This window comes from Zootoca vivipara, chromosome 6 (genome assembly GCF_965207765.1).
Source record: "Zootoca vivipara chromosome 6, rZooViv2.hap1.1, whole genome shotgun sequence".
Taxonomy (NCBI): Eukaryota; Metazoa; Chordata; class Lepidosauria; order Squamata; family Lacertidae; genus Zootoca; species Zootoca vivipara.
The window spans coordinates 52,761,069-52,831,453 of record NC_142589.1 but is presented as its reverse complement, the minus strand read 5'-3'; the positions used below and the strand labels follow the sequence as shown (position 1 = coordinate 52,831,453).

The 70,385-nt window shown below is 47.3% G+C and overlaps 2 protein-coding genes across 5 annotated transcripts; both read right to left on the bottom strand.

Annotated features, from left to right (window-relative positions):
* Positions 1 to 1,676: 1,676 nt before the first annotated feature.
* AIRIM (AFG2 interacting ribosome maturation factor) lies at positions 1,677 to 7,847 on the bottom strand. 3 transcript variants are annotated; one of them, XM_035117181.3, is made up of 5 exons: positions 7,586 to 7,847; positions 5,723 to 6,004; positions 4,616 to 4,795; positions 3,962 to 4,080; positions 1,677 to 3,531 (listed from the first exon to the last, which is right to left on the bottom strand). In XM_035117181.3, exons 2-5 carry the CDS (start codon positions 6,001 to 6,003, stop codon positions 3,491 to 3,493), a joined length of 621 nt encoding a protein of 206 aa, XP_034973072.1. In that variant the 5' UTR covers position 6,004; positions 7,586 to 7,847; the 3' UTR covers positions 1,677 to 3,490. The 3 variants fall into 3 exon arrangements, with proteins under 3 accessions (XP_034973072.1, XP_088528291.1, XP_088528292.1); XM_088672165.1 differs by having other exon boundaries at positions 7,538 to 7,837; XM_088672166.1 differs by having other exon boundaries at positions 1,677 to 3,556; positions 7,538 to 7,697.
* A 2,975-nt stretch (positions 7,848 to 10,822) lies between these two features.
* On the bottom strand, positions 10,823 to 49,404 carry EPHA10 (EPH receptor A10). 2 transcript variants are annotated; one of them, XM_035119693.3, is made up of 17 exons: positions 49,284 to 49,404; positions 46,481 to 46,545; positions 42,442 to 43,111; positions 31,264 to 31,419; positions 30,539 to 30,874; positions 27,464 to 27,588; positions 26,059 to 26,227; positions 23,976 to 24,087; positions 23,072 to 23,127; positions 20,845 to 20,970; positions 19,156 to 19,341; positions 16,963 to 17,024; positions 16,641 to 16,844; positions 14,635 to 14,784; positions 14,216 to 14,409; positions 13,884 to 14,048; positions 10,823 to 13,272 (listed from the first exon to the last, which is right to left on the bottom strand). In XM_035119693.3, the coding sequence occupies exons 1-17, from the start codon at positions 49,342 to 49,344 to the stop codon at positions 13,158 to 13,160; spliced, it is 2,952 nt and encodes a 983-aa protein (XP_034975584.3). In that variant the 5' UTR covers positions 49,345 to 49,404; the 3' UTR covers positions 10,823 to 13,157. The 2 variants fall into 2 exon arrangements, with proteins under 2 accessions (XP_034975584.3, XP_088528290.1); XM_088672164.1 differs by lacking the exons at positions 46,481 to 46,545; positions 49,284 to 49,404 and adding an exon at positions 46,329 to 46,454.
* Between the last annotated feature and the right edge of the window lie 20,981 nt (positions 49,405 to 70,385).

Sequence of the window (70,385 nt, the reverse complement as noted above, 5' to 3'; positions counted from 1 at the left end):
GCCGCAAAAAGCAACAAAGTGTCTTCTTGCGGCATATAGAAGCTTACACCATAATTAATTAGTGAATCTCTAAGGTGCCACAAGACTCTGTTGTTTTTATAAGATTCCATTTGTCTTTAATAAATTGACCTTCAACAAATGTCCCCTGATGGGATAATTCTATTAAGTTTTCTGATGTGAAGGGGTCGTACAAGCGGAACCTGATGGTTCTATTTCAGCGCCACAAGTTGTGTGTTTTGCTCTGTAACGAATTCCAACCGCCTCTCGGCGTCCATCTCAGCCTAATGTGTGTGACGGTTTTGGGTTACTGCCTCGGAAAGGCACACCGCCCTGCCTAATTGGTTTCAGGTCCGCAGCTGGGCGCAGTCTGAGACGGGCTTGGCTTTTGCTCTGCTGGGGCGAGTGGCACCTCTCAGGCACCCTCCACTCCCCAAAAGGCCCTCCAGCAGAAATCTCAAATGATTCCTTGGGTGACATCACCCCAGAGTGTTTGTGTGGAATGGGGGGGTGGGGGGATCCTGAAATGTCAGCTGTGGGCTTGGCCCCAGAAATGTGACAAGGCTGCCATTTCCATGCGCTGCTGGCAAGATGTGATAAACCCTGCCAGATCCACCAAAGCAAATGAGAACGCAAGCTAAGCATGTTTGCTACTATGACACAGCCATGTTCACAACTGGCCTGAAGGACATATTTCTGCAGGATGCTTGAAGATGGACAGAAAGCATTTGGGGCAGATACATAGAAAGGGAAGCCCCTTTTTCCTTTCTCTAGCTTAGGGTTTCCCAAACTTGGGTCTCCATCTGTTTTTCGACTACAGTTCCCATCATCCCTGACCACTGGTCCTGCTAGCTAGGGATGATGGGGGTTGTAGTTCAAAAACAGCTGGAGACCCAAGTTTGGGAAACCCTGCTCTAGCTTCAGAGTCGGTAGACCCTCCAACTTCAACAGCCACTTCTTGCATTCTTCAGCTTCTTGTTGCCTTTGCTGCCACAGGCTGCTCTTATGACTGATTTATTTGGAGGCCACATGGAAGAGAGAAAGCGACAGCCAAGTGCAGACTCGGCTGGTGGGAGAGCTGATGCTCTGAGCACAAGAGGCAGAGGCACAGCTCATCGCTTCAACAGCAGCAACACCAAATGCGGGGAAGCTCCTCTACAACTCCTTGCAGCAGCTGTGCAGGATGCTCTTGGGCTGCCTTCATGCGTGTTGCCTCAAACCCATCCATCACCATTTCCAGCCAGAAACACTACATTAGTAGAGCCGTGCAATGTTAACAGTGACAGGTGTTTTGTGGGTAACAAGCACAAGCACCAGATGGCCATAGGAATGCACAGCTTTGATGCAGACTGCCCAGATGGGAGGGATCAAAGGCACCTGCTGGTCACGTGTCCTGCTGGAGCCCTGCACTGCTCACTCCTGGAGGCAGCAAGGGTGTGCTTGTGTGAGATGGTAAACCTTCTGCTGCCATCACCCACTCCAAGCTGCTTAGTGTATTTTAAGTATTATAATATGGGGTGATAAAAATGCATTTGGTAAAAAGAAGAGAGATGGAAAATGCAGTAAAGGAGGACCAGGAGCTAAAAGCACTGGGTTATTTAATTTTAAGAAGTTTTAAGGAGCCTCTTAAGAAATGCAAAAAGAGAAACAAGAACAAAGGAGGTAGAATAAAACCAGGGTGAGTTTAACATGTTATTGTAATGACTTCCATCTCAGCTTTAATAGACATCTTGCAATAAAGTGTTATAAATAATAAAATAAACCAATTATGTTAGAAGGCAGGCGATTTTCCCCGTTGCACAGACATGGGATCTTCCTCTAGAAGGTGAGCAGCAGGGCTGTTTAAAATACCAGAGTATGAAATGAGGAACGACCACTGACCTAATGTGCCAAGTAAGAGAGGCAAAGGGTTTCCGCTTCACCCCAGCCGCTCCCTCTGTAAGAAGGTCTGCAAGCGCCCTCAAGTGGACACACAGCATGCAGGTAAGCAGTAAGAACTCAATCATATTTTGTTATACAGTCACAAACACTGTCAAAACTGAATACTTTCCTTGCATAGATACAGTGATGCCACAGTATGGAAACAGGAAAATTATCAACCTTCTTCACAGGGCTGTTGGGACAGGACACTTTGCAATTTAACAGTACCACTGAAGTAATAAATACAAAACTGATTTACAGTAGCTGACTGCTCAAGCCTGCTTCTCAAGGGGAACAGCACCTCCACCAAAAGTGGTGGAAAGCTGTGGGAGGGATAAGGCACAACCCTTTTCATCTTCGCTCCTAACAACTGCAAGGCAATTCCTAAAACTCTAAGAGGCCAAAGGGAGTTCATTCAGTCCAGCATCCTGTTCTCACAGTGACCAACCAGTTGCCCACGGGAAGCGCCAAAGCAGGACCTGCATGCAACAACACCCTTCCCACTTGTGATTACAATAGTGTATCTGACAGTATAGGTAAAACATAACCATCATGGCTAGGAGACATGAATTGTCTAATTCTCTTTTAAAGCTATCCAATTTGGTGGCCATTACTACATCTTATGGCAATGAATGCCATAGTTTAACTATATGCTGTGTGAAGTACTTTATTTTTCCATCCTGAATCTTCCAACATTCAGCTTTGTTGGATGGTCCCAAGTTCCCCCAGACCCCTTACTTGCCTCTTTTCCAAACTAAAATGCCCCAAATATTGTAACTGTTCCTCATAGGGCAGCTGTTACATCCCCTTGATCATTATGGTAGCCTTTTTCTGAACCTTTTCCGTTTCTGCATTTCTGCATATGGTGCAGTTGCACCATAGATTTGTATAACAGCATTGCTGTAATGACCTTCTTCCAATTCCTTCTATCTTAGACATTCTTCCCCATCTGTTGAATTTGATAGCACTGTGATCACTGTTCCAAATCAGTTCACCAACACTTATATTTTACACCCGTTTCTGAGTGCCACTTAAATGATGCACATTACTTCTCCTCTGTCTGGTGCCATGACCAACTGTCATTAGGGTATATAGAAATTTTGCTTCTTTGTTGTGACTAAATACAAATTCATCCAGGCTATGAGCATCTATTCCTGGAAAAAGGGATGCCTGGTTGATCTTCTGGAGAAACTAGCCCACAGACCCTCACCCAGGCTATGCTTCTTGCAGCTGCTGCACTCTGGACAGCTACAGGCACAACAGGAAAAAGGACATTTTGCACTCCAAGGGTGCGACATCAAATTTAATTTACAAAGAGACGCCTACCAGAAATGGTGGCATGTGGCTCAATAAGGAACTGGTTCACATACTCTTCATTTCAAATCTGAGGGCCAGCACTAGCCCAGGTCCTCACACAGAGCAGGATCCAGAATTGTGCATCTTCTGACTGCAGGGCTGGGGAGCTCCATCTGATCTAAAAGCAGCCCTGTTTAAGGTCTGGGCCTCTTCACATGGTGGTAAGCTGTCCCGGGAAAGCTGGCCTCTCTTGGGAAGATGAGCAAGTTCCATGTCCTCACACAGCTTCCAGAAAGAAGGAGACCTTCAGCAACACTTCTGAGAGACAGATCAGAAGAGGGCTCTTTGTGAGGAACAGGTCATTTGTGAGGAGCAGGTGCAAAGCACTGTCGTTTTCTATAGGCCAATATTGGTTCAGTTGTGCACCTGTTCATAGATTATGGGCATGTTGGTGGCTATTTGCCAGTGGCTAAGACTTTCCAGTCAAAATCTTACCTCTGCCATGAACCCTTGCCCTGTATCAGCACTAGCGCACTGCCCTATGTTGCAAGAATGGTGTAAGGATCACAAGGCAGTGTACATGAAGGTGCACTGAACACTCTCCCAGTATTAACATTTATGATACCCCAAAATGAACCCTCCATATTCATGGTGCTATACCTCTATCTAGCTACTAGAAGCTGAGGGTTCTGTTTCGCTATTGACCCCACCTCATCGCCAAAGACTTGTTCCACATTGGTGTCATTACCTTCTGCTGTGTTTTGGAGGCCCTGCTGTAGCACCTGCTCCCAGGCCTTTGGAAGAGCTTGCATCTCCATCAGGTTCGTGTAGCTGACCTGAAGGAGGAGAAACTTGAGCCCCAAGTATCTTTTCAGGTGTTAAGGACAGATAAGAAGCCAACTCAAAGTGGAATGACAGAGACTCATTTCCACTCCATGAAAATGGGGAAAGCCCAAAGGGGCTCAGTCAAAGGAGGTGGCACAATAACTTCAAGCTACACAAATCAGAAGGACAAATGAGAGCAGTCCAGCACAGGATTATTTGGTAAATTTACATCTTGCCAGATGCTCTCAACAGGAGCTTTTTAGAGGCGATGAGAAGAGCTGAACTCCATGGAAGGAAATTAGTGTGTTTCTGGGGGCAGAGCGCTCTAAACCTGCCTCCTCCGCACTTGCATAGCTTGAAAAGTGGTGGGAGAATGGCCTTGGGGTGAGGCCCTGCAACTCTCACAAGTGACAACTGAATCAACAGTGAGGCATCTTATCCAGAGCTGGAGGCAACAAGGATTCTGGTGTGCTAATGTTGTTTTCTTTTACTGGCTTGTGTTTCAGTGTTTATTGCTAAACTGAACTGTTAGCTAACTTGGGGGTCTTTTTCAAAACAGAACTCTTTCAAAGGATACACATGGTGGTAAAATTCTTCAACATCCAGAAGCCACTCCAGCATGTCTGCCAATGAGGGGCATGATGCAGAGCGCTGGAAGGTCGTCTCCAGGCTTAGGCCATCTCCTGGCTGCTCACAGAGCCGGAAAACACTGTCCACACGGACCCCAACAGTATCCCTCACTTTCTGGAGCTCCATTCTACACAAAACAAAAACCATTCATGTCACACTTTGGGGTGGTTTACATAGAGATCAATCACCCAGAGCAATTACTGGTTCATTTTAAGTGTGCTAATACTGGTTTCATCATACACTGTTACATTCTGTCATGTTTGCACTTCCGCCATATTGTCTGAAGGGCCTTGCACAAGTTTAAGAAGGGATGAGAATCTGGCTTGCACATCTCTGCTGCCCAAGCTCATGTTGGAGGTGAGAAATTTTTGGCTGATTCTCTAAAACAGGCATAGGCAAACTCGGCCCTCCAGATGTTTTGGGACTACAACTCCCATCATGCCTAGCTAAAAGGACCAGTGCTTAGGGATGATGGGAATTATAGTCTCAAAACATCTGGAAGGCAGAGTTTGCCTATGCCTGCTCTAAAGGCTGTGTAAACAACTTAAGCAAAAAACAAACGTTGATAATTTGAACAGAGGTCTTACCTAAATTCAACCTGTTGCAATGGGAATGGTGAGCTGAGCTTAGGCAGCTCACTAGGAACTGCCACAAAGCTCCCTGGGTAGAGCCAAGGGGAGCCAGACTGAGCTACCCCATGTGGGCTGCTGTTACAGAAATAAGTAAAAACATGAAACTACTTTTTTAAACTGGGAAAGTGCTACATAAATAACTGACTGGAGTCAGACAAAGTTAGCTGAACTTACTTGATTTCAATGGGAATTAAGTTCAAATAACTTCAGATGTGGCTCCAACCCAAATAAATTTAGATGTACTTTTAAGATGCCACAGTTGTAAGTTATAGAGTAATAATATAGAATTGTTCATGCCTGCAAAAAAAACTGCCAGCTGCCAAATAATTTTGATGGGAACTTTTTCCACACTGTGAATGACCCAGAGAGCTGCAATCCCCCTCCCCTTTGCCCTACCCACAATGCAAAGCAGATGCCCTTACAGGTGGTCTTGCTGCAGCACCTCCAACAAAGCCTCCATGGCATTTTGCTGCTTGTGCCTCAGCCTCTCTGGCAGATCTGGGAAGTCTCGCAGGGGGGTGTTGGCAAAGGAGACCTTCTGGGAGGCCTGCATCTGCTCAGCCAGGTTGGCCAAGGAACTGAGAAGAGGTGTGCAGGCAGCTAGCACTCTCTTCCAGGCCTCGTGTTGCTCCTGGAGAGCACGGAAACACTCCTGCAGGGCGCTGTGAATGGTGTGCAGGGAACTGGAGCCCCTAGAAGCCATCCTGGAAACAAAACACAGAAGTCAGGTCAATAATAATAATAATAATAATTTTATTTATACCCCGCCCTCCCCAGTCAAAACCAGGCTCAGGACGGCTAACACCAATAAAATTACAATAAGCAGCAGCCCAGGTAACAAGACTCCAGCAACACCAGGCTTGGCTCAACCTGCCTTCCCCTCACTTGGCTTGTCACACATCTGCATCAAAAACAAAGCAGAAATTTCCTTTTGCAGAACATCAAACATGTTTGCAGGACTCAAAACAAGTTAGTTAAGTCATAGCAGTGGGTTGAATCAAAACTGAATCAAAACCACACACACACACACTACTGTGTATCTTTTTTTAAAAAGAAAAAGAAAAGAATACCTGGTTTAAAATGAAATCCTAGTTTAATACAACACCAGGAGGGTGCCAACTATGTCCCTCATTCCTCAGAGTTTAGGTAAAGCTTTGAGAACAAACCCATCTTCCCTGCCTTTTTCTAGAAGGGCTGAAGGTTGCTAGCTGGGATTTCCTCATGCTATCATTAACCAAGTTAATAAACGGATTCTGATTTTTTATTTTTTTAAATTTCCTTCTCAAGTCCTATAGCGAACTGGATTTGCTAGGTGAACTTCTCAGCCACAGTCTATCATGCCAGTCATTTACAGTGCATTTTAATACTGTTTTCTGAAGCAATGCTAGCACAGCCTAACTGCTACAAGCAGATAATGCTCCATCATGAAGCTAACCTCATCGGTACTTTTCAGTACAGTATCCATTTCATGGCCTCCATGGAATGTCTCACATTGCCTTCTGCCCATCCCAAAATACTCTTGATTTAGTGTTTACTCTTAGCAGGGAAAGGGATGGTGAGGATATAGGAAGGATGATGGTAACCCTGTTGTCATGGCCAGAACTTTGGGCAGCAGACTCATTCTGCAGGGGTTGCGGAGCAATTCTATGGTCTGCCCCCAGAGATTAATGGAACCTAGTAGATTCCTGAAGGCTGGGGTGGTGCAGGTTTCCAGTGGATAGAGTTGGTGATCCAGTCAAAGCCTGGGTCTCACTGTGGGATGGTGCAATGAGATGGGATATTGACACGATTGCTCCCAGAAGTCCTCTCTGATGTCGCAGTCTGCTCTGCACCTTGTTTACTGAGTGCAAGTTCATGAAGCGCTGCTTTTCTATTTTATCCACCAAGTCGGCAGCAAACTGCCACGTGTTTTCTCCTGCACCCTAAACTGCCTTGAGGGTTTAGTTTTCTTTGCGATCAAGTGGTGTATTAAATTTTATGATTTTTTTTTAAAAAAAAATCATAGAATTTATAATTTTCAAGACTTCTGAGCATGTTATTCCTCACCAGCACCTGCCTAGAAAATTCTTACGAGGCTGATAGGAGGATTTAAATACCGAAAATATTCGGCATTTTGTAGGTGAAGCTGACACGGCTCCCTCCGCCCCAAGATGGCACAGGAAGTACTTTGCCTTCCTTGGACGGAGGTGGTGGTGGTGGTGGTGGTGAGCAGGGACAATACAGCTTTCCTGACCTACCTGGTTCTCTCCGGCACAAAAGCCTATTCCTGCCAGGCAAGGACCTACCTCAGCCCTTCCTCGCCAGCGCTACGCGACTGCCGCTCAGCCTTGGACTCCGCCGCGTGGGGAGTGGGATGTGCTGGGAAATGTAGTCCCTTCTCTCTTTCAATTTGCGCTTGCGCGCTTTGCCACCTCCCGCCGAGTATTCATTGGTCCAACTCACTCTCCCGAGCCTCTGATTGGCTGGTTGCTCCGAAGCTGATGGGAAGGGGCTGGGCCGAATGGGCTTTTCGCGCGCCGCTTTCTTTCTCGGTTGTCAGGGCGACGCGGCAGCGGCGAGACGACTGTTGCCTGGCGACGCAGACCACACTTCCTTGGAGCATGTGCAGAGCGCTCCTTTCCTCCCTCTTTCAAGGCCAGGTTTGTAAATTGCTCGAAGTGAATAAATGGAACCAGCAGCAGCATCCCAGGCTATGATTCCTGCTCCTGCAATGGGACCCCAAAAGCAGGCGGCCCAGACCTGGGGATCCGCCCACAGCGCCTCCACCCGTTGCCAGGATTCAGAATCGACCTATTGGGCCGCATTCAATCCACTACAAAGCCCAGGCCCTGGGACTGGTTTTTCTGGGCCACTCCTGACACACAGATGCGGCAGAGAAACAGAGCTGGGTATCACTAGGGAACTCCTGTCTCTCGTTGTGAACATTCGCCATGTTTCTCGAGACTTGTGTACTGATGTTAGTGGCACCTTTACACAGTACTGGACCATCCACATGCCATTCTACAGTATTCTGTGTTTTGCAATGCGTCCCCAAATGTTCCCACATTATTGTCCTCAGAGCTGGGACTCTTGCACTATCACCCAACAAAAGTGGGGCATTCATAGTATAAAAATAGGATTTTAGCAAGAGATTACAGGACCCGCACTGACTGGGAATGAGGCAGTACGTTCCCCCTCAAAGGTCTACAGGTGCAGTGTTGAAAGCGGGATTGTGTATAGCTTTCATATACCATCATGAGCATGCCTTTGCTCTCATCCTCCTAATATCACAGCTCTACATTCTTGTCAGTGAAGCCAAATTCACCCTCCTCCCTCCGTTCCACAGGGGGGGGGGGGATGAAATCTCATAGATTCAGAGTTCACATCTTTCTACCCAGGTGAATTCCCAGGCACATCTAGAATTAGTCTGATCCCCCTACCTTGCAGTCTTGATACCAGTTAGTCTTTGGGAGTCCAAAGAGCTGAGTCTGTTCTAGATGTTGATTCGTGGTGCAAATATAGCTGTGGACCATTGGCCCACCTAGTTCAGTCTTGTCTACAGTACGTGGCAGCAGTTTTGACCAGCTCTGTCAGGAAGCATTAAGGATTGAGTCTAGAACCTTCTGCATGAAGAGAAGCCAAAGCCTTCCTTTGGCGCCAGAGTTCGCCTCCCTCTCCATTTCCATAATACTTGCAGGTTGATAGCAGGAACAGCAAGAACCTGGAAGCCTAATTCCTGCTGCAAAATAAGCATGTGGGTGAGTAAACTGAGGAGGTGTGACTGTATCTAGACAACAGGAATATGATAATGTTATTAATGGAGCAAAATGCATCCAGCTAAACCCAATCTAGACTGTTTCCTTACCCATTCCAATGTATAAGCAATGCATGCACTTTGCCATATGTCTTTTTGTGGCTCTGGAATTCATGATGGGAACTGAAACACTTATTCATCTTCATAATGAGAAAGATAAGGAGCTGTGGCTGACACTGAGCACCAAACAGCCACCTTCGGGAAGATAATGACTTCAATTGTTGCCTCTCTGCAGAGCACCGTGATGGATGTGTACATTGGCTGCAGAGCTATTTTGGATATGGGACAAAGTGAGCATTTATCATTGCAGGCAACTGTTGGGGCGGAGCAAGCAGCCCTCCTGAAGCTTGTGCCATTAGCGCACTCCCAGGGAGCTGTTTCTGGTGAAGTGCTCAGAGCTTCTTCCCTCTGACCTGTTGAGGGGCCTTTGGAAAACCTAACACACACAGTTCATGAGAGAATTTAGTTCTGATCTTGTGCCAAAAGACTATTTTCCAATGTGATCTGGGCTTCATTGCAGAGAACAGACTGCTGTCAGTCTGATTACAGCTAGTCCAGAGCTGGCACTTTTTAGCCAAAATACAAGACACCCAAGCTGGGTTAACATTCAGATCATTTAGTATTCAAGGAAGCAAAGGACACGATAGCAGAAACTTTCCATGAATTATTTTTATCGAGAAAAATAATTACCGGTAACAGTAAGCCAGGGAAGGCTTCCCAGGGAGAGAGAAAGAGGACTTGAGAGTGAATCCATGACACAGTTGCCCAGGATGACTTCACTGTAGCATAAAGGCTGTGGTATACATTGCCATCTTAAAACTCAGCAGGCTTGTTCTTTTTCACAATTTGAATCTAAGCTGATTGCATCAAAACACAGTATTTTCTAAGATACAGGGTAGCTATGGATTGTGGCTAATGTGTGTACCCCACTTCCCAAACCAACAGTGGGAATGCACTGGATGCAGAGTAAGCAGGAGTGTGTACACAGCCTTAGAAAGGCAAGGAGAGAGGTTCAAGGAGAAAGAAGGGAGAATTACTCCTCTCATACATCCTTCCGCTCTCTGACAGACGCACCAGAGGAGGTGGTGATTCAAGAGAGTGCAAGGATGGACACCAGCTGGGAGTTCAAGAACTCTAGGGAGAGAAAAGACTGGAGAAACTGGGGGCAGGGGTTGAAACCCCGGGGGGGGGGGACTGGTGGAGAGACAGAACTGTTTTGAGGGCAAGGGCAGACTCAGGGGGATTCTAGCATGTGAGGGCATATTAGACTTGGAGGGTGGGGGAGGCTTATTGCACAAAGGGAGGTGTCCTGGGGAAGCAATTTTGAGATATGCCCCAAAGGAGAGGCCTCTGTTTAATAAAAGAAAAAAGGGTCTAGGCTACAGTAGGGTTTTTACAGGACTTGTTGCATATCACCCTTCTCAGCATTCCCAGTAACCCATCAGTGGGTGAAGATTTGATTTGAACTGGAGGAAGTTGTGCATTTGTGATCTCAGGAGGTCCCACATAAGCTGACTAGAAGGTGGGAATTACTCCTCTCTCCATGGCAATAGATATTTTCATAGGAAACTTGCAACTTGAGTTGCTCTGTGTAGTTAGATCCTTCCTAGCCCACCTTTACAGGTAAAAAAATAAACTATGGAGACAAGGTGCTTGCTAGGGAACACATAAAATGGTGAAGGATCCTTGCTCTTGGGCAACACTGCATTAACAGCCATGCATGTGTCTTAGCTCATTCAAGCATACTGTATTTTATTTTATTTTATTATTGCATTTATATCCCACATTTCTTCCAAGGAGCTCAAGGTGGTGTGCAGTGTTCTCTGCCTCATATTATCCTCACAACAACCCTGTGAGGTAGCTTAAGCTGAGAGGCAGTGACTGGCCCAAGGTCACCCAAAGTCCCCATCTGGTGAGGTGAACAGGAATCAAAGTGATTCAATTTCTTGCTTTAAAATATACAGTATTATTCTCTAGATCAAACAAAAAGATTCAAGTTGCACAGTCTTAGAGAGATGGTGCCTCATAAAGGGAATGTAGTCTTTCCACAGAGGATCTGGACCAATTGGCTGACAAGGCAGGTGAGAACCACCCACTTGTCTTTCAAGCCTAGCAGGCACTACTATTTTCAGTAGCCAAGAGTGGAGCCAATGATTAGGGCATGTACTTGGTTGGCTTGCCCAAAAGAACAGGTCTTCTCCTTCCCAACATTCATCAGATCTTCCTGTATTTTTCCAGAACAAGGGACAGCTGTGAGTTTCTGCATTGCTCGGAGTTCTCACCTGCAGCTTCCCTTGAGTCTGAAGCCTCTATAGCTTGTGCGTATTGGGCTGAAGAGGTGGGCATCCTGAGGGAAGGAGGCATCTTCTCCAAAGCACCGCTGGCATGGAAGGACATGGATCTCCACAATCCCCACCACAAAGAAATGTCAGCTGCAGCCCACGTGAGGTACGGTGGTGCCATTCAGAGCAGCATGCCCACTGTCTGTGGTCCAGAGCTGGGAACACTGATGGGCTCCTTTCCTTTTCAAATCTGTCTGTCTCCAGTAATTATAGAGTTGTAGAAAAAAACAACCATGTGCACTGATAAGCATACAGTAAACTGCTGTGGACCCAAACAAAGGAGGATTGCAGAGGCCCACTTAAGTTAGTCTATCTAAAAGCAAAAGTCTATTTGGCAAATGCCACATTGAGACAAAGAGGAGTGGGCAGTAAAGGGGAAAAGCCACCAGCATGGGAGGAGGAAAAGGAGCCTGGCTCTCCCAGGAACCCCTGCCATGGCCTTCAAAATTGCATCAGGATACCTGCATGGGCACCCAGTGTGGCCTCTGAAGACTAGCCAGGGGGTTCCATCGTGGCTCAAACCACCACCTGCTGGACAGCACACACATATGCTTCCTATCCTGCTGCCTGCAACATACATTGTCTCCAACTCATGACTTGGGAAAGAACCCAATGTCCAGCAAGGAAAGGTCCCTGATCTTAGCTGAGCAGGATAGCCTAGAGGCCTGCCTCTGCTTCCACCTCCCATCAGCTCTGTTCATTTGGTCCAGAGTTTGGGGAGATCTCCCCATCACCCAGTGCAAGCTCCCAAGCCAATTAAGTGCTAGGAGCTGTTATGGTCCAGGCCTCCAAGAGCAGAAGTAGGTATGCTAACCTGCAGCTTTGCTGTTGACTGAGATCAGGAACGAGGGAAGGACTCCTGCTTGTCCTGCAGAGACTGGCTAAGTCAGCTGAAGCTTGTGATACTTTCTCTGCATCCTGCAAAGGCTGTTCTGCTTTGAGGAGTCGGGAGCAATGGGAGTTTGAGAGAGAGCTGTCTGTGGCTAATGACTTCAGGAAGAGATGCCATCACAATTGACTGCTGCCATAATTTGGCACTCAAGAGCTGAGTGGGCTGGAGCTCAGCAGCATGGAAGGCAGGAGTCCTGTGCCCACTGAGATAAGACTCCCAGGGCAGGAGCCCTCATCCTTCCACCCTTTAACTGATTTTCTTTCTGGCCGTGCATGGGTGAGACGCCATATTGGACAAGGGTGGCATCAACACAGTACCATCAAAGTAGCCCATACTCTTGCAGTAAACCTGTTCCCAGTTGTGCATCTTCCTGCTCTTGCCCATGCATCTTCCAGGTAGAGGTGGAGTGTGCAGTCTTCCCATCTGCCCAAGAAGTGATGGAAGGAGGCTGGGAAAGGAGGCTCACTGGAGAAACAGTCACTCTATTGCCCACTGAGGAAATTTCATTGATCGGCAGCTTCTCAGATGATGCATTGCTCTGAGTTTAGACTCTCAGGGGGCTTAAGGGTCACCAGAAGACCCCCCTGCTCAGTCTTCCCTCCAAGGTGCCATTGGGGTGGATGGGGAAGAAAGAGGCCAGCTCTTCAGCTGCTGCAGAGAGGTCGCTCTGGGCCTCCCATGGAAGGGGGCAGTTGGTTCCCACCACCTTCCTGCCTCTCTGGGACGTAGCTGCCAACATCCTCTGCTCTTGGGTAAAGTCTCAGACGTGGTCTCACAGGGCCAGCGGGCAGCCCAAGTTGGTTCTGCAGACACACACCGCTGCCCTGCTTTCACACCTGCACTCCGTGGCCATGCATCTGGATCACTTGAGCCCGGAGCGCTTGGATCCCACTTAGGAGGGTCTTTTGGTGTGCCACAGAGGTGATCCCCAAGCTCAGAACATCTCTGGAAGAAAAAAAAGTGAGACGCCCACTCATACCAGAGTCAGTCTGAGCACAGCAGCTCACCTTGTCCCATCAAGCAGCTAGACTGGGAAATGGGGCAGTCAGATAGAGACTGATGGATGGTGAGGAGTGCCTCAGCAGTACCAGAGCCAGCAAGTGGGAACTGGGTGCAAAGCACAGCAGAACACTCCTGGGGAAGAGTTCTGAGAGACCATAAGTCAAGTCAGTTGCTCAGGAGGCCCAAGAAGTGTGCATCAGACTCCCAGCTGCAGCCACTCAAAAGAGAAAGCCGCCCAAGGAGCAGCAGCAGCAGCAGCTTTCTCAGGTTAACCTGAAGCAGGCTTCCTCAAACTTGGCCCTCCAGATGTTTTTGGCCTACAACTCCCATGATCCCTAGCTAGCAGGACCAGTGGTCAGGGAGGATGGGAATTGTAGTCTCAAAACATCTGGAGGGCCAAGTTTGAGGAAGCCTGGCCTGAAGCCACCCCCAGAGCCAGGTTGCTGTCCTGCTCTCTGGGCCCTTCCCTCTTACAAGGGGCCATAGTTGGGTGTAGCCGAGCCTATGTGTGGCTGGCTGGCAGCAGCCTTCTAGAGGTGAGGAGGTTCACTTACTGTACTGTCATCCTGGCCACTGAATCCAGATAGCAATAGCCAGCAGCCACAAAGCTGTCCTTATACCTGCTCATCTCGATGGCTTCCAGCCACTCCCCAACGGAGCTGAAGTACGGGAAGGAAGAATAAGGGCAGTCGGAGGGAGGGAGGGAGGAGCTGGCAGTCCTGAAAAGAAAGAGAGAGAAGCTATGTGGGGACATCAGAGAAAGGAAGGTCTCATCCCGCAGCACCTTCCACCTCCTCCTAAGCTCAGATGTGTATAAATACAGCCTCTGTCACTTCTATTTTCTCCATGGGCTTCAATGTGGGTGGGTCAGGGATAATGCAGTCACCTGGCATAGGTGAAGGTGCTGTTTCTCGAGAGCTCCGGGGCCTGAAGCATGTTGCCAAGTGTGCTGTGGACCTGGGAAAATTTTGGCCTCTCAGTATAGTCCTTCTGCCAGCAATCTAGCATCAGCTGGTGCAGAGCCGGTGGGCAGTTTGCAGGAGCCGGAAGCCGGAAGCCGTCTTCAATAGCTGTTATCACCTGGAAGCAATTTTTGGAGATGAAAGCCACACCCAGCAGGAGCATGGCAGGATGCTCTCGCTTACCAAAAGCACAAGCACACCCACCACATTCCCTCCCACCACCAAGCACAACAGAGTGGTGGAAAGGCAGAGGCTCAGGGAGTCTTGGCCTGCCCATTTTCTGCTCCTCGTCTACACCACCACCAGACTTGGGAGCAGTCCAGCAGACTAAGGAGCCACTTACGTCTTGGTTCGACATGTCCCAGTAAGGCCTCTCTCCATAGGACATCACCTCCCACATGACAATGCCAAAGCTCCACATGTCACTGGCTGAACTGAAACGGTGGTACTGGGATGCTTCGGGGGCCAACCACAGCACCAAGCTTTTCCCACCCTGGGCATGCATAAAGAAAAGGCATTGAAGACCAGAAAATAAGTAACAATAGAAACAAAATTAATTGCAATTGGGACAAATGTAAGGTTCTTCACTTAGGCAGGAATAACCAGATGCAAAGATATAAGCTGGGAGACACCTGACTTGCCAGCAGTACATGTGAAAAGGATGTGGGTCTTAGTAAGCCACAACCATAACATGAGTCAACTGTGTGATGATGCAGCAAAAAAAGCTAATGCAATCCTAGGCTGCATCAACAGATTTCTGGTGTCCAGATCAAGGGACATTTTAGTACCCCTCTATTTTGTTTTGGTGAGACCCCACCTGGAGTTCTGTGTCCAGTTCTGGGCATCATAATTTAAGAAGTATATGGACAAGCTGGAGAATGTGCAGAGGAAGGTGACCAAGAAGATCAAGTTTCTGGAAACCAAGCGCTACGAGGAACAGTTCAGGGAGTTGGGCATGTTTAGCCTGTAGAAGAGAAGGCTGAGAAGTGTTATGATAGCTATCTTCAAATACCTAAAGAGTGGTCTCAAGGAAGATGGAGCAGGCTTGTTTTCTGCGGCTCCAGAAGGGAGGGCCTGAACCAAGAGATTCAAATGAGAAGAAAGGTGATTAGGAAGAACTTTCTGATGGCAAGAGCGGTTTGACAGTGGAACAGGCCATCTCCTTCTCTGGAGGTTTTTAAGCAGAGTTTGGACGGCCACCTGTCAGGGATTCTTTAGCTGTGATACCTGCATTTCAGGGGATGGACTAAATGACCGTTGGAATCCCTTCCAACTCTACAATTCTGTTGTTCTACAGAAAACACCACACACACGTCGTCTGCCTAGTTATCATTATTATGTATTAAATCTGTATACTGTCCTTCAACCAAAGATCATAGGGCTGTTCACAGCATAAAAATACAAAATGAGAAACAAAGTTCAGGTCTTTCCTGCTGCCAGATCCCCATTTCCATTCTCTCTCTTCCCCACCTGCTACCGGAAAGCTGGCCTTTATACTGCACATGCAGCACAGCTGGATTGCTCAGGGGAAACTCTGTCCCAAATTCATTTAAAATGAGCTAGTTAACGTTCAAAGCAAGTTGTGTGTGTGTGTGTGTGTGTGTGTGTGTGTGTGTGTGTGTGTGTGTGTGTGTAGAGAGAGAAAGGAAGGGAAGTCCTGAAATATTCAGGCAATTGTTAAGTTCTCCTGCTAGGTGGCTTACAATTAATATTTCATGAGGCAGCTTGTCACTTGCCCAGCGCAACCCATTTAATGTCTTTCATCAAGGAAGATCACAGCAGCAGCAGGAAGAGAAAGAACAGGGAAGCCAGGAGGGCTTCCCCATTCAAAGCACAGGAAGCACCAAGGGGCGATTCCAATGCCCCTTGCAGTGCTCCCCCTTATGCCTCTGTACATACAGCTTCCTGTATATCCGCTGCCTGCCTTCTCCTCTGCTTTCATCAAAATGCTTCAAAAATAGTCATCCTGGTGGGAACTGGAAGGTGTCATTCAAAGGCCTTGGTGTGTATTTTGATACTTAAAATGTTCACAGAATCATAAAGTTGGAAGGAACCCCAAGGGTCATAAAGTCCAACTTCCTGCAATGCAGGAATCACAGCTGAAGCTTCCTTGACAGGTAGAAAACCTCCAATGAAGGAGAATCCACCACCATTGGCAGAGGAAAAGACTACTTCAGAAGATGGTCTTCCAAGACTCTCCCTCCTTGGAGGTTTTTTAACAGAGGTTGGATTGCTATCTGTCAGGGAATCTTCAGCTGTGCTTCCTGCATTGCAAGGGGTTGGACTAGATGATCCTTGGTGTCCCTTCCAAGGATCTATTATTCTTCCTGCCCCCTCCCAAATACATACCAGCGTGCTGAAAACCATCTCCATCTTCTCCTCCTGGCCTACCCTGAAGCCAGAGATTTTGCAGACCAGCTCCCCATTCACCAGGACGTTATGCGCTGCCAGTTTCTTGTGGACGTAGCCCATCTCAGTCAGGTATTTCATCCCAGAGGCAATCCCCTGTAGCATGCCAATCAGCTGGGAAGCCATGAGCTGTCCCTCATGCCGCTATGGGTGGGAGGAGAAAGATCCGTGAGGCTAGCTGGGGGGCGCATCAGCAGAGGACTCTGCCAGGCAGGTGGCTGGCATATAGCTCATCCCACTATCAGGGAAAGGTCTCACTCACCCGCAGGAAGGAGTCCAGGACCCCATTCTCCATGTACTCCATCACAGTCATCATTGGGTTCCCTACACAGAGAAACAAGAATCCAGTCTCTGTGTCTGTCTGTCTGTCTGTCTGTCTGTCTGTCTGTCTGCCTGCCTGCCTGCCTGCCTGCCTGCCTGCCTGCCTGCCTGCCTGCCTGCCTGCCTGCCTGCCTGCAAACCAGCTGGATGAGACAGAGGGCTCTTTCTATGACATTAGGTAGGTCAGGAAGATTTTAATCATGCGCTGGTAGCAACATCACATGCATGTTCACACAGAGGCAGTGTTGTAGTGCTGTACTTCCTGCACTAGTAACAAACTGGAGCAGATTACCTTTGAAGCGCCCTTGTGGGTAGAAGCAATTGCTTGGTCCCAGTAAGGCAGTTCCATGGAGCGATGCCATGCAAGGAGCAATTGCCCACCTGCTTATGCTGTTGCCCTAAAACTCTCCTCTCTGGACTAGCCTGATGAATGAAGACCAGCTGTTCAATGAACCCTTTGCAGTGAGATTGGCTTCCCAGCTTATTAAATTAGCTACAGAATCCCTAAGCATCTTAGTGTTGTGGGCTGGAATTGACACATAAATGAACCTTTGGCCTCCAGAGTGTGTAGTCCCATCATTTCTGGATAATCGTCTTTCTAAACCACATTAACCACCACAAACTCCACTGAAAGCAATTAAGAAAACCATCAGTATTCTTTCCCTGCCTTCACACAGGACAGTCACTTTCCTGAGATGGCTTTTAAATCACCCAGGCAATTAGGCAGAACTGCAGCTACACACACACACACACACAAAAAAAACCCAAGCCAGGCAGCAGCTGCTTTCATTTTTGCTGGCCACAAGTAAGCGCGTAATTATTCTAGTCCCTTAATGACTGTTAAGGAGAGGAAGGGCATTGGGGCATTTGCCTGCCAGATCACACTTTTCCCTGGTTTAAGCTGTTCACAGAACCACCTGAACTGCCTCACAGTGTGAAACCAGCATGCCCTTAAACACCGAACGTTCCTAGGAGTGCCATGCGCAGGACGACCAGCAGCCGCTGCCTCAATGCAAAGGTGTATTTTCTAAGCACATAAGTAGAGCCTGCTGGATCAGACCAATGGTCCATCGAGTAGGCCTTGATAGTCCTTCAGTTTCATTGAATGTCCATGAGTTCTAGTAATATGGAAGAGAGAGAAATGTGTTCTTCGCTCCCCATGGGTGGGACGGGGGACAGGGGCACAGAAGAAAAAAAGACAGCAGGTTCTCTCACTTGTAGGGCTGCATTCCCTCCTAGGTCTTGGGGCTGCATACTAGTAATGGGCACGGCAATGAATGTGACCCTTATCCTTGCACATGGGCGTAGTCAAGGGGCGGCAGGGAGGGGCAGCTGCTCCCCTTAATCAATAAAAATCAATAGAAATACATAGCTAACAGGTTCTTCCCCACAAAACAAAAGGCCTGCCCCCCCAAAAAAACCTGCCTATGCCCATGGCAGTAGGATACGTTCTATCCACACAAAAGGCAGACTTTTTTTTTACACAAACATACCACGCCTCCATTTTAGCAAGGAAGAGGCAACACCACAGCAAGGAGATTCCCAATGCCCTCCAGCAGGAACAGTTAGGAGCACTGTCTGGAAAGAATCCCAAACCCCAGGTAGAGCAGCCTGAGGTTCCAGAATACAAATGCGGAAGAGAACCAACTCCCTATATATATACATATATACACACACACACACTGGGTTGAAATCTAACTTGGGCATCTTCTCAACATACACTTGGCAAGGCAGTAAAGGTCAGTGCCTGATACAGTGGTACCTCTACTTACGAATTTAATGCATTCCAAACACACATTCGTAAGTCGAAAAAAATTGTAAGTCGAATCCCATAGGAATGCATTGGGAGAAAAAATTCGTAAGTAGAAGCAACCCTATCTAAAAATTCGTAAGTAGAAAAAAATCCTATCTAAACCGCATCCAAGATGGCGGACGGAGCTCCGTTCGTAAGTAGAAACATTCGTAAGTAGAGTTATTCGTAAGTAGAGGTACCACTGTACACAGTCTTGGACCTCCCTTGAAGGTGTGCAACGCAGGTGCCTCAAGGGGCTATGCAAGGAATGACTGCCTGGCGTTCTGAAGGAAGCACTATCTTCCGGCATGCAAATGGGCAGAATCCATAAGTGTTTCTTACCTCTGGTAACAACTCCCTCCAGGCGGATAATGTTGGAGTGGTCAAACTGGCCCATGGTGCTGGCCTCAGTGAGGAAGGTGTGGACCTGCTTTTCGGAGCAGCTGGCTTGCAGGGTCCGGATGGCCACAGGCAGCTCCCGTTTGCTGGGGAGCTTCAGACACCCCTGGCAGATGTCTCCAAATTCTCCTGCCCAGGAGGAGGATCCGGAGTTAGAACCAAACTCCCTCTCCGAGTAAGCAAGAAATCCACATGCAGCAGCAGCAACACACACACACACACACACACACACCCACACACGGACTCTGAAAGCGGAAAGGGAGCCAGTGCTGAAATACAAGGGCCCCTCAGTCCCTTATGGCTTGCTACAGAGGGTTTTTTTATTGGAAAAGTTCTAGCAGCGAGGAATGGCAGAGAAAGGCAAAAGCTGGTGTGTGCCAGTTCAGAAAGGGAGAAAAGGGGTGGGGTGGGGTGTGCTGCTGCAGCTCTGGGAGAAGACCCAATGTCGTTGTTGTTGTTTCTCTTAAATTTCATCTAGTTTGTGCTACTGTGCTGTTTTGGATTATCTATCACCTTTTATGATTCAGGACCCATGACTGCTCTAACGCAGTGGTTCCTGAACTTTTGGGGGACACTGCCCCCTTGGTTCCATAAATTCATTCCCAGTGCCCCCTTCCCTGTAAAAAAGAGTTATTCGGAGTAGCAGTTTGCATGACCCACCAAGGAAAATGATAAATAACACAATAAGATTGAAAACACTAACAATTGCACATTTACTCAAAATCTAATTAACACTGTTTAATTAATTCAACAAACCTGATTAACTTCATCTAGTGATACCAGCTTATCAAAGTCTGATTTAACTTGATTCAGTGATACTAGCTTTTCAAAGTCAAATTCACACACCAGCGCTCCCCTGCGGCCCCCTTGTCTCCTAGTTCTGCACACACACCCCAGGTAATCCCACTGGGAATCACTGTTTTAATACCTAACCAGATGCAATCAGTTCCTACAGTTTATCCTCAGGTTCCCTGGAGGCTTCCCCTGCTCGAACAGGTAGGTAGCCGTGTTGGTCTGGATCGAAGTAAAATAAAAAAAATTCCTTCAGTAGCACCTTAAAGACCAACTAAGTTTTTATTTTGGTATGAGCTTTCGTGTGCATGCACACTTCTTCAGTTACCCGAACAGTTACCTTATTCAACCCACATTTTACTAGCTTCCTCGCAAGAATATTGTGAGGGAAATTGTCAAAAGCCTTACTGAAATCAAGATACACTATGTCCACAGCATTCCCCTGATCCACCAAGCTTGTAACTCCATCAAAAAAGGGGGAAAAAGAAATGAGATTTGTCTGGCCTGGGGTTTTTTTTTTGAGAAACCCATGCTGGGTCTTAAGCAATCACAGCTTCCTTTTCTCAGTGCTCATAATTATCATTGTAGACAGTACTGAGCTAGAAGGACTGATGACCTAACTCCGCACAAGGTAGCTTCCTAGGTTCTTTAAGAAGAGGAGGGGGGCATGCAACATATGGAGAAGACAGCAATAGGGCTATGCCCTCTCCAGGTCAAGGGGCTGCCACATAGGTGCACATCTGCCTCCCCAACACAATGAAGCATGGAAGGAAGGGATTGTCGGGCAGCTTGCCCCACAGGCCCACTGAAAAGCAAAGGGCCTGGATCCACAACACTCACCTGTCCCAAGCAGCTTTTCTATTTTGATGCTGGAGCTATCAAGTTCCTTGGCAAAGAGAGAGACAGCCTGTAGGGGGTCTTCACAGGTCTTGGGGTCAACATACATCCTCCGGGTTGGTATCTTGACTACATTGGGGCAGCAGAGATGGCGTTAAGGCCTTTTGCCAACATTGAGGTGCTGCAAATTTCCCCAACCTGGCAGAATCCAGCCAAGAAACAAATATTTTCCCCTGCTCCTGCCATCCGCCCCCTCCCTGTGTCTTCTCCGTCTTGGAAACCTGCCTTCCATGTCCAGCCCTTTTTGTCACTCATCCAGAATAAAGCTACTTTTGAGGCTGGACCTGTAGATAGAAACCCTCTAATGTGGCAGTTTAGACAAGAAGCCAGGATCTCTCTCCTTACCGGAGGGAAAAGGGGAAACCAGCCTCATTTAACATCTTTCTAGGGAGTTAATACATAGCAACAGTTCCTTCCTGGCTGGAACACAGACATCTCTGCACAGACCAGGTAATGTGTGTGAGCAATGTTGTAGTTTAACCACTTACCGAAAGTGTCCTGTAAGTGACTGTATTAAAACTTGTAAGTTCCTGAAGGAAATCAGTTTATATTTGATGCCTTGGCAAACTTAAGTATTTAACTTGCATTGGACATACTTTGAAGGAAGGTTTGGAACTGGTGAGAAAAGGTACACACCCACTGGCTTTGATTGCCTTTGGCCTGGACCCTCAGAGGGGGTCTGAAATTCATGAGCCCTACTGTTTGTTCTCCTGCTTTTCTATACAGCCAATAAATCAGATGTTTTTGCTACTCAGTTGTTGATGGCCTCTGTTCCATCTGCCTTGGAGTCCTCTGCAGGACCAAGCTGTAGCTTAACATCATCAGACCATAAGAAGAGTGTACTGGATCATGCCCATGGCTCCTCTAGTCCAGCATCCTGGCCAACCAGATGCCCCTATGGGAAACATGCAAGCAGGACCTGCACACAAGAGTCCTTTCTTTTCCGGTGGTTTCCAGAAATTGGCATTCAGAAGCATTTACTGCCTTCAGCCATGGAGGCAAAGCATAGCCACCATGATTAGTAGCCATCAATAGCCCTCTCCTCCATGAATTTGTCCAATCTTCTGTTAAAGGCATCCAAGTCGGTGGCCATTACTGCCTCCTGTGGGAGTTATCTAGCTTAGCTATATGCTGCATGAAGAAGTGCCTTATTTTATCTGCCCTGAGCTTTAGTATTGAACCCAGTGTGCATTTCTGATGCCTTCCTTCTACCACTCTAGTGCCACAGTTTGTGGAGCTCAGAGCAGTTGCTGAAGCCTAACCCAGAGCAGGATGTGCCCTCTTAGGGAGCTGCAGCCATCAGAGTACATGAAAATAAGGCCCTGGAGGGTTCCTTGCAGGAGCAGTTCCTTAGGGCGTCTGCCTGGGCAGAATGAAGAGGGGGCCCTGCAAATGCACACTTCAGAGTCAGTCTGGAGAGGAGAGGAGGGAAGACCAGGATGGCTGTCATGTTTGGAGTCTAAAACGGCACCACTGTAGTTCATCTCCGAAGCTGGACTCCAGGAGAGCCTCTTGCCACCCCTACATCACTAGTAGCAAGAAACGTCCTGCCCTTTCTCCCTGCTTTGCTTGACCACCCCTTCAGGAAGCTGCTGAGTGCAGGGTTCAAATCCCCACTCAGCCATGAAGCTCACTAGGTGAACATGGGTCAGTCACTGCCACTTGGCCTAACCTGTCTTACAGGATTGTTGTGGGGAGTGTACTCTACCTTGAGCTCCTTGGAGAAAAGATGGGATATTGATGACAACGATGATGATGATGATCATCATCATCATCATCTCTGCAGATGATTGTGCAAAAGGATTGTGCAAAAGAGGTGGGGGTGAGTCCTTCTGGCAAAGGACACACAAAGTGCCCATTTGCCTAAAAGGGGGCCTTATAAGCAGATGGATCCCTACATTGATCAGTCAGAATTTCCCCTGAAATCCAGTATGTGGGATTATTTTTTTCACTGCATGGTAAGCCATGCATGCTCCAGAATCCAGAGGGAGAGAGGGACGGATTCACAGCATAGTGATCCAGGGTTCTGCACGGGGAAAGGGGGGTGGTTGGAGCCAGCTGTCCCAAAGGCACCACTGGACTTTGGTGGAAGGGCTCCCTCTGGAGAGAAAGGTGGCTCCTTTAAAACATGCAGCACTACTGAGGATCTCCTCCCTCTGCTTTCACTCACAGTGGAAGTACAGCTCCTCCTCTCCATCCCGGTAGGCCTTGCTGTAGTCACACTGCCTGCAAGGGGGAGAAGCAAAAACCACATTATACCTTCTCAGCCAGGACCTGCCCCAGAAGTGGCTTCAAGCAAAGCCCCAATATAAGCTGTGAAGAAAGGTGTTGAGTCCCAAAAAGACTCACTTGTTTGCTTGCTCAAAATATAGGCAGGATACACACACAGAGGGTGGCTCTATATGAGGGCTTCACACCAGGAACAGGGCCCCCCTGGCATGCTAGGCAAGGCTCCCACCACCAGGACCACCAACTCCAATTGGAAGGGGCCCTCCAGCAAGGGGGGGGGGGCTTATTGGGTGCAACTTCCTGCCCCACAGAGTACAAGGGCTTCTGCATTACAGTCCCCAGGGAGCAGGAAAGAAACCTGGAGTTAAGAATCAAAAGGGCAGAGGTCACAAAGGAAAAGAGGTACTGGTGGAAATTCAGCACAGGCAGACCTTGCTAGAAGTCCTGCTTCCAGACCCTCCAAGTGTCCCTATTTTCCAGGGACATCCCTGATTTAGAGAAGCCATCCCCGGTTTCTGATTTGATCCTGGAATGTCCCACTTTCCCCAAGCCATCTGAAGGCAATCCTGTACAGGGAATTTTTTTAATGTTTAATGTTTTATTATGTTTTTATATATGTTGGAAGCTGCCCCAGAGTGCTGGGGCAACCCAGTAAGATGTGTAGTGTATAAATACTAAAATTATCATTATGAAATGGGACGTCCCTATTTTCATCAGAGAAATGTTGGAGGGTATGCGCTTCTCTGTTTTTAAGCCAGTATTATCATGCTCCAGCTGCCCTATTCAGAAACCTCTTAGCAGAGGAGTAGGAGGGCATAGGCAACATGGGGTGGTCATGTGCTCACCTCCTCCAGGTCAGGATGCCCAGGATCACAGAGACCAACACAATCAGCCCAGCAATCGCCACAATGACCACAAGGACTATGGGGCTCTGCTCATGGAAAGCGACAGCAGTGGCTGCAGGAAGAAGTTGGGGTGGAGAAATGGAAGGAAATGGGAGTTAGACCCACAAAAGCAAAGAGCAGCAGGGCCTGGCTCACCTTGAGCAACTGCCTGTTCAAGGGCCAAAGACGACCTCACCAGGGCATTTGCTTTAATTGTGTGGTTGGCTGGCGAGCAGCAAAGCTGGGAGACTTTAACAATACAGTCATACCTTGGTTCTCGAACTTAATCCATTCCAGAAGTCCGTTCGACTTCCAAAAACGTTCGAAAACAAAGGTGCGGCTTCCGATTGGCTGCGGGAGCTTCCTGCACTCAATCGGAAGCCGCGGGAGCTGTGTTGGACGTTCAGGTTCCAAAAAATGTCCACAAACCGGAACACTCACTTCCAGGTTGCAGCGTTCGGGAGTCAAAACGTTTGAGTCACAAGGCGTTCAGGAACCAAGGCACGACTGTACAATTCTAGGCCTAGGGCCACAGTTCTGCTTTTCTGTCCCTCTCCACTTGTAATCCTGATGGAAATACCTCGTGCCCTAGTTAGCTTTATGGTGAAAAGTTCCAATTGCCAAAGAGGCCATTTTTGTCAGGATCACAGCGGGGGATAGAGGTGATAAAACACCCCTCTCTGCATGCTGCAGCCTTAACATAATTTTTTTAATCTCCCAATGTTACTGCTAGTCCTGCAACAAAAGCCGTAACTGGCCTGGTCCTCCAAGAGGATGGAGATGCAGAAACGGTGCTGAGCTTTCGGCTCCCACTCCTTGTTGCAAGCTGTGACTGTTGGAGGTGTTGGAATACATGGGAGAAATCAGAGAGTAAGAGGAACCTCCAGACTTCCTAGACTGCCCTTTAACCTGTGCTGACCTTCCCTTGGGCGCTAGACTGATACTCTCATACTTTCTTTCCTCATTTCCTTCTTCTGCCTTACCTTTGGGAGAGGAGACATCTTTGTATGTCTCTCCTGCTGAGAACTTTCCTATTCTGCCAAGCCTATGCAGGCAGTTAAGAATACAGTACATCCTTTCATAATGGTTAGTTGATGTCTGCTTATAACTTTTTATAGTTTTTATTGTATGATTTTATTGCTGTGAACAGCTTTGATATATCTTTTTATGGCACAAATAATTTTTTTATAAATAAAGATCAGGCATGTTGCCCCTGGAAACCAAGACCACTTCGCTGTAGTTGGTGGTCCAAGAAACAGAAGTTTCTCAGCAAGGGGCTTTTATGGCATTTAAAGGAGTGGAAAAGGAATCCAGTTGCCACCAAGAACTGACTTCTGGGCAAACTCACAGCGGGCAAAAGTCACTGGGTGCATCAGGAAATCCAAGTCAGAGCCTTTTAGGACTTTTAGATTTAATGCTCCTACCTGCAGACTTATTTCCCTCTACCTCTGGAAACTCTCTTTGGCATAAACTAGTTACTTATTGCTTTCTCTGCTATTTTCATTTAATTTCAAAAGTAAGTGATTTCATGAATGGGTCAAAGGGCAGTGCAAAAGCATTGTGGGCGAGCAGCCAGGAGCTTGTTTTCATCCTCCCACCCCCTGCCTCATGGTCTGTTAGGCAGCATTAAGGAAATATTCTTCTTTAGAAGAGAGGCATTAAAATGTATGGCTTACAAAGTGGTTTTCCTTCAATACTTGGCTTTCTGGCTTTTGCAAACGGCTACGTTCTATGAGAAATGTTTTATTCAATTCAATTTGTTCCAAATGCATCTTGTGTGGCAAATGGATGCAATTTAAAGCCCCATTAAACACAGCCTGTAGAATTCCTACTGGGTGTATCACCCCAGTGCTTTCATTTCCAGCTAGGCAGAGTTATTAAGCTGAAACCTGGCCATCTTGGGCCCCCCTCCCTGTTCACTGGGGGACTGAGGGGCTGCTAGGCCAGGTAAGGGCTGCAAAGAGTAAGCCAGTTGGAGTCACAGAGGGTGCAAGCCTCCCAAGTGGTTTTGTTGCAGCCTCTCCAGAGACACTTGCACACTCACTCTCCCCCAGCGTTTCCACCTCAATGCTGTGGCTGCAGTTCCTGTGGTCCTGGAAAGCGGAAGACGACTTCTGGACTTGGAAGACATAGAGTGTGCTGGGCTTCAGGTTGTCCACCGTCACGGCTGGGAAGGTGGTCTTCAGGGATGAGTAGCTGTGCTCTTTCTGACCCTGTGGGACCCCAGAGTTTCAGATTAGGTGAGACGCTGCTCCCCAGATCTGAGAAGAGACTAGTTCATTCTTCTAGGACTGGTATTTTGCTCCACTCTAGGTTGTTAAGAAGGGAGAAGGCACTTGGGACGGGCTTTGCTAGGAGCCAAATGTAAATCAAATCAGCAAGGAAAAGACACAGATGCCTGGCTTTGTTCAATTAAGGTCTAAGACTCTCAGCCAAGAGGCTGTATGTGGAGGCTCTAGCTAAGGCAGGCCACAAAATGAAAGGGCTCTGTGTTCTGGGCTCTTGCAGCTGCATTTTATTCTATATATAGTTGTGGGTTTGGGGGGTCAGTCTGGATGTTGCCCTGAGTCCCTTTGAGTTCTTGGAGTCCTGTATCAAATGAGGGTTAAAATCTAACTGAAGATTCTATTGCTGAACTCGTCAGAAAAGTCTCTTTAGCCACTTAAGTATCCTCATCAACATCCCGAAAGAATCAGGTTGTGAGAGCTACAACTAAGTGACAGTGCCCTCCAGGCTGATGGGTGGGCCTTTTCTCCACCAACCCACCCCAATCCAGCTGCTAGGTAGGGAAACAATAGCCAGAGGATGTATATGAGCTGAGCCGGAAGCAAGCTGGAATCTGGAGACACAGTGAAATGTTTTCTCTGTGCTGGATCCAAAGCTATGACTAATGGAGAAGCAAGATCTGTTAGGGTGCTAATGCTGAAAGCCCGTCCATCTTATGCTCAGGTTGTATATGTGTGTAAATAAAACCACACATCCTAAAGACATTGTCTCTGCCAACATTCATTCCAAGAAAATTGAACCTGGGTAAGCGCCTGGAACCCCCGGGGTCTCTCTCTGCTAGGAAATTGGGGTGGCACACAGCTATATTTTCCCTTTTTAAAAAATAACATATTTACTGTGTATATTGCTGTGTGTTTTAATATGTACACAGCCTCAAGAATTTGAAGAGCCGGTACAGAAATGCTGTAAATAAATAACAAACAAGCCAGGAACTAGCTTAAGTCAAGCAGATATGGAGGTGCTATCCCTCTTCCCCCCTGCTGGTGTGTGCATTCCATATTCTCTCTCACCATCCCTGAACTCTGATAAGCAGCAATGGTGGAAGTGCTGGGTGGTGGGGTGGGGGGGGGGGAGAGAATATGCCACAAAGAGCAGCTCCAGTGCAGAAAATGAGGGGATCTGCCTTTCGGAGTTGAAAACACCACCCCTCCTGAAACAGTTACCTTTTCATAGAAGCTAATGTCATATTCGGTGTCATTGGTGCTCAGGGCGCTGGCCTCCCGCCAGGACAAGGAAATGCTCTTCTGCTCAATTCTCTCAGCGCGGATGTCAGTGACAAGCCTCTGGGCTAAGAAAGCCAAAGAGAAGAAAGGCAGGTGGGTCGCCAGCAGCTTTGCCTGGGCATGGATGGCCCACAAGACCTTAGGCAGCCCCTGTAGGGCTCCTTATTTTTCCCATGAAGAGAACCTGTAGGACAGTTGTTCCCAAACTTTTCCACTGCACCCTTAGATCCATAAACTCCTCCCCCTATCCAACCCCATAAAAACCATTATTCAAAATGGCAATTTGCATAACCCAGAAGCCTAGTCCAGTTTGCTATTCCTATAAATAAATCAAGTTTAGTGCCAGTCAAAGTTATTTGGGCCAGGATTGGGAGCAAAGTGGTGAAAGGCTCCGAAGGTCCAGTCTGAAAAGGAACAGAATTTTCTGAAGAGAAACTAGAAAGCATGGGGTGGGGTGGGGTGGGGGGTATTAGGGGAGGGGTAGTATCTCTGGTAGGGGAAACATTGTACTCCTTCTGGGGTAGTTTGTTTTCCTTTGGTCCCCACTCTGCACTCAGCTCTCACCTGTGGCTCCTGGAAGTTGTCAGTATGTGACAGCGGCCAAACCCAAGGAATGGTTTTGGCTGGCCGGCTAAACCAGGAGAGGGTAGATGATGGGTTTCAAACCCTTGGTAAGTTAGGGACTTCCCCTGCGTGTGAAGACAAGCTGTGAAGAATTGAGCAGACAAGACCAGGCATCCCCAAACTGCGGCCCTCCAGATGTTTTAGCCTACAACTCCCATGATCCCTAGCTAACAGGACCAGTGGTCAGGGAAGATGGGAATTGTAGTCCAAAACATCTGGAGGGCCGAAGTTTGGGGATGCCTAACAAGACCAATAGTAGCCCAATAGTCAAGAAGGCGGTTTCTGCACATGCTGTAGAAGGAAGTGAGGGGGTGAGGTAGCCCTTCCAAGAGAAAAACTCTGATCCTAAATCTCCACTGCCTTGTGAGACATCTTTGGGACAAGAAAAGGCTAAGCAGTAAACCCTACACAAATCCATAGTGGAGTCCCTAAGACAGTTGGGTGGTGCTTTGTATGCCTCTTTCTGACAGCTCCTGCAGCCAAGCTGGTGCCAAACGTATTGCTCTGCTTTCCTCTGAACCACATCAGCATGGTCAAGAGGGGAGCCTTGTCGTCTGGGCAGCCCAGAGCCTCCATACACTCTGCCCAGGTTTGTGCCTCAAGGAGGTCACTTTGGGGCTGCTAACACATCGGGTTTGACTTCACCCACAGAGGTGCACTCCACTATCTCTTGAGACAGACGTACGCCAACAAGCTGGAAAGCAGAAGGCATGCAAGCTCTTTTAAAGAGGCTAAAACCACCACACAAGCTTTCATGCTGTGAACTGCTGCTGTAAATACAGTCTGTGCTCATTCATATTTCAGACACACACCCCTCCCCCTCGCCTACCACCACATTGCCCATATCCCGGAAAAGCAAACATTAAATTATTCACTACGCCATGGCTTGATTTGATCACTCCGGCTCCCTGGGACACCAATGCTCTCCTTAATTAAGAAGCCAACCAAGAGGGAGGAAAAGGACAGCATAGGAGCATGGATGGGAAAGGAAACAAACCGAGCAAGTGAGCCTAGCTTTGAGGCATGGCAGAGGAAAATTAGGGTAAATTTTATTTTTTGTACCCTGCCCATCTGACTGGGTTGCCACAGCCACTCTGGGCAGCTTGGGCAGCTGCAGCCTTCAGGGTGGGCAAAGGACAGTCTATTTCAGCTTCTCATTCTTTCTCCACAAGTCTACATCAGTTTGCAATTTATTAATGTCAAGCCTGAGTGTCTGTCAGCATTTCATTTCCCCAAGCAGAGGCACACTAGTGAAAGGAATCTCCTCCAATGCATATCTGCATAATGCTTTCACTAATATTGGACTTGAAATAGGTTTTGTAGCTATGCCGTTTTTAAATATATGTTTTTATTGTGTTGTGAAATCACTTTGAGATGCTTCGCAGGAAGCAAGTCCAGCCTTTCTGTTGGAGATCGGCATAGCAAATTTTGAAAGGGAGCTGCGCTTCAGTTCACATATTGCTCCAGGAAGTGCAAACCAAATCTCTCCCCTCGCCACCCCCACTGCTATCTAACAGGCCGAGAAAGCAGAGGTTGTGTCACAGGCTCTTTCAACTCTGATTTTGAACAGCTCCCCACTGCTCTCCCATCCACTTTCCAATGAAGACTTTGATCTCTTGCTTTGCAGAGACCTGAAGAAATGATTCATAAGGAGTTTGACCCTACCTGTGAACTGGTCTCACATAGGCCATAGGAGGGTTCTGGCTCAGCAGTGGAGTAAGCCTCAGGGATGGGCCCCACTAAGCTGAAAAGAGGGCAATGAGCTCCCCCCCATAATGCCCAACCCTGTCTATTAATAATCCATTATGACCTTGTTTTCCTGGCAGAGAGGAACTCAAGGCTGAACTGTTTCTTTCTCCCTCTCTCCTTCCTGCCCTGTTGTGGCCCTGCAAATACGGTAGGTACTGAGGGTGGGGTAAAAGAGGTGAGTGCCCTGCAGAGGCCAGGTAGGTAAATCCAGGTTCAGCCTCTGATTCCCCCCCTTAACAAGATCAGTATTTAGTTTCTCTAGATAACTTGCACCTACTTCTGAGGCCATCTCTCTCCCCTCCACCCACAAGCCGTCTTGAAAGCCAGTGTGGTGCACTGTTTCAAGTGTCGAACGAGGACCTGGGAGAGACCCGGGTTCGAATCATCACTCAGCCATGAAGCTCATTAGGAAACCTTGGGGGCTAGGCACTGCTTCTCAGCCTCACCTACTCAACAAGGTTATTGTGGGGAATAATGAGGAAGGGGGGAGAACCACGTGTGTCCCCTTAGGCTTCTCAAAGGAAAGATATAAATGCATTAAATAAATAGATCATAAAATCTTTCGTAAGCAGTAGGCTGAAAGACAGGCACACCAAGCAGGGAGAATACCTCCCGCCACAAACACCCCACCTGCTTTCCTACCTGTCACCCCAGTAAAGATGGTCATTTCTGCGTATGGCTGCTCAGATGAGCTACCCAAGCCTGAGACGCCATTGACAGCCTCCACGCGGATGGTGTAGTTTGCCTGGGGCAGCAAGTTCATGAGGGTGGCTGTCCTGCCCACCAAGCCCCTCTGCTGGGGCACAAAGCTCACCCCATGGCCGCAGGGTGTGCACTGAGAGGAGGAGGAGCAGCGAAGGCACAGGAGGTTATAGGAGACGTCGCTGCGCCCCCCCAAGTCCACCGGGGGACTCCACTCCAGGAATAGGGTGGACTGCTTCAAGCGGTAGATGAGGTTCCCAGGTGCCGATGGGGGTCCTGCAAACAAGACAGTGGTTAGGCATATCAGCGGCAAGGGGTGGGGATGCTGCATTGCAGCCGAACTTCAAAGGGCATTTAAAATGGTAGAAGCCTGTTTTTAAATAAGCAAAACAGGTGGCCATTCTGCCACTAGTTTTCTTGCTATTCCGTCTCTGGAACTGTCATGCAATGCAATGCCATCATGGCATGCTGCAACTCCAGGCCCAAGATTCAGAAAAGCCACACCCCCATTGGGCACATACACACACACACACACACACACACACACACACACACACACCTGCTTGCAAAGGTACTTGTGTGATTGAGGATGCCTCTTAGCACCCATCACCAATGGATGAGCCAACCTTGCAATCTCTACTACTGGAAATAAAAGGATGCCTTACGGGTGCAGGGTGCAGACGGCAAGTCTGAAGGGGCCCGGGTGTAGGTCGCCTGGCAGAAGCAAAAGGTGGAACCTTCCTGCTGCGTGAAGCTGTGTGGAGGGCAGGGAGAGCAGCGCAGAATCCGAGCAGACCTCTTGTAATATCCAGGAGAGCAGGCTGCAAGGAGACAGCAAGAGGCAACAGAGCTGAGGCCAAAGGCAAGGGCAAAAGCCATTCCTGGGGAAGGACCCAGCACAAAACTGGGGCAACGAGTTGCAAAGAGGGGAGTATATTTTAAAGGTGTATTGGGAAAGAAAGTGTTGCTGCACCCAGAAGAACACATGAAGCTCAACGATTCATCTTGCTCAGGACTGCCAAGCATGGCTGGCAGCAGATCTCATGGGTTCTCGGCAGAAGACTTTTCCAACCCTACATGAAGAATGAACCCCATGGAGGAAGACTGGAACCTTGTTCCTTCTCTCCATGCTTTGTAGAAAGAGGGCAACAAACTAGCAATCAAAAGACTCAGCGAGACTCCTTCACCCATCAAAGGGTCTCCATTTAAAATGGTTCTTTCAACTTAATATCTGGGGGAAACTATGAAAACTTCTGCCAGTGGTCTTCCAGCTATACATTACAAATTTTCAAATGCAAAACCTCCTTAAGATTTGTCCCTTGTAAAACTGTGCATCACAGCAACAAATTACTAGATAATGCATCTTCCTCACCATTTTACCAAGACCAAACTAATTGTAGAGAGTTAGTGCAGAAGGCTGGCTTGAGGTATTCTGGTTATGGGAGAAATTAGGCAACCCTAACATAGACACATCACTCTCTACAGAGTTCTCAACAAAATTTCAGGAGAGGAAGATCACACACAAAATGCAACTTCTCCTTCTACCTCTTCAAGTCATTGCATGCAATATGTAGCATGGCAGAGAAAATAGCAAGCTCTTGGTGTGGATAGGTCTAATCCCCTGAAGAAAATCACCTACCAATTTTGTTCTCACTTGGTACCCACTACATTTACTCCCTGCGTTTGTGTAACAAATGGGTCCCCCCCAGGGCAGCCAAAGATTCCATTCGCTTGACAAGGATTGCACAAAACAAGTAGCAATGCTTGTAATTTTCAGAGTTGTCTCCTTGAAAATTAAGTGTCAGGGCAGGGGGGAAATTGTGTGAGCCTCTGCTGTGATTTCCATACCCGTAATTATTTCAGACAGGCAATGTAATATGTGGCTCAGCACAATAATGAAGCAGGAGGCTTGAGGGACTCTATGAGAGGGAGGATGCGGCAAGGAGACAAAGAGGGAGAAAGCGGCAGGATCAGTGAGATGCTGCAAAAGTGAGCAGCAGGTCCCTGATTCCTCTGCTCTGGTATTACAGAGTTCTCGGGCGGCAGACGTCACTCATGCAATTCTGAGATGAGGAGAAGCGGCTCTTTCAGCTGTTCTGAGTCCACAGTCTAGCTGCATGAGGCCTGAGCTGCAGCTCCTGTTGGTCTTCCAATGAACCGCACGGTTGATACATCAGGCTAGACTTGCTATTGTCTGAACTTGTAAGAAACTCCTCCATGAGGGACAGGCTGTGAGGAGTAACAATTAACCAAAGAGTTAACTGTGTACTGTAGCACCTGACCACTGAGGAATATCATGTTACAGAATGTACCAGAAGTGTTTCTGTATGTTTCAGTTGGTTTCGTTTCTGCCTGGGAGACGGTCGCAAGATGTCTGCGCTCTCACCAGGTTGTTTGTTATTTTCTCTCTAGAATAAACTTAAGTAGTTATTAGAACACTTTGGACTCTGTGTGTTCTTAAGAGGCTTTTTATCCAACGGCTATACAAGCTTTCGCTGTGTGAGAAGAAGAAGAACTCTGCTGTGTGTGTTTTACTGCCAGCCCGGATCTACGGGAGCAGAGAAGCGCTAGAGAAAGCGCGCCGGGCGATAATCAGAGGCTCCTAATTGAGTCATAAACAACTCAACGGAGCCCTATACCCGTCACAGGTTATGGGAGATAACAGGTCATGGACTCACCTGTCACAAGTTCTGGGTGACAGGTTATGGGTCATAGAACCTAATCAATCACCAAAGCAATAAAAGGTGATTGCAGCTGTAAAAGCCGTGGAGAAAGCCGGTGTAAAGAGCTAGCTGGGAGAAACCTGTTGTTTTGCAGTCGGCAATTAACAGATGCACTCGCTAGCAGAAAGACCCTGTACCAGAAGGCTGGGATCCGCAGTCTACCCGGAGGAGCAACGTGAGCTATTCTGAGTGAGTACACAGACACGGAGCCCGGGGGTGGACAAGATGGCGGAGCAGCTACAGGAGTCATTTGTCGTGCCGTTCCAGAGGTTGAATGGCGACAACTATGCAGAGTGGAGAGAAAGGGCCAGAATGAGGTTGCTGGGAAAGGATTTGTGGACTTGTGTGTTAAATCCTCCAACCCCTGTCGCTGATAATTCAGCAGCTGAAGCACAGAGGTTTGCAGCAGAAACCAGGAAAGACAATAAGGCTCTATGTGCCATTGCCAGGAGCTGTGATGAGGAACTGAGACGCCAGAAAGAATCGGCTGAGAAGGGGGGCCATGGGCGCAGAGAAGCCAGTGGGGGTGCAGTAAAAAGCACTGAGGAATCCACTGTGAGTGCGTGCGCAACAAGGCTTTGCTATCGGTGCCAGCAGCCTGGGCATGTAGCGAGATTTTGCCCAGCTCCGGAAGCAGCCAAGGTCACTCAGCCAGGTGCCAGGCAAACCAGCGGACGTGGTCGTGGGACCAGCCAGCAGCGCCGAGGCAGAGGACGTGGGAAAACTCCAGATAAGCCTGTCAGCCGTCTTTCTGCTGCCTTAGCAACGATTCGAAACAAAGGACAGGACAGTTTCACTTTTATTATCGACTCAGGCAGCACCCATCATCAAGTACCGCCTTCAGGACAGATCCTGAACTGCAGGCCACTTGAAGATGAAAAAAGCCTGCATCTTGCTGATGGTTCTTCTGGAACAATTAAAAGCAAGGGTGTTTTTTATATGCAATGCTTAGACACTAACCTTGATGTTTATGTTGTACCAGGCATGGAGAATGGTCTTTTAAGTGTGTCTTGCTTATTGCGTGAGGGTTTTGAAATATGTTTTGCCAATGGTGTTTGCAAAATTGCCAGAGATGGGGCTGAGCTGGTAAGTGTTACTGTTGGGTCTGATGGTCTGTTTGTCCTAGATGGGAGGGGGCAAGCAGGTGGAAGTAACACTGGTGATGCTCAGGCTAAAAGTGCCAATACCCCAAAGGGCACAGAGGGCGCTATCCATAAGGATTGTATTCATGCTTGGCACAGAAGATATTGTCACATGTCTTTTCCTTATGTGAAAAAAGCCCCTGATTTTGTCAAAGGTTGCAGGTTCAAGCCATGTCAAAAACACCTGCAATGCCGCGCATGTGCGAAAGCGAAGACGAAGAGATGCTCTTATCCTAGGTCTGAGAGGAAGAGCACAAAGCCATTTCAGTTAGTGCACTTGGATATTTCTGGGCCTATGTCAACGTTAAGTTTAGGTGGTTCAAAATATGTTTTGTGTCTTCTGGATGATTTCAGCCATTTTTCCTGGGTCATAACACTGAAAGAGAAGGGGGAGGCTGCCAGAGTGATACAGGAGTGGGTAGCCGAAGTAGAACTACAGTTCTCCGTCACTGTCCAGTGTTTCCAGAGTGACAGGGCGGGAGAGTTTTTGAGTGCAGAACTACAAGGGTTTTTCCGCAGCAAGGGAATTAGGCACAGAAAAACCGCTCCTTTTAGTCCACAGGAGAATGGTTTAGCTGAAAGGAAATTTAGAACGCTGTCTGAACTGGTAGAGGCAACGTTGTTTGATGCAGGACTACCCCAGAAGTTTTGGGGGGAATGCTATAAATTTGTGAATTATTGTTCAAATCGCGCTTTTAATTCAGTTGTGGACAACACACCCTACTACATGTTGTATGGCAAAGTTCCGAAGGTGCACTATTTCAGAACTTTTGGGTGTGAGGCTTGGGTTCTAATTCCAAAGCAGAAGCGCAGAAAGGGTGGATCAAGATCCAGAAAAATGATCTTCTGTGGTTACGAACCAAACTCAAAGGCTTGGAGGTTTGTACCAGCAGAGGGGGACCAAACCCGCGTTCACATTAGCAGGAGTGCTACGTTCTGTGAACAAGAGGGCTGGAGACGCATTCATGCTAACCCCGAAGTTCTTCTTGACTGGTCTTCAGGTTTTGACCAGGAAGAGGAAACTCAGGTAGCTGATGCTGGTGTTCCAGGTGCTGCAGGACCAGATCCAGGTCAGGCAGCTGGTCCAAGTGGTGTAGCTCCTAGGGAAGTGAAGCAAGTAGTCAGAAGCGCACCGACTTCACCCCAGGTCAAGCCTGGGAAGTACAGCAAACGTGGTAGGTCACCCACTTCACCCAAAGCAAGCCCAGAGGAGGCTGCAAAGCGTAGTAGGTCTCTTGACAGTGCTGCTAGTCCGAGAGAGCCACAGTCAGAGACAAGCAGTTCGGATTTAGAGGGGGAAGATGTGGGACCAAGGCGTTCAAAACGCACCACGAAAGGTAAACCACCTGAAAGGTTTACAGCTGTCAGTGTATGGGCGAACCTAGCAGTGTGTGAGCCTGAAAGCTTTGAAGAGGTGCAACAGTTGTCAGTGGAGGAAGCTAGTAAGTGGAAAGTTGCAATGGAGAAAGAGTTGAACTCCATGCAATCTCTTGGTGTGTATAGCCTAACACAGTTGCCAGAAGGTAAGAAAGCAGTCAGTTGTAGGTGGGTCTACAGGCTGAAACCCACAGTGACTGGAGAGCCTCAGTACAAGGCTAGATTAGTGGCTAGAGGTTTTACTCAGAAGAAAGGAATCCACTACACAGATGTCTTTAGTCCGACTTCGAGAGCGGAATCTTTCAGGATGCTTTTAGCGACTGCAGCGCAGAGAGGCCTAGTGGTCAACCACTTTGATGTGGACACCGCTTATTTGAACTCTGACCTCCAGGAGGAGTTGTACATGTTGCCTCCTCCAGGGTTTGAGAGTGACGTGCCAGGTCAGGTGTGGAAGCTGCACAAGTCGATCCACGGTCTTAAGCAATCCGCTAGAAACTGGAATTCGTGTCTTGATTCTGTTTTGAAGAGCCTAGGTTTCAGGAAGAGTCTAGCTGACAGTTGTCTGTATCTCAGAGGTGAAGGAGAACAGCAAGAACTGTTGCTTGTCTATGTTGATAACTTGATCTGCTTAGCAAAGAGCCAGATGCAAGTGCAGAAGTTTGCAAAAGAGCTAGGCAAGAGGTTCAAACTCAAGAATCTAGGTGCAGTGAATGTTTATCTAGGTGTACAGATAGACAGAACTGAGGATGGAAGTTTCTTGCTCAGTCAGAAAGGCAAGATTGAACATTTGCTTGAGAAGTTCAGAATGTCTGATTGTAAAGGGGTCAGAACACCCATGGAGACAAACTTTGTGAAAGAGTCACAAGTGAAGGACAAAGTGGCGTTTGAGAGTCCTGAAGTGTTTCAGTCAGCGCTAGGGAGTCTGTTGTATTTGTCACAATGGAGCAGACCAGATATTGCTTTTGCAGTCAATTTGCTCAGTAGAGAAGCATCGAAACCTAGCGTGCATGCTTGGAATGGCATTAATAGAGTGCTTAGGTATTTGCAGGAGACCAAAGAGTATTGTTTGGAGATGTCAGCGCAAGGTGAGCCACAACTCACTTGTTTTGCAGATGCTGATTGGGCCAATCAGGAGGACAGGAAGTCAGTGACTGGTTTGGTAGTCAAGTTTGGAAATGCCCTGATTGGTTGGCGGTCGCGCAGGCAAAGCCTAATAGCAATGTCTTCCACGGAAGCCGAATTCTGTGCGTTGTCTGCGACATGCACTGAATTGGAGTACTACAGATGTTTGGTCCAGGAAATCTGGGGTGATTGTAGCCAGCCCATCACTGTTTGGGGCGACAATCAACCATCTTTGAGACTGGCGGAGTCTGGACAGTTCAAGGCCAGAACCAAACACTTAGACATCCGCTTCCGAAACGTATGTCAGAGCATACAGGTAGGCTTGGTGAAGTTGAGGTATTGTCCAAGCCAAGAGAACCTAGCAGATGGGTTCACAAAACCCTTGAGTTTCCAACGGCATGGGGAATTCTGTGAAGGGTTGGTTTTGGGGTAAGTTTGGATACCCGCTATCCCCAGTGTTCAGGTGAGAGGGGGTGTGAGGAGTAACAAGTAACCAAAGAGTTAACTGTGTACTATAGCACCTGACCACTGAGGAATATCATGTTACAGAATGTACCAGAAGTGTTTCTGTATGTTTCAGTTGGTTTCGTTTCTGCCTGGGAGACGGTCGCAAGATGTCTGCGCTCTCACCAGGTTGTTTGTTATTTTCTCTCTAGAATAAACTTAAGTAGTTATTAGAACACTTTGGACTCTGTGTGTTCTTAAGAGGCTTTTTATCCAACGGCTATACAAGCTTTCGCTGTGTGAGAAGAAGAAGAACTCTGCTGTGTGTGTTTTACTGCCAGCCCGGATCTACGGGAGCAGAGAAGCGCTAGAGAAAGCGCGCCGGGCGATAATCAGAGGCTCCTAATTGAGTCATAAACAACTCAACGGAGCCCTATACCCGTCACACAGGCCACTAGTCTTTTGCAGGATCAGAGCAGCTATGGTTACATGCAGAGTTGCGGTTCACACAAACTGTCAGGGCCAATTCATGCATTGCCAAGTTCAGGAGGGAAAACGGGAAAGTTCCACAGTCACAGGGGTGCCTTTCTTGCAACCATCTGGCAGACACAGAGAAAGCAGACAGCTTTCCTTCCACTGTCTAATCTGCACACATGCACAATTGTGAAGACAGGGTCTAAGAGGAAGCAGGTGCTGTTGAATGGCTTTTTCTCCTAGAAGACAAGCTTCGTGAACCTGACCAGGAAATCTGACCAGGAGAGCTGAGAGGAAGAAGGGAAGGGGGCAGGAGATGGAATGATAGAGAAATCACCACGGATTAGCTTCGGATTCTGCCTTAATCTTGAAAGTGGAAGGAATGACATAGTGAGGGTCTTGTAGCCCGGAATAAATAGGGAGATGGTTAGAGAAACCAGACTACTATAAATTTACATGGTTTTTTGTTCTTATACTATGCTCTGCTTTTACTGCCCTGTAAACTGCCTCAATAGTCCTTTGAAACACAAGGTAGTACACTGATAATTTTAACAAATGATTTTTAAGTCTCCCGGGCCAGATGAATTGCACCCTCAGTTGCGAAAGCAGATTGTGGCTATTACGGTATTTCAGAGCCGCTGACTGTAGCCTTTGAGAATTGCCTGAGAAGTGGAGATGGGTGAAAAAAGAGAAAAGTGCAGAAACTACAGACCAGAAGTTTGATACTAGGCAAACTTCTAGAGCAGACGAACCCTGGTTTGCCCCAGCAGGGCCTTTCAGCTACACTGGCTTTTGCAAGAGAGGATTATGCAATTCCAGACTGCTATCAGTTACTGAAGGTCAAGTTTGAGAGAGAAACAGAAGGGCCCAGACAGCCATTCACTCCATCTTGCCTAATTATTATTAACCCCAATTACACCATGCAGCTTAATTATGTTCCTGGACACTTCTGTAGAATCCATCAGCTAATTAAAGTTGTCCCCTGGTTTAATGGGCACAGGAGCCATTAAGAGGCAGGATCCATCCTCCTCCTTCTCCCCCCTCCTCCAACTGTCTAGTGCCAAATTTAACAGCAGGCAGAACAGGATGGAGTCCTTCCTTTGTGAGCAGCAAGTTGACTTCTGTCTGTAATGACACAGGAGGGGCAAATCCTGCAAGCGCTTCTCCCAGAGAAGATGGACTTGATAAGCAGAACTCCTTTCCCTAACCCAAAGGAAAGAAATTCATTTCTGAGCCTCTTTCCAAGTCCATGCTGAAATGAGTTCAGGCTCTTCCACTGCCTTTGCTCAGAAGATTTTCAGAGGCCTGAGGCACTGCCAACAAATTATCTCTTCATTTCTTGGCACAGGGCTGGCAATTGCTTCTGCAACAGAGGCTCCCTGCAAAGCGGCCACTTTCCTCAGCCATGCCTGCCTGCCACAAAGCCAGCAGAATATTAACACAGTACTGCCTCCCACCACTGCTGTCAAAGCCAGAGAGGAACACGCTGTAATAGAAATTCTCCTGCACCACCAATTTATGCCTCTGTCAAGGAGAAGTGGCTGACAGTTATTTTTGGAACTGGATCTCCATCATATTAATTTGATGGCTGGTTGAAGTTGTCTCATTTGCAAGAAACCCAGCTGATAAATATTAACCTTGGACTTTGCTGGAAGTCTCCTTGCTGCTGCTGAGCGAAGGGTGTGAGAAAGATGGGCAGCGTTTGCAGGAGTTGTCAGCTGCTTCTTGTGCTGGAGGGCTCCAGATTCACAAAAGTATGTGCCCAGCAGGATGCAAAAACATTTCTCGCCTTCTTCCTATAGCCAATGATGAAAGGCCCAGGGGGCTAGCTTGCTAACCATAGTTTAGCATGAGAATGACCCTATCCTAGTTTAGCATGAGAATGACCCCCTATCCTGGGGCTTGTGTGCCTCCCCTCCAGCACAGCTGCAACAAGACTTTGCTTCTGTTTTAAATTAACTGCAGCTTAACAAATCATCCAGAGTCAAACACGGTTAGTCTTACCATGGCTAGTGTAAACCATGTATGATATGATCTTGGCTCCTTTGCACTAGCCATAGTTAAAACTATAATTAAGATTAGCCACAGTTTATCAGCTTCAGATGACATGCTAAACCATGGGTAATCAATAAGCGAAGTTGAAGCTTTCAGCTTCCTTGTGACTGCATCAGAGTCAGGGGGGAGTTCAGAACTCAAAAGGGAGGGGAGGCGTCTCCTTCATCTGCTCCATCATGAAGCTCCACTCACTGGAATAACATCCAAGCACAGCCAGTGAATTCAGCAGAGAGAAAGACCAGCAGATGAGCAGCCACAAAGCTAGGCAGGCTCATCACCCCTTGCATTCCAAGGGAATCAGGGTGATGTTTGAGACCCAAATAAGCAGAGAGGAGCATTTGACTGCACACACACAGTCACGGAGTTCCTCTTAAAATAGTTCCTCGTCAAATAGTTTGTGCCATCAGAAACGTCTTCCTGGCGCTCAGCTGGAATCTCATTTCTTGTCATTTGATTCTATTGGTTTAGATCCTACCCTCTGGAGGAGCCAGAAAAAAGCTTGCTCCATCTTCCATGGGACAGCCCTTCAGATATTTGAAGATGACAAGTGTATCCCCTCTCAGTATTTTTCTTCTCCAGGCTAAATATGCCTCAACTGTTCCTCACAAGGCTTGATTTTCAGACCCTTGATCAACTTGGCCACCTTCCTGCATACATTCTAGCTTGTCAATATGCCTCTTAAACTGTGGTGTCCAGAACTGGACATCTCCCTCCCTTCTTCCAATCCTGCCTCAAACATCCTTGATATATCCTCCAAAAAAAGGAAAAGAATAATGGGCCTCTCTTTCAGGGCTATTTTCATTCATTCATATTCAAATATATGCAGTTTTAATCAGTTAATCAACTTTCTTTAATCAGGAAATTGCCTTAGTTAGCATACATGTGTCAGGGGTGTTTGATCATGTCATTAGGGGGGAACGGCTGCATGCAGCAGGTGACATGGGGGGGGGAGAGAGACCCATCATCTCCACAAGGTCAAAGCAGGGCATGAAAACCAACCAGGAGACGGTCAATACTGCTGGTGTTTTGGGTTTTGCAAGCAGGCTCCCAAATTGGAAGAAAAAAGAAAGAGAGAAGAAAAGTAAATGAGGAGTCACTTCCCCCAACTAGCCAAATATGCAAAACTGAAAAATGCTTATTAAACAGTTTTTCTGCAGACAAATCCAGGCCAGTCATGGAAAGAAATGAGGAGGGCGGGCTGGCCAAGCCATTTTTAAATAAAATGCACAAAAGTCACATTCCACTTAAAAAAAAGGATTGCTGCCAATTTGAGGGGCTGGGAAGAATGTGTGCTTTTCTCAAGCCTTCCTGGCAACCCATAAGAGTTGTGTCAAAGTTGTGTGTTAGAACTGGCTGTTGCCCAACACCTGCCAAGGATTTGGGAACCCTGAGGCCAGAATCACCACTTTGCCCTGGGATAATTTAAGCTTCTTCAAAGTTGTCATTGGAGTTAACGCCTCGTCTACAGTTGCCCAATGATAAGACTTGTGGAAACTCTCAACCAATTAGAATAACTTTGAGAGACAACACCCCATTTGCCCCTTCCTGACTCCACCCCCTAAGTTAGCAAATGCTGCAAGTCCCCCGAAACTGCCCTGCATCCTATGCCTCCACCTTCATTCTAGGCCAGATGTTGCTGGACTACAACTCCCATCATTGCCGATCACTGGCTGGGGCTGAATGGAGCTCAGCAGAAATCTTAGTCCAACCAACCAACCACATCTGGAAGGGCAGAGTTGTCTTCCTGCCCAGGTTCTGGACCCACTTCCAAGTGAAGAAAAGCAAGGAGAGCATCAAGGCACCAGCAAAGCAAAGCAGCCTACAAGCCTGGAGCATTGAGATTAACTGAGAAGCAAGGACAGCCTGCAGTGGTAAAAACCACCTTGCAAACCCCTCAGGTTTCTGGTCACCCTGACAGGAGAAGCTGAGCAGGAGTTGATGGACGATGTGTCAGCCTTGCTGGTGGACCTAGGGCAGTTGCTCTCAGAATATGTGGGTAGATCAACAAAAGAGAGTTGCGACTGGAAGAAATCCACTTCCACGTCCTCTCTCTCCCCCCCCCCAAAAAAAGTGTTTCCAAATTAATTTTAATGTAATCAAGCCCCTTGACAACACTCTCCTGCTTTGCTGATCCTGAAAATGATTACATCTGCAGGCTCATTAAGACTGCAGCGCATGAGAGCGCATGTCCAGTTTTGTAATATTTTTAAGGACGGCTGTTAAATGATTCAGGGATTCCACAACTCAAGAGAGAGAAAAAATCCAACAATGGGAGTATTGCTGTTGGCACAGAGAGGAGAGGAGAGGCTCCACAATCTCAGGTGCCTTTAGATGCCATCATACCTGATCCCAAAGGCCCTTGGTGCACATACACAGGAAGGGCTTGTTACAGCAAATGGCGAGTTCTACAAAACACACGATTTGCACGTTAGAACCAGGTGACGGGGTGGGTGGACGACGCAGCCTCGGCATAAGGGAAAGAGTGTGGGACAGCCGTTCCTTTTACCTTGACACTTGCTGCCCTTTTCTTCAAAGCCAGCCCTGCAGGCGCACTTCCCAATGGGGACCAGCCACTCCCCCTCTGCGCTACAGTGCATCCTGGGGCGGCCGTCTGCCTCCACCTCGGAGTGGTTGACGCAGGCCCCCCTCACTTCCACCAGGGTGGCAAAGGCAGCTTCCGCCACCGTGTCGGGGAAGGCGGCCAAGTTCCGCACTGTGGAAAGGCACTTCTTGTAATAGACCCGCACAGACACCAGTGCTACGCAGGCGCCCACATCCTGGAAGCCCAGGTGGAAGCCCCTCTTGCTGAGGTGCCCGATCTCCCTTAGCTCCACGTTGAGCTTCATCTTCCGCTCGCCCAGATCCCCCTGGGTGAAGCTCTCGTCAGCAGCGATGGTGTCTATCTTGGTGTGCTTCTGCTCGCTGACGTTGGGGCCCAAGCTGGAGTCGGACTCTGCGTAGTAGAGGTTGAAGGTCTCCTTGCAGGTGCCCCCCACCCCTGGGATGCTGTTGCAGTCCCTGAGGGTGAATTTCAACTCCACAAAGATCCTCTGGCCACCCTGCCGAGAAATCCATGTGGTCTGCAGCCAGTTGTTCTGGTTCGGCTCCATGACGTTACAGATCTGGTATGTGCGGATGGGCCGGTCGTTCTCGTCCACCCCACTGATCTCTTCCCACTGCAGAGGATATGAAAGGAGACACACCTGTTATTCCAGGGAAATGACTACTTCACAATGCTTGGGGTCCTCCGTGCAAAGGAGCCCACCTGTCACTGGTGCCAATCAGGGCTTTTTTTTCTGCTGGAACTCAGTTCTGGTACCTCTCAGGTGGGCTCCATTGGCATTATAAGAGAGCAAGGGAGGTGTTCATGGTGAATTCCAGCACCTCTTTTTTCTAGAAAAATAGGACTGGTGTCCTGGTGTTTCATAGTCCATGAGAATTGGCAGAAAAAAGGAAGATATGTGCAGCCAAAGATGGAGAAGCTCTATACGGTCAGCAAAAACAAGACCTGGAGCTGACTGTAACTCAGATCATCAGCTTCTTATAGCAAAATTCCAGCTTAAACTGAAGAAAGTAGGAAAAACCACTGGGCCAGTAAGATACAATCTAAATCAAATCCCTTATGAATACACAGTGGAAGTGAGGAACAGGTTTAAGGATTTAGATTTGGTGGACAGAATGCCTGAAGAACTATGGATGGAGGCTCGTAACATTATACAGGAGGCAGCAACAAAAACCATCCCAAGGAAAAGGAAATGCAAGAAAGCAAAATGGCTGTCCAACGAGGCCTTACAAATAGCGGAGGAGAGGAGGCAAGCAAAATGCAAGGGAGATAGGGAAAGATACAGGAAACTGAATGCAGATTTCCAAAAAACAGCAAGGAGAGACAAGAGGGTCTTCTTAAATGAGCAATGCAAAGAAATAGAGGAAAACAATAGAATGGGGAAAACCAGAGATCTGTTCAAGAAAATTGGAGATATGAAAGGAACATTTCGTACAAAGATTACCATAATAAAGGACAAAAGTGGTAAGGACCTAACAGAAGCAGAAGACATCAAGAAGAGGTGGCAAGAATACACAGAGGAATTATACCAGAAAGATATGGAGGTCTCGTACACCTCAGGTAGTGTGGTTGCTGACCTTGAGCCAGACATCTTGGAGAGTGAAGTCAAATGGGCCTTAGAAAGCATTGCTAATAACAAGGCCAGTGGAAGTGATGATATTCCAGTTGAACTATTTAAAATTTTAAAAGATGATGCTGTTAAGGTGCTACACCCAATATGCCAGCAAGTTTGGAAAACTCAGCAATGGCCAGAGGATTGGAGAAGATCAGTCTACATCCCAATTCCAAAGAAGGGGAGTGCCAAAGAATGCTCCAACTACCGCACAATTGCGCTCATTTCACACGCTAGCAAGGTTATGCTTAAAATTCTACAAGGCAGGCTTAGGCAGTATGTGGACCGAGAACTCCCAGAAGTGCAAGCTGGATTTCGAAAGGGCAGAGGAACCAGAGACCAAATAGCAAACATGCGCTGGATTATGGAGAAAGCTAGAGAGTTCCAGAAAAACGTCTACTTCTGCTTCATTGACTATGCAAAAGCCTTTGACTGTGTCGACCACAGCAAACTATGGCAAGTTCTTAAAGAAATGGGAGTGCCTGATCACCTCATCTGTCTCCTGAGAAATCTCTATGTGGGACAAGAAGCTACAGTTAGAACTGGATATGGAACAACTGATTGGTTCAAAATTGGGAAAGGAGTACGACAAGGTTGTATATTGTCTCCCTGCTTATTTAACTTATATGCAGAATTCATCATGCGAAAGGCTGGACTAGATGAATCCCAAGCCGGAATTAAGATTGCCGGAAGAAATATCAACAACCTCAGATATGCAGATGACACAACCTTGATGGCAGAAAGTGAGGAGGAATTAAAGAACCTTTTAATGAGGGTGAAAGAGGAGAGCGCAAAATATGGTCTGAAGCTCAACATCAAAAAACCAAGATCATGGCCACTGGTCCCATCACCTCCTGGCAAATAGAAGGGGAAGAAATGGAGGCGGTGAGAGATTTTACTTTCTTGGGCTCCTTGATCACTGCAGATGGTGACAGCAGTCACGAAATTAAAAGACGCCTGCTTCTTGGGAGAAAAGCAATGACAAACCTAGACAGCATCTTAAAAAGCAGAGACATCACCTTGCCGACAAAGGTCCGTATAGTTAAAGCTATGGTTTTCCCAGTAGTGATGTATGGAAGTGAGAGCTGGACCATCAAGAAGGCTGATCGCCGAAGAATTGATGCTTTTGAATTATGGTGCTGGAGGAGACTCTTGAGAGTCCCATGGACTGCAAGAAGATCAAACCTATCCATTCTTAAGGAAATCAGCCCTGAGTGCTCACTGGAAGGACAGATCGTGAAGCTGAGGCTCCAATACTTTGGCCACCTCATGAGAAGAGAAGAATCCTTGGAAAAGACCTTGATGTTGGGAAAGATGGAGGGCACTAGGAGAAGAGGACGACAGAGGACGAGATGGTTGGACAGTGTTCTCGAAGCTACGAGCATGAGTTTGACCAAACTGCGGGAGGCAGTGCAAGACAGGAGTGCCTGGCGTGCTATGGTCCATGGGGTCACGAAGAGTCGGACACGACTAAACGACTAAACAACAACATGTGATTAAATGAAGCGGATTATATACATATCTTTTGGAACTGTTCTCAAATACCCAATATTCTGGAAATCTATTTAGGCCAATATCCTTGATATACTAGGGTATCATATACCCTTAGAACCTCAAAGATTTCTACTTGGTTATCCATAAGATGTTATTCCGCAGAATGATTGAGGAATTGTATTTAATCTCTTAACTGCTGTTAGGATTATGATAGCTTAAAAAATGAGGTAGGACAAATGGATTGCTAAAATTTGGGCTATAGTAACTAAGGCTAATTTATTACAAAAGAATACATATAAACCAGCCTAACAGATTTATGGCGGGGGGAGAGAATGAGTACCGTATATTTTGTCATGTTTTGGAGCAATAAATTTAACTTCAATGGCTCTATGCTTTCACCCTGCTGTAGTATTATGAGTACTTCTTCACACAATTTTTCTTTGGTTTATTTTATTTACCGATAGTAATAAAAAACTTTAAAAGGTTAAAAATTAAAAAGAAAAATCCTAGCAGGCTTCTGAGGCCACCCAGTTTTCAACAGTTCAACAACGGGGAGCCATCCTCTTGCAATTGCCTGGCCATTAGTAGAGCGAAACAGTTTGCCTACCCTGGGAGACCATGAGTGCCCTTCTCTCTGCCACCAAAGTGACTTCAGGCAGCAGGCAGGGTCCTTGCTGAGGGAGACGCAAAGCAGCCATTCTCTTAATCAGTAAACAAAACTAACCTGGGGGAAAGATACCAGGTGGCCAAAGAGAAGACATGGGCCTGGGTGTCCTCCATGGCTTTGCTAGTGGCAGCACCACCACCGCTCCCAAGCCGGCTACCAGCTCAGCAAGTGTGTTGCAGAACCACAAATGCCCCAGAACAGCCACTCACCCCATTGGAAGGGTGTGACGTCCAGCCCAGTTCAGCTTGCGATTCCTGAGAATCCAGCAAAATGACTGAAAGAGAGAGAGAGAGAAACGTTAGAAGGAGACTATGCAGGGGAGCCTGTCCGTCCCTGAACTCTCCCTTACAGGCCCCCTTGGTTCACTCTGGTTGATCTTCAGGGAAAGAATCCAAAAGGAAACTAGCAAATCTATGGCCTCACTGCTGCCTACCAGAGCTGGGCTTGAGGGCTCAGCTGCTGCCTGCCAGAGTTTTTGAGAACTGCTGGCTCCCAGTAGTCCTGTTCCTAATATCTGAGAAGTCCCCTCAGAGCCGGAAAGTACTTGAGGGAAGGCCCAGCACTTGGAAGGACTAGGCCCATAGGCCACCCAGAGTCGGTTCTGTGGTGAGGCCCCAAACGGCTTAAGCCTGCCTTTCTGCCAATTGCTCATTGCCCTGAAGCCCTGACTGCCTTACATGCCCAGAGGTGCCAGTCATGTGATTTAACTGCTTCTGCTCTGTGACCCTGAACATGGACGCTCCCACTTTGAACCAAGGCTCCTTTTCTCAGTCAATTCCCTCTGTCCCCCTGTGGCAGTTTTGCAGGGCAGAGACTGGTGGAGAGAGAAGAGTCATCTCGATTCCGCGACAGCTTCATTATCCTGACCAGGCATCTCACAGAAGAAGCTTTTGACCAAGAGATTCAGGGCACATCCTCCCCTTGACAGGGCACATCCTCCCTTTCCCTGTGCAGCAGCAGCTGTCACAGTGACTATAATAAAGATTTCGTAGGACGCTCCTGCCGATCCAAGCCAGTTCGTTCCCACAAGACCAAAGCAGTGCAATGTTCAAGCAGTGAATGCTTTCATCTGCCAGGGACACTGCTCTTAGCAAGCCAGACGGCAGCTAGCACAGGAACAGAAGCAGCGTGCTCTGGTTATTACATTCCCTATTTGTAACACACTTCTTTCTTTAAATAATAATAAAAAAACATTTCAACCAGGCCTTTTAAATTTGTCTGTGGGGAGGGGGGTTATTGTTTTAGTTTTAATTATTTACTTGTGCTTTTATCTCGTATTTTATTCTGCAAACCGCCCTGCGATCTTGGGACGGAAGGGTGGGATATAAATTTGATAAATAAATAAAATTCTCGGGGCGAAAAAACAAAAAGAAAACAAACACCAGCCCCTGTTTTATTAAAAGCAGTTTATTAGAGCCAAACCAAACAGCTGATAGCCAAAGCAAGCAGCATATTTGCAGTCTAAAGCTCATCTGGAGGCAGCAGAAAAATCAACAGCTGACAGCAGGCAACAAAGGAGGAGAGGCTTTACCTGTCAGGAGGAACATGCTTCTTCCCAGCAGGACTCAAGGGAGGCTCCATCCTCTCACCTCTTGAAGGAAACCTTACTGGACCCTCTTGCTAGGAGCTGCCACTGAAACAGCCCTGAGTTGAGGGCCGGCATCTCTGGAAGCAGCCTCTCTTGGGCATGAGAGGTTCAGCTCTGTGCAGCATCCAGGACTGTCCCTACCCACCGGCAAAGACTGGGATTAGGGAAAGGGCGGTGTCGGAGGCAGCAGGAACAAGGAGCAAGCGAGAGCTGCTTGCCTGAGCCCGGGAGCCGTCGGGGGTGGGGGGGAGCATTCCCTGCAAAGTGATGGTGCTGACCTTTAAAGCCCTAAACGGCCTCGGTCCAGTATACCTGAAGGAGCATCTCCACCTCCATAGTTCTGCCCGGACACTGAGGTCCAGTGCAGAGGGCCTTCTGGCGGTTCCCTCGCTGTGAGAAGCCAAGTTACAGGGAACCAGGCAGAGGGCCTTATCGGTAGTGGCACCCGCCCTGTGGAATGCCCTCCCACCAGATGTCAAAAAGAAAAATAACTACCAGACTTTTAGAGGACATCTGAAGGCAGCCCTGTTTAGGGAAGCTTTTAATCTTTAAGAAATTAGTGTATTTTAATATTTCTGTTGGAAGCCGCCCAGAGTGGCTGGGGAATCCCAGCCAGATGGGCGGGGTATAAATAATATATTATTATTATTTGTTGTTTTTGTTGTTTTAAACATCAGCGGGGTGACAAGCCTAGCCCACCGACAGCCAGTGCACCCGAAAGCCGCCAAGGTCGAGCCCCGTTGGCGCTGCACGGTCGTGTGTTCCCGCCGCCGAGCGCCGGGCTGGGCAGCGGCGCCTCTGCCAGGGCCAGTGGGCAAGAAGGGACGCGCCGAGCCCGAGGAGGAGAGATGCCGCTCCTCCGCAACCGGAAGACGGTTCCCGAAGCAAGCGAGCGACCTTAAGGACACCCCCAGACGATCAGTGGGTCTCCCGACGGGCTCCCCGTTCTCAGCCGCCCCCCAAACTCCCTCCAGAGGCGCTGGCGGCAACGTTTCCCGAAGGAGACGGGCTTTCCGGCGGCGCGGCGCTCAGAGCAGAGCCAAAGGGAGCCTCCATGTGCCGCCGTAGTCTACCCCTCCGTCCCGTCTGGGCTCGCTCCCTGCAACCGCTCGACCGGCCCACGAAAACAGAAAGAAGAGCTTGAGGGGAGAAAAGGAAGAGGATGGGGTTTTCCTTGGTTGCTCAACCCCCTAGGGGTACCCTGGCAAGAAAGAGCGGGGGGGGCGCTTTAGGAAAGCCTCGCCCGCCCGCCCTACCCTTCCATTGGGGGAGAAGGGGGCTGATGACCCAGCAGAGCATCCATGCTCGTAGGCACTCTACCTCCTCCAAGAGGTGGCTCTTCTCCAATGGGACTGCCTGGCCCTGGCGGAGGGCGGCGTCCCCTCGGTGGAGCCTCCCTAGCTAGGCGCAGTCCTCCCCCCTACCTTGCTCCGTGGAGGCAGCGCGCACGACCAGCCCGAGGAGGACGAGGCGCGGCAGTGCCATGGCCCCGCGCACCGGCGAGGCTCCTCATGCTGCCGCCCGCTCCAGCCGCCCGCTGCGGCCAGGCAACTGCCTCCGCGCGCCGCCACGCCCACCGGCCAATAGGGGTTGGCGGGCGAAGGAGAGAGGCGGGGCGGAGAGCGAGGCGGGTGGGGGGGTTGCCCGGGGGCGTGGTCAGTAGTTGGGCTACGTCAGTGTTTCCCCCTTTTGGCTAGTATAAAAATCCCACGCCACGCCCCCACGCCCCACCTTGAAACCTCGCTCCCCTTATGTTAAACGACTGCAATATCGGGAGTTTTAATTACAAATCATAGAATTGCAGAGTTGGAATGGACCCCCCGGGTCAACCTGCCCAGCCGCGCCACCTGCAATGCAGGAATCGTAACGAAAGAATCCGTGGCAGATGGTCATCCTGCCTCTGCTGAAAAACCTCCAAGAGAGGAGAATCCGCCGCCTTCCAATGTTTTGGGGTTTTATCAATAACAATGAATCAAAGTGCTTACAATTTTTTAAAAAATCAAAACCTTCACATGAACTTTTAATTTTCAGAGTCTGTTTTAATTATTATTAATCTGTGCATGCTTGTCAAATGCCTTTGTTTTTAATAGCCATAAGAGCAGGAAGAGCAGTTTCACAAAGACATTTGGATCAAAACATATTTGACAGCTGAATCAAACTTGATTTTCAAAAACTCCTCTTGGAGATGCTCTAGCAAGGACTGAAGGGCAGTGATGATAGGCTTCCTCACAGGGTGCTGCTCAGTTCTCTCCACCAGAATCATAGAGCTGGAAGGGACCCTAGGGGTCATCTAGTCCAACCCACTGCAATGCAGGAATATGCAGCTGCCCCATATGGGGATCAAACCTGCAACCTTGGTGTTATCAGCACCACACTCTAACCAACTGAGCTATCCATTGTCTGCAGATTCAACTTGCCAACCTAGGCTGCTTTCTTGGAGGGTTTCTAGATGGTCTCACTCAGATTCAGTCCAGATCTGGTGACTCCGAGAGGTCTGACTAGGAGATGGAGGCATTTGGTGAGCAAAGCCAAAAGGGATTGATAAATTAGTATGAATTTCCTGGATTGTCTTGCTAATGGAGCTCCTCTGTCTCCCATGCCCAGCTGAAGTGGCAGGGGAGGGAATTGTGTGTGTAGCACTCTTCCAAGAAAACAAAAACAAAGATTTGTTTAGTTCAGGGCCCAACTATCTGTAGAAACAGAAAACCTATTAACTTTACATCTATAATAATATGCCACCATTGGTTGAGAAGGACCCTAGACCAGCTCTGTTTTGCATTGTCTGCAGAAGAAGGAACATGGGGTGCTAGACAGGGCAATGATGCAAAAACAGGAGCACTTGAAGAGTATTGAAAAGGATATGAGGGGAAAATGCCTGTCTGAAGGTGTAAGTGAAGCAGAGGCTGTTTTTCTGGCCCCAAAGAAAAAGGACACATATTAGCATGGCTTCAGCAGTTTAACTCAGTGGAAACTAAGTTGATTTAATCATCTATAGCAGGCATGTCCAACAGGTCAATCACGATCTACCGGTTGATCGCAGGGATGTTTGTGGTCGATCACGGTACCACTTATACTAGTGATCTCCTGGGTGATCCTTATTGGTCCCGCAAGAAAGCTCAACTGGTCAATCCTTCCCCCCAAAAAGCTCACTACCAGTTTTTTTATACTGGGAGTAGATCACAGTCTCTTGGGAGTTGGACATGCCTCATCTAGAGAACCATAAAACCATAGAGTTGGAAGTTGCCCAAAGGATCATCTAGTCCAGGCATCCCCAAACTCCAGTCCTCCAGATGTTTTGGACTACAATTCCCATCTGCCCTGACCACTGGTCCTGTTAACTAGGGATCATGGGAGTTGTAGGCCAAAACATCTTAAGGGCCGCAGTTTGGGGATGCCTGATCATTCTAGTCCAACCACTGAAATGCCAGAGTCACAGCTGTTGCTAGTCATTGAAGTGCTTCCTAACTACATTCACCTGGCGTGTGTAATTTCCTCCCCACTTTTCCAGCTGCACAATGTTGTTTCAACCACACACTAAAAAATGTCTCCCTTAAATCAAAGATAATTTTATATGTAATAGCAATGGCATATATAGTATGTGTGAAATTCTCACAGTTCACTGCAGCCTGCATGCTGCACTGCTGCACTGTAGCCTATATATTGTACACCACACCAACCGAGAGGTAATGCTGAACTCCTGTGCACCCATGATGGCATGCTGATCACGTAATAAGCGGCACGTGATCTTCACATACCACTTCACACTTTCATATTTTAATTTGGGTGGTGTGGTGTTTTTTTTTACTCATATTGTACATATTTTTGGAAGCACTCATCATCTCCTGCCGATCTTCATACATACACTCCCCCGGTTGAGAAACACTGGTCTTGGTACTCAGATACTGTCAATCGAATAAAGTCATCCATAGATTTTTTAAACAACAACAACAACAACACAAAGATTATTTGATGAGGAGGATTAACAATTCTCTTAATAAAGAGACCCGGCCAAGGAAGGTTTTGAACTTGAGGACTAGAAATGTGCTGGATCCAGGAGTGAGCAGGAAACCAGTGGCAGGATGCATGAAGCTTATGTGGTCAGAGTGACAAGTGAGGTGAATCGTTCAGTGGGTTTTGCAGGCTGAAGCTGTACTGAGATAACATCACAAATAGGATGAAGCTTTGGAAAAGTTGCCGTTTAATCCGTCCGCCCTTGAAGTCATCACATACAAATTGATCCGTCTTTTTTCACTGCAGTAAACTCACATGACCTGTTCTTTGGGGATCTGGTCTTCTTCACATCCACCATCTGCATAATCGTGTGTGCAAGTACAGAGTGCGTTTCCATCTGAGTGAGTTAAAACACTTTCCACACATCCAGGGGATTTTGTGGAAGGACTCGCAGATCAGCAGGGAGGGGGAAGAAGGAAAGCAGCCCATCTGCTTCCAGGGGCTGAAGCTGGGGTGGGAGGGGTCAGTGTGGAGGCGAGCATTGGGAGATCATGAGGGTCCAAGACTTCCTCTCCATCTGTGCTCTGCTGGCCTTTGAAAGCATATCTTTTAAAACAAACATTTGATTCTGCTGCATCTTAATTTCATTTGCATCTATTTGTGGTTCGTTCTGCCTCTCTGGAGAGCTTTGTTTTATTGATGCTGTTTTAGTCTTGTGGGGTTTTTTGTGTAACTTCATTAAATTATGAGATAATGGTGTTTGTTTTTAGGCTTCCTTTGCCTCCTTGAGCAACTTCTTTTTTGAGGAGGCAGGAATAATGATTATATTTCTATAAAATAAGCAACCCTCTTGCTGCTACTCCCACTTCAGGATCAAAAATGTAGTCCTCCTGCTGTGATGAACTGCCACTTCCAAATTAAATGGCTTACATGCCTCCTTTCATTGGGGCCCCATTTGATTAAACATTGAGTACCTGGAAGCTATACACTGGCTCCCTCGGCCAATAATGCGAGATGAGCGCGCAACCCCAGAGTCGGTCACGACTGGACCTAATGGTCAGGGGTCCCTTTACCTTTACCTTTTACCTGAGGGATACTGAAAGGGACCCAGGTGGCGCTGTGGGTTAAACTACAGAGTCTACAGCTTACTGATCAGAAGGTCGGCGGTTTGAATCCCTGCAACGGGGTGAGCTCCCGTTGCTCGGTCCCAGCTCCTGCCAACCTAGCAGTTCGAAAGCATGTCAAAGTGCAAGTAGATAAATACGTACCGCTCCGGCGGGAAGGTAAACGGCGTTTCCGTGCGCTGCTCTAGTTCGCCAGAAGCAGCTTAGTCATGCTGGCCACATGACCCGGAAGCTGTCTGCGGACAAACGCCGGCTCCCTCGGCCTATAGAGCGAGATGAGCGCCGTAACCCCAGAGTCGGACACGACTGGACCTGATGGTCAGGGGACCCTTTATCTTTACCTTACCTGAGGGATACCTGCCTAGAAACCTATGCAGATGCCTGTGCCATGCCGTGGTTTGGACAGAAACCTCATTTTTGGATGGGCAAAAAAGATGTCCTTGGGTTAACACAGCAACCGCATGGCAGGGATGGAATTTTGGATCTCTCTCAGTTGCTCTGATATTCTCTAAGGTCAGATCTTTGCATGAGAACAAAAAGGGCCTGCTGGGATCAGGCCCATCTAAGTCCAGCATCCTGTTCTTATGGTAGCCGACCAGATCTCTGTGGGAAATCAGAGAGCAGGATCCGAGCACATGAGCCCTGTCTCTTACTGTGATTTCCAGCAACTGCTGTTCAGAACCATTGCTGCCTCTGAACATGGAGGCAGAGCATAGCCATCATATGTTGTTTATGACTACTTTGGTTGTGTGTTTGTAATTATGAATTCCCCCCCCCCATGTTGTAACGTGCCTTGAGCAGGGTTTTTAATATGGAAAGGTGGCATACAGATAAAATGATGCATGTATGTATCAATCACGATGAGTAGCTGCCAGTAGTTATAGCCTTATAAGATGGAGGCAGCAATGTTTCTGATTCTGGAAAATCACAAGAGCAGAGAGGGCTCTTGTACTTGAATCCTGCTTGAAGGTTTCCCACAGGCATCTGGTTGGCCATGATGACAGGAGTGTGGTGGACTAGGATGGGTCATTGGGCTGGATCCAGCACCTTCTTCTTAATGTTCCTGTGTTCTTAAGAGGGTGGCAGGGAGACCCAAGAGACCAAGAGCAGCTCCTCTGCCCGCCCCGCCCCCCACCATGGGCACAGATTTTCTGAGCTGCTTCTGAAAGTGTTTTTGAAACAACTGTGAAAATAACACTCAGAAATCAATACCAACCCCTAGGAGACTTTGAGGACATAAATTCCAGAGACAGGAGCTGAAAGCCTCCATGGGAGAAGGGGGAAATTGAAGCCACGGGAGTACAGAACAAAACTGACTAGTTTTGCTGACAGATGACTTTTCCCCTAACAAGTGTAAGAGCTGCAAAATGAGTCAGCCAGGTAAAACAGCTGTAGTGGCCCGCCTTGAAGGGAGGAAGGGTACAAAGTGAGCTTGGTGATAGTGGGGCTATGGAGGAGCAGAAAATGGGGCTCAGACAGCCTGACCCCCGCCAAATCTCCTCTAGGCTATGTCATCATGGAGGCAGATGAGCACCTGCCTTTCCCTAGGGAGTACTGCATTATTATTATTATTATTATTATTATTATTATTATTAATTACAATACAATAAAATACAATAAAACACCATACATTAAAAACTTCCCTAAACATATAAGAGAAATTTAGGATTTCAGAAAAAGAAGTCAAAATTCCAAATTGAATTGTTAGGAAGTAGAAGCAAATTATTGCCAAAAATGTATAATTTGTTATTAGATTGGTATACTAAAGATGAGGAAGTGAAAGAAGCAATGATTAAATGGGCAATTGATTTTGGGCACAATATTGAATTTGATGCATGGATAAAACTATGGAATGAAAATTTAAAATTTACGGCCTGTATAGCTTTAAAAGAGAATGTAATGAATATGATTTACCGCTGGTATTTGACACCTGTAAAGCTAGCTAAAATGTATAGAATGAAAAATAAGGCATGTTGGAAATGTAAGGCATCAGATGGTGAATTCTATCACATGTGGTGGACGTGTGATAAGATAAAAATATTTTGGGAATCTATTTACAATGAATTAAAAAATTTAGGTACACTTTCCCTAAAAAAAACCAGAAGCCTTTCTGTTGGGGCTGATGGGTAAGGAAATTTTAAAATCAGACCAAAGGGTGTTTATGCATGCCATAATATTAATAGCCCAAAAATGGAAATTACAAGAGGTACCTCTGATAGCGGAGTGGCGGACGAAAATGCTAGAATACATGGAAATGGCCAAACTTACCTACAGAATCCGGGACCAGGACAATAAGAAATTCCAGAAAGAATGGAGTAAATTTGTAGAATATGTAAAAGATAATTATAAAGATATGAAGACACTAGTGGGATTGAGATAAATCCTACATCTTTGATATCAAGTAAAATTTAGATAATGCACGAGTGGAATTAAATAACTTACCTGCTGAGGGGACGAGGGAAGTCAGAGCTTGGCAAAGCCATTTGTTATATAGTTGTTGGTTATGTATTGTATGAAGTTAAAGAATTGGTAAAATAATAATAATAATAATAATAATAATAATAATAATAATAATAATAATAATTTATTGGTTAAAAAATAAAAACTTCCCTAAACAGGGCTGCCTTCAGATGTCTTTTAAAAATAGGATAGCTGCTTATTTCCTTGACAGCTGATGGGAGGGTGTTCCACGGGGAGGGCGCCACTACTGAGCAGGCCCTCTGCCTGGTTCCCTGCAACTTTGCTTCTCGCAGTGAAGGAACCGCCAGAAAGCCCTCAGAGCTGGACCTCTGTGTCCGGGCTGAACAATGAGGGTAGAGATGCTCCTTTAGGCATAAGACTAAGAGTTGAAGCAGAGCAGGGAAGCCCCATTTCTAAGGCTCAGAGAGAGACCCCCATCAATCCCAGGAGGCAGGATTCGACAGGCTTGATCCACTCTGGAGGTTCCTTGCCTGTAAATTTCACCCACATATCTGAAATTAAAAAGGATGCAGGCATTTTTAGATCCCCAGTTACAATAAACAGGGGCGAAACAGAGCCTCAGATCTAACAGAACAAATAATTCAGACCAGAATAATGAATTAAATTGGGACAAGGCAAAGAGCATCCAAAACATATTGGGAGGCCTCTCAGTGCTACAGATCCAAGGTGAATATGGAGCCTGGATTAAGCTTCCAGAGAGATCCAGATTTTTCTAGGAATTTTTGGTGTTCCTGCCCATTTTCACTTACTAGGGAGTTGCCTCGTCACGTGTTCTCCACCTGTTGTAGCTGCATCCATCCCAAAATAAGACTCAGACTTTTTTCTCCCTGGGCAAATGACTGACTGGTGCTGCTTCTGATGAATCAGCGCTGATTGAAATGAAGAGAATGAACCTCTCTGGGAAGCTCTTTGCCCTAAGAGACATGAGACAATGGAATCCCCAGACAGGTAATTGGTATCTGAGAAAAAATTGACAGGGATTAGGGGTAAACAAAGGGAATCAATTATCTGATAAGAGGGTTTTTAGGTGCTGACACTCAATGGAATCAAAATTATCTGTGTCATGGATCAAAGAGAGAATTCCATCCTTACCTGAGACAGCTCCTGCCCGCCCAATATTGCAGAAAGCAAGAGGAAGGAGTTATCTGTCAGAAACTGGTACCCTGACTGCTGCCTTATAGGACTATTATCAGGAAAGACAAAATAAAGTCCTTCTTCATGCTGTGTGTGTAGTTAAGCTATGAAACTGCCTCCCACAGGAGGTAGTGGTGGGCACCAACCAAGATGGCTTGAAAAGAGAATTAGACAAATTCATGGAGGAGAGGGCTATCAATGGTTACTAGCCATGCTGGCTATGCTTTGCCTCCACAGTGGGAGGCAGCAATGTTTCAGAATACCAGTCGCTGGAAACCACAGGAGGGGAGAGGGCTCTTGTGAGCGGGTGCTGCTTGTAGGTTTCCCATTGGGGCATTGGATTCGCCACTGTGAGAAGAGGGTGCTGGACTAGATGGGCCAAAGGCTTGAGCCCACAGGCTCGTCTTGTGTTCTTAAGACTAACACAGGAGCTGGGATTCTGGGCTACAGAACTCTCTCTCTCTGTCTCTGTCTCTCTCTCTCTCTCTCAGCCTATACAAGACACCTGTGGGGACCATAGCTTAAGAGGGATCTGCCCCATGTCCCTACAGCTAGTGACCTTAAGCCCCCCCAAAAGCAACTTATTACAGTTCTACATCTTATTGGGATAACAAATTTAAAGGGCAGGGAGATCATGAAGCACAATTGCAATTGCTTTCTGGAGTTACCAGTTGATGGTTGTAAGGATTTCCCCCCTCAAATTGTCTTTCCAAATTTCAGGTGAAACTAACCTGTTGATGTAATATGTCAAGGGATAGTGATGGGCATTCCCCACTGAACACTGGGGGTGCAGACACTACCTTAAACTGAGCCGGGCCATCAGTCCATCCAGTGTAGTAATGTCTATTCTCACTGGCAGCAGATATCCAGGATTTCAGATGGAGCCATTCCCAGTCCTACCTGGGGATGCCAGGGATTAAATGAGGGACCTTCTGCATACAGAACAGGTGAGATAAGACAGCCCTTTCCCAGTTAAGCTTTCTCAGCATCTCAAAAGTCAGCCTGCGGCAGGCATTGTAACCTAGAGGGATGGGAGGGGGTCCCTAAGCAGCAGACAGCCCCAGTGGCTGCCTAATGAAGAGAAATAATTAGCACCCGCACTTCCTAGGTCTGGTGGGCCTTCCTCCCTTCCCTTCCGAGAGGCTGTATTTACATTGCTTTTGCATTCCTTTGAATCTTCCTTCCTGTATGTCTGTGAGTTAGGAAGCCTGTGGCAGGTTCGAATGGTGGTTTTGCAAATATAATGCTAATTGCTAGCTTTTGCAATGAGAAGTGCAGCACGCAGCAGTACTTATGTGCCCAGCTGAGCTGCTTCCTACAGGACTCTCTTGCTGGAGCTGTAAACACTTGGAGGCTGAATGGTGTTTGTTGGCACAAAAAGACCCAGGAGAGGGGTGCTGAGCACCATTGGCTTTGATAGCATCAGACAGAGCACAACCCAGGCTAAAAGGAAAGTCAGCGTTGGGGCAAATCAAGGGGAGCAGCCTAGGGGTGGGGTGGGCCAGGGGGACATTTGATGTGTGCATATAAAACACATAATTAAAGACATTGCGGCAAGAGCAGTAGTGCCAGAATTTGTCCCAAGGTAAAGGCAAATGGACCCAGGTGGCGCTGTGCGTTAAACCACAGAGTCTAGGGCTTGCTGATCAGAAGGTCGGCGGTTCGAATCCCTGTAACGGGGTGAGCTCCCGTTGCTTGGTCCCAGCTCCTGCCCACCTAGCAGTTCGAAAGCACATCAAAGTGCAAGTAGATAAATAGGGACCGCTCCGGCGGGAATGTAAATGGCGTTTCCGTGTGCTGCTCTGGTTCGCCAGAAGCAGCTTTGTCATGCTGGCCACATGACCTGGAAGCTGTCTGCAGACAAACGCTGGCTCCCTCGGCCTATAGAGCGAGGTGAGTGCCGCAACCCCAGAGTCGGACACGACTGGACCTGATGGTCAGGGGCCCCTTTACCTTTACCTAAAGGTAAATGACAACAGCAGACCTAGAATGAGTGGAGGGCTCTGATTCCTCATGCCCTCATCCAGGTAGCTCTCCAGGAATCAGCAGAGGGACCTTGGCAGGTCGGCAAGTGAGCCTGCCCCTGGGCAAAGACTTGCTTCTTCACTATGGCTACAATTCCACCAGAAACAGCAGAAGGGTGACTTTAGGGAGATACAGTTTCCCTCCACCACTTATAGGCCTGGACCACATCCACCTGCAGCTGAAGCATGGAGCATCTGCCTGGAGTGACAACAGGGCACAGGGTACCCAAGCAATCAGGCAGGTCCCTCTCTCTCTGAAACCTTCATAAGAACATAAGGAGAGCCTGCTGGATCAGACCAATGATTCATCTAGTCCAGCATCTTCTCCTCACAGTGGCAAACCAGATGCCCATTATGGAAAACCCACAAGTGGGATCCGAACATAAAAGCAACTCTCCCCTCCTGTAGTTTCCAGCAACTGGCATTCAGAAGCACTGCTGCTTCCAGCTGTGGAGACAAAGAATAGCTATCATGGCTAGCAGCCATCAATATCCCTCTCCTCCATGAATTCATCTACTGTAATCCTCTTTTAAAGCCATCTGAGTTTAGGGCCATCATTGCCTCCTGCGGGAGCAAGTTCCACAGTTTAACTCTCTGTTGCATAAAGAAGTCTTTTCTTTTGTGTGTCCTGAATCTTCCAACATCCAGTTCATTGGATGTTCATGAGTTCTAGTGTTATGGGGAGGAGGGACTTTTCTCTTTCTGCTTTCTCCATGCCATGAGTAATTGTATAAACGTCTACCATGCTGCCTCTTAGTCACCTTTTCTCTAAAAGTCCCCAGTGCTGCAACCTTTCTTCATAGGGGAGTGGCTCCACCCCCTTAATCGTTTTGGTTGCTCCTTTCTGAATCTTCTCCAACTCTACAATATCCTTCTTGAGGTGAGGGGGCCAGAACTGTACACACTATTCCAAATGCAGTCACACCCCATAGATTTGTAGAATGGCATTATGGCATTGGCAGTTTTATTTCCAATTCCTTTCCTAATGATCCCTAGCATGGAACTTGCTTTTTTCACATCCACTGCACACTGCGTTGACGTCTTTACTGAACTACCCACAATGACCCGAAGGTCTCCAGCTCCTTCAGCTGCTGCCTCCTCCTTCCTTCTCACCTGCAGCCACCTTTAGGCCGATGAAACCCTCAGGAGGGCAAAATCCAGTGAGGTGCTTAGGCAGCTCTCTTCCTGCAGAAGTGACATGATCTAAGAGCTGAGTTTTCTTCTTTCTTCCTGCTTTGCCAACTGGGAGATGATCCATTTTTTTAAGCCTGCAAAAGAGATAGTAATTAACAAGTCTCTTTCTTCACTCGCAAGGGATGTCAAGGAGGTTGGAGGAAAAGCGGGAGTATCGGTGATGTTCTCCGCAGGAAGGCAAAGGTCAAGAGACGGGGCCAGGGAGCTGAGCTCTTCCTCCCCAAGAGGAACCATTTGCTCAGCTCTCTCCTTCAGAGATGAGAGGCTGAGTTTGACTTTCAACATCTGAAAGCCAAGCCAAGGGAAATGCTCCACATTAATGCATTAAATCCAGAGAAAGTTTTGCTGATTTGTGCACACTCCGGAGCTGAGCAATGTTGCTGTGGAGCCACAAGTCTGGGAGCTGATTGCTTTATTTAAAACATTCATTGCCCTACCTTTCCTCAATGAACCCAAGGTGACTAGCTGCATACCTTAAAACAATCACTTTATCTTTCTAGCTACATGCTTCTCATTTTTTTAAAAAAAGCATTCCTTACTATTTGTTTGCATGTGGGTTTGGGGCGGGTGGGGGCGGGTTGCCTGTTTGTGTGCCTTTTTGTTTTCCTCATTTGGGCCAGACTCTCATTTGTTTTTGGAAGGAAGCCTTCTTGCCTCTAATGACTTCTTTGATTGGTATCTTCGCAGCCTGGTTGTCCCCTTCCTGATCTGAGGTTTACATTCCAGCTGAGATTGTAATATTGTGTATGTATGTATGTATGTGTGTGTGTATATATATATATATATATATATATATATATATATATAACCTCCCAAGCGCTTTTGAGTTATTTGACCCTCTTGACTTGGCCTTTCAGCTTCCTTTTCAGAAATCCACTCAGTTTTGAGAAGCTTGGTTGTTTACAGCAGTGAATTGCAAAGCAATGCCTGAGTTATTTATATTTACTATAAAAAGAGGTCCTGTGACATTTAGTTAGTTAGTTAGTTAGTTAGTTAGTTAGTTAGTTAGTTAGTTAGTAACAGTATTTATGGCCCACTCTTAATTGTATGTTTTCAATCCCAGGGTGGGGAGGAAAATAAAAAGATAAACAAACAGAGAATGTACAAAAATTACAAAATTTTATAAACAGGATTAAGAAACAGCAAAATGATTCTGTCATATGCTAAGCAAGCAAAACTACAGCAGCAAAAATTAATATTTCCAATTTAACCAAATATCCAGGTAACAACAAAAAAGATTCACGCAAATTGAAATAGATTAAACAACCCCATGGGTTTGGGAACCGTTCCTACTGGAGGATGTATTATTACTAGAGCAGTCAAGTACATCATTTTCCTGCTGCCTAGAATGGACACACAGGAGAATGTGGCTCCAGACAGGGAGGACTTCCTGTCATACCTGCTCTGGAGCTTCCTCCCCTTTTTGTGACCAGGTAGATGGGTGTGACCCTAGCTGACCAAATATAAGGGCTAGCCGCTAGCCACACAACCAACTCTCTCTTAGTCTTGGATTTCCGCTCTCCTGGCTCTTAGCCAGCGCATGGCTCAACCTTCACATAGGATGGAGCCCACAAGGAGAAAGTCTGAGATGCAGCTCAGACTTCTTTTCACTATTACCACAAGATAAAGCCTGCCTTCAGATTACTGCTGTGAACTGAATGTGAGAATTTTTTTAAACTTGATCCTTACTTTTAAAGAAGACTGTGTTGTGTTGTTATTATTTTAAGAGGGAAATAAAAGGGAAACTTACCTGGAACAAGCCAGAGTGGACAAGCCAGACCAGATCGCTTAATTACAGTATCCTAACAAATCATCAACTTGCTTCCAGTAAGTTGCAAAGGGAATGTGCTCTGCTGTTTACTCACTGGCATGAGTGAGGAGGGATCATATCAAAACAATACATCCTCTCCTACCTTCCTTAACATGCCCACACCTAGCCCATATTTCACTTATGGCAGACAGAGTTCCACCCTCTCTGTAGCAACAGAGCAAAAAACATATGCAAAGGAAAAGAGGGGCTGTCAGGGGGAAGACAAAACTAAAAGCCTTGCACCTAGCTCCTTCTCTGTCTCTTTCTCTCGGAACATTATTTTCTGGTGCCAAAAAAAGAGCACCATCAGTCTCCTCCCCCAAATGAGAAAGCAAATAAGAAGGAATAGCTTTGTCCCAGGCAGCCTTTTGGGTGCCAGAACACCCCAAATTCATGCAAAAATGTGGGTTTAACTAATTTGTCCTGCGCCCCTTCTCCGCACATTGCAGTCTTGGGGAAACAGCCATGACCCAGGGGGCTCTTTCTTCTTGGCACAGGGCAATAGGACCAGGTTGTGGCGTGGGGTAGGGGGCATGTTAATCCCTTTTGCTCTGCTCCCTTTCCTTTGCTAAGCTCTTAATCCCCTCCCTGGCTCTGCTACCTCTGATAGCTGCTCAAGATGCCAAGATGATGGAAAGTCACTCCCCTCTTGGGATCCCTGCCTAAGCCAGCACCGGATGCTTTGCCCTTTGAATCTCCTGCCACTTGGAGGGGATTAGATGCAATGGCTCGCCAAGCCCTTTGGATATCCTCCCAGACTGAAGCTGGCAAACCCAGCAGCACCAGCCCCACCATCAGCCCGGACAGGGAGAGTCTGCCAGTCCTTTCCCTGCTGCTGAAGGAGACGTCAGGCAGCCTCTACCTTGTGACCCCCACTTCAGAGCAGCTGCCAGATAGAGGAGCTGAAGCAAAAGGCAGGAACAGGAGAGGGGTGGGGAGGCCCTTCATAGCCAGCTTTTGTGGGGGACCCAGGAGGGGGACATCATCAGAAGCAGAATACTGTATAGACAAATCCAGTGAGGAAAGCTTTTCCACACATGCCAATATGATATGAGAGCCATCTCTTCAAATAGTTCCAGGGTTACCACATGGAAGATGAAGCAAGCTTGTTTTCTGCTGCTCCAGAGAGGAGGACCCGAACCCATGAATTCAAACAAAATAAAAAAAATTCCTTCCAGCAGCACCTTAAAGACCAACTAAGTTTATTATTTTGGTATGAGCTTTCGTGTGCATGCACACTTCTTCAGAATTCAAGTTACAAGAAAGAATTCAAGTTACAAGAAAGGAGATTCAGACTAAACATCAGGAAGAACTTTCTGATGGTAAGTTTGACAGTGGAGGTTTTTAAGCAGTGTTTGAATGGCTATTGGCCAGGGATTCTTCAGCTGTGATTCCTGTACTGCAAGGAATTGGGCTAGATGAGTCTTGAAGGTCCTTTCCAACTCTACAATTCTATGGTATTATGAGATGCAGAAAGAGGAGGAAACAGCCACTGTGGAATTCCTGCTTTGCTTTTTATTATAATCACTCAATTTTTAAAAAAATGTTTTTTTACACTATTCTGACAGGTTACCATTAAAACACACACATACACACCTGCAACAACAACATCTAGTCATTATAGAAAACAACTCAGCCTAATAAAACATTACATAGACTCATTTCAGTTTGGTTTCAGACGTGGTTTGTGGACCAAATCAGCCTTTGGGATATCTTTATTGGGAGAGGGACAGGGGGAGGGGTGACTTTGCTGCTTCTGCTTGATCTCTCCATGGTCAGGGAGTCCTCCAGAAATGGCTCATTTTCAGATGTCGAACCCTGTTTTACAGTGGTTGCAGTCCTACCTGTAGTGTCAGTTCCAGACAGTGGAATTTGGAAATGTTCCTTATCTCCCTGGCATTTCTGCCTAAATCTGCAGCTATACCATTTTATTCAGCATATGCAAATGTTATGTAAATTTATGTCCTCTTCTTTTGCCAATGCGTGGGAAGAAGCCAACCTGATCTCAGGAGGTGCTGGGGCCAGGGTGGAGAGTCCAGCATTCAAGGCCCTGATCCTGATTCCTGTGCTCCAGATCATGACAGTTCAGTGCTCAAACACCCTCTACCCAAAGGCATGAAAGCTCAGCAGAATTGGTCCCTTGGTGCTTCACACATCCTCTTCCTTCACCCCTCTAATGCCTGTCTTGTGATACTAATGAATTGACTTCCCTTCTGCAATAATCCATTAACAGACAACAGCTAAAAGTGAGGCTGGCAAGAATTATTGTTGTGCAAGAACAGCTCCAAAAGGGGCTTTGGGGAGCAGGAATTTTAATGGGGTATTGACTGACAATATCCCACCTGATATGCCAAACTGGATCGGGAATGCCTCCATGATAACTCTCTCTCTCTCTCTCTCTCTCTCTCTCTCTCTCTCTCTCTCACACACACACACACACACACACACACACACACACACACACACTTGTTCCACCTTTATTAAAGACAGCTGCAATCAACTGCTCAGCTGAACGCTTTAGATTTCAATTAATTTCCATTAGGGGATATATTTGCTTCCCAGAGACAATAATGCTGCACAATACATTCCGCTTTTCCATTACATTTAAACAGAAATTCTACAGCCAATTGGAAGAGCCATCTCTTCCTTAGAATGGCAGAGTTGGAAGGATTATCTAGTCCTACCTTCCCTACTCAATTTGAAACCATACCGGACCCTAGCTAGCTTAAACATGCTAGCAGTTTTATTGCTGCACCACAAAGATCTTACTGTTTTGAACCCATTAAATTAATGAATGTCCGAATCTAGCTAATATTTGGGATATATTCAGAGTGGTAAATACAAAAGGAGATTGTGAGGAAGGAACTCTCCAAACTATGTAACTTCTTATAGCTGATGTATAACAATCCCACCTGGTGGTCATTCAAGTAAAAATTCTGTAGCTTATTTTAGCACTTGGGCAGGTTCATACAGGTGATGTGGTTGCTCTGTGCTTCTGCAAAAAGTGCTATTGCTCTCACACACTCATGTGATAATTCTGATAGCAGCAGGAAGCCCTGGAAAAGTGGTGAGCTGGCAATTTGGACAACCAGGTCAGTCGGATGTAGACCTTTGAAGATCTTCGCTGAGGACTTCATGATTCATTCATGAAGCTATGCAAAACCTGCTTCGTCCATTCAGCAGCTGTTCCCATTTTGCTGCATGTCTCCCCTGGAAGTCTGAATAAACCACTTGCCAGCACAATGCCTGCCCACAGTGCATTACATAAGAACAGAGGAAGAGTCTGCTGGGACAGGCCAATGACCCATCTAGACCAGCATCCTGCTCCCACCACAAGATGCCCCAAAGGGATGTCCACAAGCAGGGTTTCCATCAACTGGTATTCAGAAGCATTGCTGCTTCCAACTGTGGAGGCAGAGCACCACCATAATGGCTAGCAGCCATCAATAGCCCTCTTCTCCATGAATTTGTCATTGCAAGCCATCCGGGTTGGTGACCATCATGGCCTCCTCTGGGAACAAGTTCCATAGTTTAACCATGCACATGCACAGCCTGAGAACTGGTGAGCACGGCCTCCTGCGAGGTCTCACCCACCCTTCTGTTGCCCCATCGCTTTCACCCAAGAAAACACTGTTTTTCACTGAATCAGACCAAACGTCATTTGGGTTTTCTCGGGATTTATGTTTGCTCCTATTTAGTAGTAAAGAATGGCTTTTCCAGGGGAAAGCATTGAGAGCAAAGGCAAAACTGCTCAGACCATGCCTAGAAAATATGGGGCAAGCATGCGACCACTCACACCCATGCATGGGAAAGGCCTTCAATTTTCAGGGGCTCCATAAGGGAGAAGGAAAATCCACCTTCCCCTCCTTTAGACTCATCATCTTTCCTGACTGGTTGGGAATATTATATGAATCACTAATTCCTAATACCTTGAAAACTGTGCAATGGGCTTTGGATAAGAACAGATTGATGTTTCAGAAGCAATTCATGATCTAAATTACCAAGTATAAATCACATCTCTGCGATGCGGACAGACTTTTAACAATCATCAACAGCTCTCAGAGGACTGCAGCAGACTTCTGGATTCATATGGAGGCCGAGGAAACTAGGCACAGTGCAGAGCACAGAGACAAATGGTGCACTCGCAGCCCACCTCCCAGCACCAGCAGACCCCACTACCTGCCACCTCAAAAGGACACAAGAGCTGCCAGGCTGGGCAATTTACTACCACCAGCAAACTTGGCTGCCTCATTGCTCATTCCTTACTCCAAATGGTTTATGAACAAGCCGAAAAGTCATTTTACAGTACATTGGTACCTTGATTCTCAAACGCTTGGTACTCAAACAATTTGGAACCCAAACACTGCAAACCCAGAAGTGTTCTGGTTTGCGAACTTTTTTCGGAAAACAAACATGCTCCGTTTTGAGTGTTACGCTTCCGATTTGAGTGCCACACTTCTGTTTGAGTGTTACACTGAGGTCTGTCTATTTTTGCTATTTATCTTGCGTTTTTGTTTTTGCGGCTTTTTTGTTTTGTTTTTGTGACTGTGGAACCCAGTTCCGCTACTGTTTGATTGATTGTATGACTGCAGCACATTGTTTATTGCTTTGATTTTATGTATCAATGGCCTCGTTAGATAGTAAAATTCATGTTAAATTGCTGTTTTGGGGGTGGTTTTTAAAGTTTGGAATGGATTAATCCATTTTGCATTACTTTCTATGGGTAAGCATGCCTTGGATTTGGAACCCTTTGGTTTTGGAATGGAGTTCCGGAACGAATTAAGTTTGAGAACCAAGGTACCACTGTAATGGGCTGCCAGGTGCTCCTATGGAGTCTCCAAGAAGAGCAGAGCCATTCTCTGGTGCTTGCCTCCAGAGATGCAAAATCAGAAGTGCCTCTGAACAGAGGGTCCCATGTGGTCCTCATGGGTCACGGCTGCTGAGGGGCCCTATCCTGCATGAACAGATGTGGGGACTAGAAGCCATGAAGACAGCCCTCACCTTGGCCCCAGAGCAGGCCTCCTTCAGATGTGAGCTGTAGGTGCTGTGAAAAAGAAACCCCATTTTCCTTTACCTGGGAGTGTGGACCTTGCATGGCTCTGAAGAGCCACCTGGGCAAAAATGCCTGTTCCTAGCATCTCCAAACTGAGATTTCCATAACTGTCCTCTGTTGAACCAGGCGTATAAACATTAATTAATTCTAGGGCAAGTAATTAAAAGATGCAAAATATGACCAACACAATTAGATTAGGTGCTCCTACCCCCCAACAGCCTCTAAAAATTAGATGACAGACCTGCCAGGCACAATCAGCAGCAGCCGAGGCCACGAGCCCGTTTTGATGCTTGTCCACCTTTGGCGAAAGTCCCAACCTGCTGGTTTTGCACTACTAATTGCTAATCAAGCAATTTCTCCAAGTTTCTTTTGGAAGAAAGTTCCTGCGGCAACTTAGCCTGGAGCTCACAAGGGCCTCACTTGGCCAACAGTCAATTAGTTACAGGCTGTGGTAGATAGATGAAGACAGAGGCCTCCGTTGCATGGGAAGTGATGCTTCCAACCATGCAACATGCCAAAATGTGGGCACAGGAACCAAGGAAGGGGTTTTTATAAGGCCTTTGCGCTGTGGCCTCTCTGAATTGAGTGAATGGGCGGTAAAATGGCAAATGAGCCTCAACAGAAACAAGTGTGAAGTGATGCATGTTGGGGCAAGTAGTAGTAGTAGTAGTAGTAGTAGTAGTAGTAATTTCCCATATACCTCATGAAATCTGAACTGGTGGTGGTAGATCAGAAAAAAGGCCTTGGAACTGTAGTGGGTAGCTTGATAAAAGATGTTGAGCCAGTGTGCAGCAGTTGTGGCAAAGGCAGATTCCATGCTAGGGATCATTAGGAAAGGGGTTGAAAATTAAACTGCTGGTATCTAATGCCATTATAGAAACCTGTGGTGTGACCACACATGGAATACTGTGTACAGTTCTGGTTGCCTCTGAAAGAGCTGGAAAAGGTCCAGCAACTAAAATGATCAGGAAGAAGAAGAAGAGGAGGAGTTTGGATTTGATATCCCGCTTTATCACTACCCGAAGGAGTCTCAAAGCGGCTAACATTCTCCTTTCCCTTCCTCCCCCACAACAGACACCCTGTGAGGTGAGTGGGGCTGAGAGACTTCAAAGAAGTGTGACTAACCCAAGGTCACCCAGCAGCTGCATGTGGAGGAGCGGAGACACGAACCCGGTTCCCCAAATTACGAGTCTACCGCTCTTAACCACTACACCACACTGGCTCTCAGGAAGTTGATGCAAGTCCCCTTAAAAGGAGAGGAGACAGCATTTGGGGGAGTTTTTAGTTTAGAGGGGGGAAAGGGAATGAGAAGTTAGAGAACATGATGGATTAAACTATAGATTATGTGGAGACACTGGACTGAGAGAAGTTTCCCCATGTCTTTTCATAATGCTGGAACTTGGGACCATGCAATGAAGCTGTACGTTGGCAGATTTAGGACAAAAGAAAGAACTTATTCACACAACAATGGAACTCTCTCCCACAGGAGGCAGTGATGGCCACCAACTTGGGCGGCTTTAAAAGAGGATTAGACAAATTCATGAAGGATAAGGCTATCTGTGGCCACTAACCAGGATGGCTACAATCTCCCTCCATTGTCACGGTGCCTCTGAATACTGGTTATTTATTAATTTCCAGTTGCTGGGAGCTGTAAGAGATGCACTGAGGTCCTGCTCACAGGCTTCCCTTTGGAGCATCTGTCTGGCCACTGTGAGACCAGGAGGCTGGACTAGATGAGGCCCCCTTGGCCTGTTTCTTATGTTCTTAATATAGATTGCTGCGGAAAGCTTCATTCATCTCTGATGTGCCTTTAGAAGAACATCTGTCAAATGAAACTCAATTAACTACAGTGTAATTATGCTTCCATTGTGCGCGTGCTCATTCTTATCACTTGGCTAATAGCTCTGATCCCCATGTTGGAAGTGAGTATCCTTAGAGAGCTTATTTGAGCCACTGAGCAGAGAGAGGAGGGGGAAGCAGCCTGGCCAAATTCAGGGAGGGGGAAGCAGCACACAGAGAAAAAGACATTCCATACCCTCCTCCTCTGGTGATGTGGCCTTTGCCACACCATCACTCCTGGATCAGTACCACGCAGAGCTGGAGGGTATCTTGTAGGTCAGATTGAGAGCGATGCAGCTCACTGTTCGATGCAGGAGTAGCCCCAGCTGGGTGGCTGTCCCTTCCCTCTTAGGAGCCCTCTAGACTAGAGGGAGAGAGGGGTCCACACTAGGAAGGTAAGGACCTGTCATTTGTGGATCTCTTAGTTTCTCCTTTTTCCAGTCGTAAATTCAGCAACAATCTTTTGCACTGCCCCTTGTATCAGACAATTCAATCTACAGTAAATTCATTAAAGTTGTTTGTTAGTAGGGAGTGGCAGTCAGATGACTGTAAGGTGGCCTTTCTAACGTTTAACCGGGATGGGGATAAGATGAAGACAGTAGCCAGGTGAGGATTTGTGAATGTTATATACAACAGTATTTCGATTGTTACATTCAGGTTTTGATTGCATTGTTTTATTGTACCGAACCTTTCAGGATTTTGTCTATATGCTGATAAAGGGTTGAGATTGGAATTGAAGTTCAGAAAGACGAGTTGTGGGGCAGGCTTGGATGGAGCATTTAAAGAGTGCTTCAAAAACATCAGTCCAAAATTTGGGTGCCGGGGGGGCACCCCCACCATAAGTGGCAAAATGTCCCCCCCCCTACTGTAACTGAGCTACAATGTGGGGGGCCTCTTTGATGTCATATGAGGCAGCTGCCCAGGATTGGAAAGCAATTTGTGAGCCCTCCAGGAGCAGGCAGGCAAGACATTTCCCATTAAAATGTAAATGCAGTTAAGTTGCATTGGCTTCTCTTTCCCTCCACAGAAAAAAGAAAATGAGCAGGGAAGTGCTGGTTTCTCTCCAGCTCCCATCAATGCGATCTCCTTTCCTGTCCTACGCTAACTAGCAAAGGCCACCTTGGAGGTGCCTCCTGACAATTAACCTCAGATTGATGCTGACAGTGGGATGGCTGAGCAGCCAGCTTAGTTAAGAGGAGTCATTTCCAAAGGGAGCAGAGCCGCCTCTGCCTCCAGCCCCAGGGCACTCCATCCCTGCCATTGCAAGGGATCAAAGCAAAGTGATTCTCAGGATTACTCCTCCTTCCTTGAGCTGCACCCAGCTGCTTGCTTACAGAATCTGGACCCCACAGACACCAGCAGTCCCCGGAAGCACAGCAAGCGGTCCACACAGGCCTCTTTGCTTGCCCCACAGCCTTTTATTCCATCCCTATCAGGTGGAAAAGGAGATGACAAAGGAGTGGGGGCATGGGGGGGGGAGATGGGCAGTGTGGTGCAGTGGTTAGAGTGTCAGACTCTGGGAAGCCAGGGTTTGAAATTCCACTCAGCCATAAAGCTCACTGGGTAACCTTGGGCCAGTCACTGCCTTTTGCCCTGACCTACCTCACAGGGTTGTTGTAGGGATTAAATGGGGAGACAGAGATCCACATACACCACCTTGCGCTCCTTGAGGGAGGGAAAGGAGGGTGTAAATAATAATTTCCTGGAGTTGTAGGCTCCTCCAAGGTCTTTCTCCCATTCCTTCACTTTAAAGAAAATGAAAAGAAACCCTAAGCAGTCTGACGAATAGTTCTGTGTGATTCCAAGGCTCTAATTCACATAAGCCACTTTTAATAAAGTTACTACTTTACTTTCCCTACAGTCACCATACAAAAGATGCAGAATTTCCAAGCTGTTGAAGAGGTCAGGCTCCCAGA

Bases quoted from the DNA above. Each gene is read 5' to 3' on its own strand.
- AIRIM (XM_088672166.1), bottom strand. From the start codon at position 6,003: ATGGCTTCTAGGGGCTCCAGTTCCCTGCACACCATTCACAGCGCCCTG. The intron at 4,796-5,722 runs GTAAGGGCATCT...TGTTTTGTGTAG, and splicing joins GTGCTGCAGCAAGACCACCT to AATGGAGCTCCAGAAAGTGA. The intron at 4,081-4,615 runs GTATCCTTTGAA...ACACCTGAAAAG, and splicing joins GAAGAATTTTACCACCATGT to ATACTTGGGGCTCAAGTTTC.
- EPHA10 (XM_035119693.3), bottom strand. From the start codon at position 49,344: ATGGCACTGCCGCGCCTCGTCCTCCTCGGGCTGGTCGTGCGCGCTGCC. The intron at 20,971-23,071 runs GTGAGTGAAAGC...GCCCCAATGTAG, and splicing joins GGAGGAGCTGTACTTCCACT to TCAAGATACCAACCCGGAGG. The intron at 16,845-16,962 runs GTGAGTGAGACC...TCCCACCCATAG, and splicing joins TCCTGGACTCCTTCCTGCGG to CGGCATGAGGGACAGCTCAT.